At 42.7% G+C, this 72,089-nt stretch overlaps 1 protein-coding gene across 4 annotated transcripts; it reads right to left on the bottom strand.

Annotated features, from left to right (window-relative positions):
• Positions 1-27,085: 27,085 nt before the first annotated feature.
• LOC106563788 (CMP-N-acetylneuraminate-beta-galactosamide-alpha-2,3-sialyltransferase 1) lies at positions 27,086-57,789 on the bottom strand. 4 transcript variants are annotated; one of them, XM_045690170.1, is made up of 7 exons: positions 51,443-52,265; positions 45,181-45,518; positions 36,890-37,083; positions 35,701-35,883; positions 35,547-35,592; positions 28,692-28,811; positions 27,086-28,207 (listed from the first exon to the last, which is right to left on the bottom strand). In XM_045690170.1, the coding sequence occupies exons 2-7, from the start codon at positions 45,469-45,471 to the stop codon at positions 28,040-28,042; spliced, it is 1,002 nt and encodes a 333-aa protein (XP_045546126.1). In that variant the 5' UTR covers positions 45,472-45,518; positions 51,443-52,265; the 3' UTR covers positions 27,086-28,039. The 4 variants fall into 4 exon arrangements, 2 of the variants coding, with proteins under 2 accessions (XP_045546126.1, XP_013985116.2); XM_014129641.2 differs by lacking the exon at positions 51,443-52,265 and adding an exon at positions 49,240-49,613 and having other exon boundaries at positions 27,087-28,207; XR_006757712.1 differs by lacking the exons at positions 27,086-28,207; positions 28,692-28,811; positions 35,547-35,592; ... (1 more) ...; positions 36,890-37,083; positions 45,181-45,518 and adding an exon at positions 51,178-51,251 and having other exon boundaries at positions 51,443-57,789.
• Between the last annotated feature and the right edge of the window lie 14,300 nt (positions 57,790-72,089).

Below are 72,089 nucleotides of genomic sequence, written 5' to 3'. Positions count from 1 at the left end.
TGAATAAATTCATGAAATGGATAATGGATTAAACTATTTACCATTAAATAACCAGACCTTCATACAAACTTGCTATGCTGAGTTCTTGACGCACATTCGAACTTGCTGCTATATGCTGCCAGTACGCCCACAAGCGAGCCACTCTGGGCGGCCTATGCAGCACGTGGAAATGTACAGCATGCTACACAAGCCGTTAACGTCTGCGAGATGCCTGCATGTTAATGAAAGTCATAAGGTGCATAGTTTATTAAATTTACATTAATTAAATCTCAACCATAAATGTTAGAAACGTACAGTTTTTCCTGTACAGTTTTTCCAAAGTACCCAATTGTCATACTTGAGTCATTTTCTATTAAGGTATCTTTACTTTTACACAAGTAAACGAGAAAGTCACACAGTAAAATACTACTTGAGTAAAAGTCTAAAAGTATTTGGTTTTAAATATACTTAAGTATCAAAAGTAAATGTAATTGCTTCTACATCTGCATTGCTTGCTGTTCAGGGTTTTAGGCCGGGTTTCTGTATAGCACTTTGTGACATCGGCTGATGTGAAAAGGGCTTTATCAATAAATGTGATTGATTGATTGAATAGCAAAAATATACTTAAGTATCAAAAGTAAAAGTATAAATCATTTCATAGTGCTTATATTAAGCAAAGTAATGTAGGTTGGCTAGGTTGCTAATGGTTCACATGTAAGAGAGGGGATTAAGATGGCTTCCAAACTTTCTGTACTTTTTTTCGAAGTTTTAGATCCTATTTGTTTTATTTTCTATCAACAAAGGCGCACTTTAGTAAAGGTAATATATGTAAATATGTGATGTTACGATAAAATGTGTTAATATTTCTACGACAATAATGTTTAACAGTTCGCTAGCTTCATGCTAACTGTCATGTATGTACATGTACTTACCTGGAGTGCCTGAGGGTGGCGCTGTTAGTAATTACTACATGTGATCAGCTGTACTTGCACTTGACCAATGACATCTGATGAACTTGGATTCACAGCATTGACAGGGAGATGACAACTGGAAATGAGGACATGTTCATTGGGACAACTGAACTGAAACAGTGAAGTAGAGTGTGTAGCACAGCTAGTGGATATCAATGAGAAAAATACTGAGAAAGAGCAGTGGACAGAAACACTATAAATAAACAACCACAAACTTACTGTTGAACTGGATACCGGAGCTGAGCGTAATGTCTTGTCCATGTAATGTCTTGTCCATGAGAGACTTTCACGATTCCATGCAAACATCCAACTGCAAGCTAGTGATGTATTCTGGCCACCAGATGTGGCCACCAGATGCCAAAAGGCAAGAAAACACTCAAATGTCAATACAAAGAGAAGGTGTTTGAACTGGAATTTAAAGTGATAGAACAAGATATACCTGCAATACTTGGAAGATCAGCTTGTCTGCAAATGGGCTTAATACAGAGAATATTCAAGCTTGAACAAAGGACAGCGATGGACATTTTGAATATGAAGATTTATTTACAGGACTTAAATGTTTTCCAGGAGTTCATCACATACAAATATACCCAGATATCACACCAGTGGTTCACTTACCCAGAAAATTGCCTGTAGCACTAAAAGGAAGGACTTCAAAAGGAACTGAACCGCATGGAAAACATGGATGTCATCATCAGGCAAACTGAGCCTACTGAATGGGTAAACAGCCCACTGAATGGGTAAACAGCCCACTGAATGGGTAAACAGCCTACTGAATGGGTAAAGAGCCTACTGAATGGGTAAACAGCCTACTGAATGGGTAAACAGCCTACTGAATGGGTAAACAGCCTACTGAATGGGTAAACAGCCTACTGAATAGGTAAACAGCCCACTGAATAGGTAAACAGCCCACTGAATAGGTAAACAGCCCACTGAATAGGTAAACAGCCTACTGAATAGGTAAACAGCCTACTGAATAGGTAAACAGCCTACTGACTAGGTAAACAGGCTACTGAATAGGTAAACAGCCTACTGAATGGGTAAACAGCTTGGTGACAATCGTGAAGCCAAACATAATACGGGTATGCATGGACCCACAGGATTTTAACAAAGCCATCAAGAGAACATTATCCTTTACGTACCATTGAAGAGGTAGTTGCTGAAATGCCTAACGCTAAGTTATTTTCAGAAGTTGATGCAAACCAAGGATTCTTGCAAATCCAACTGCATGAAGAGAGTTCCCAACTCTGCACATTCAATAAGCCATTTGGGAGATATTCATTCAAGAGACTGCCGTTTGGAATCATGTCCGCTCCAGAGGTGTTCCAGAGGTCCCTCGCCTAGCATTTGGAGATGGAGACAGCTACTACACAGACTGAGAAGCATCAACTTGAAACTGAATAAGGACAAGTGCTAAATCAAATTTCCTACATTGGACATGTGTTAATTGAAGAAGGCCTGAAACCAGACTCCGAAAAGGTCAGAGCAATACAAGAAAAGCCAGGGCCAGAGGACAAAGCAGCACTTCAGAGGTTCATGGGAAATGTTGCAGTATCTCGCAGAGTTCTTCTCAAATCTCTGATGGCAGCGCACCAAATCAAATCAAATCAAATGTATTTATATAGCCCTTCTTACATTAGCTGATATCTCAAAGTGCTGTACAGAAACCCAGCCTAAAACCCCAAACAGCAAGCAATGCAGGTGTAGAAGCACGGTGGCTAGGAAAAACTCCCTAGAAAGGCCAAAACCTAGGAAGAAACCTAGAGAGGAACCAGGCTATGAGGGGTGGCCAGTCCTCTTCTGGCTGTGCCGGGGGGAGATTATAACAGCACATGGCCTAGATGTTCAAATGTTCATAAATGACCAGCATGGTCAAATAATAATAATCATAGTAGTTGTCGAGGGTGCAACAAGTCAGTAACACAAGAGTAAGTGTCAGTTGGCTTTTCCATAGCCGATCTTTGAGAGTATCTCTACCGCTCCTGCTGTCTCTAGAGAGTTGAAAACAGCAGGTCTGGGACAGGTAGCACGTCCGGTGAATAGGTCAGGGTTCCAGCAGGCCTGGGACAGCAGGTCTGGGAAAGGTTGCACGTCCGGTGAACAGGTCAGGGTTCCATAGCTGCAGGCAGAACAGTTGGAACTGGAGCAGCAGCACGGCCAGGTGAACTGGGGACAGCAAGGAGTCATCAAGCCAGGTAGTCCTGAGGCATGGTGCTAGGGTTCAGGTCCTCCGAGAGAGAGAAAGAAAGAAAGAGAGAAAGAGAGAATTAGAGAGAGCATATTTAAATTCACACAGGACACCGGAAAAGACAAGAGAAATACTCCAGATGTGACAGACTGACCCTAGCCCCCGACACATAAACTACTGCAGCACAAATACTGGAGGCTGAGACAGGAGGAGTCAGGAGACACTGTGGCCCCATCCGATGAAACCCCTGGACACGGCCAAACAAGTAGGATATAACCCCACCCACTTTGCCAAAGCACAGCCTCCACACCACTGGAGGGATATCTCCAACCACCAATATACCATCCCGGGACAAGGCTGAGTATAGCCCACAAAGATCTCCGCCACGGCACAGCCCAAGGGGGGGGGCGCCAACCCAGACAGGAAGACCACGTCAGTGACTCAACCCACTCAAGTGACGCACCCCTCCCAGGGACTGCATGGAAGAACACCAGTAAGCCAGTGACTGAGCCCCCGTAATAGGGGTAGAGGCAGAGAATCCCAGTGGAAAGAGGGGAAACCGGCCAGGCAGAGACAGCAAGGGCGGTTCGTTGCTCCAGCCTTTCCGTTCACCTTCACACCCCTGGGCCAGACTACACTTAATCATAGGACCTACTAAAGAGATGTGTCTTCAGTAAAGACTTTAAGGTTGAGACTGAGTCTGCGTCTCTCACATGGGTAGGCAGACTATTCCATAAAAATGGAGCTCTATAGGAGAAAGCCCTGCCTCCAGCTGTTTGCTTAGAAATTCTAGGAACAATTAGGAGGCCCACGTCTTGTGACCGTATCGTACATGTAGGTATGTACGGCAGGACCAAATCGGAAAGATAGGTAGGAGCAAGCCCATGTAATGCTTTGTAGGTTAGCAGTAAAACCTTGAAATCAGCCCTTGCCTTAACAGGAAGCCAGTGTAGGGAGGCTAGCACTGGAGTAATATGATCACATTTTTTGGTTCTAGTCAGGATTCTAGCAGCCGTATTTAGCACTAACTGAAGTTTATTTAGTGCTTTATCCGGGTAGCCGGAAAGTAGAGCATTGCAGTAGTCCAACCTATAGCTTAGTTAAGCGCTAGCTACCTCTAGGCTAGTTGGGTTCAGTCAATGTTAGCTTACATGTTAGTGGTTAATAATGTAATGGTTGTAGCATTGTTTCTCATAGGCCTCCTGCCTCCTAATAGTACAGTGAGTTATATATAATGTGATTGTGTAGATGTAGGGTGACTCCAGGTTTGGATGGACAGACCAACCAGACCCTCAAGACAAATCCATTGGCTAGTACCAGGAATGGTGGGAGGACAACCTGAAGGTCTTTCTCTTTGCACATAAAGCAGTGTCCAGGCTTCCAGAGTACTAACCCTATTGCCTTCTGTATGGACGGGAGCTGCAGTTGTTTACTGAGGTAAACAATGCAATTGTATATACAATAGTATTAAACATTTGTGAATGACTTAGTGTTGTTTATGTATTGCTATTTTTGTATTTATAAAAAAATGTCCACCAAATCAGGTGCGTTTCAGGCCAAATGACTGCGAAAGTAAGGTGAGACCTGGGAAACCTCGCTGCTCTTTTACTTCTAGCTGGGGTCACAATCTGTTAAGGTGAACATAATATATACTGTCAGCAGTACCAACACTGGTCCAGGGGTTTCTCTAAATAGTCAATCTCAAGGCTAACCACTGGGTCACGTTAAGCAACCTCTGCTTCCAGGTAGGTAGTGTTAAAGTGTGCAACTCCAGTGGTCATGACACCATCCTGGACTTTCTCTCACAACTCACCTCTCTCTTTTCCAGGGACCATCTCTTATCTCCCGCATCAACCCCACTGACATAACAAATTAGACAGGTATTCTTTATTTTCTGTCTGCCATTAACATTATTGCATGCCTAATCAAACATTTAAATTAAATCATTCAATAACTGTATTTTTACATACCTGATCAACCTGTAACCTGTGTGTTTGCGTGTGTAGAAACGTTTAAGACATGGATTTCATGTTGTAATGTTAACATGGTACCCAAAAGTAGTTTGAAGTAATGTTTTCATTTTAATAGCAGAAAAATTATTTTGTGTGGAGGTGCTGACTAACGGCGAATCAAATCAAATCAAATGTATTTATATAGCCCTTCGTACATCAGCTGATATCTCAAAGTGCTGTACAGAAACCCAGCCTAAAACCCCAAACAGCAAGCAAAGCATGTGAAAGAAGCACGGTGGCTAGGAAAAACTCCCTAGGAAAAACTCCCTAGAGAGGCCAAAAACCTAGGAAGAAACCTAGAGACGAACCAAGCTATGAGGGGTGGCCAGTCCTCTTCTGGCTGTGCAGGGTGGATATTATAACAGAACATGGTCAAGATGTTAAAATGTTCATAAATGACCAGCATGGTCAAATAATAATAATCATAGTAGTTGTTGAGGGTGCAACAAGCACGTCCGGTGAACAGGTCAGGGTTCCATAGCAGCAGGCAGAACAGTTGAAGCTGGAGCAGCAGCACGGCCAGGTGGACTGGGGACAGCAAGGAGTCATCATACCAGGTAGTCCTGAGGCATGGTCCTAGGGCTCAGGTCCTCCGAGAGAAAGACAGAAAGAGAGAGAGAGAATTAGAGAGAGCATATTTAAATTCACACAGGACACCGGATAAGACAAGAGAAATACTCCAGATGTAACAGACTGACCCTAGCCCCCCGACACATAAACTACTGCAGCATAAATACTGGAGGCTGAGACAGGAGGGATCAGAAGACACTGTGGCCCCATCCGATGATACCCCCGGATAGGGCCAAACAGGCAGGATATAACCCCACCCACTTTGCCAAAGCACAGCCCCGACACCACTAGAGGGATGTCTCCAACCACCAACTTACCGTCCTAAGACAAGGCCGAGTATAGCCCACAACGATCTCCGCCATGGCACAACCCAAGGGGGGGCGCCAACCCAGACAGGAAGACCACGTCAGTGACTCAACCCACTGAAGTGACGCACCCCTCCCATGGACGGCATGGAAGAACACCAGTAAGCCAGTGACTCAGCCCCTGTAAAAGGGTTAGAGGCAGAGAATCCCAGAGGAAAGAGGGGAACCAGCAAGGCAGAGACAGCAAGGGCGGTTCGTTGCTCCAGCCTTTCCGTTCACCTTCACACTCCTGGGCCAGACTATACTTAATCATAGGACCTACTGAAGAGATAAGTCTTCAGTAAAGACTTAAAGGTTGAGACTGAGTCTGCGTCTCTCACATTGGTAGGCAGACCATTCCATAAAAATGGAGCTCTATGGGAGAAAGCCCTACCTCCAGCCGTTTGCTTAGAAATTCTAGGGACAATTAGGAGGCCTGCGTCTTGTGACCGTAGCGTACGTGTAGGTATGTACGGCAGGACCAAATCGGAAAGATAGGTAGGAGCAAGCCCATGTAATGCTTTGTAGGTTAGCAGTAAAACCTTGAAATCAGCCCTTGCCTTAACAGGAAGCCAGTGTAGGGAGGCTAGCACTGGAGTAATATGATCAAATTTTTTGGTTCTAGTCAGGATTCTAGCAGCCGTATTTAGCACTAACTGAAGTTTGTTTAGTGCTTTATCCGGGTAGCCAGAAAGTAGAGCATTGCAGTAGTCCAGCCTAGAAGTAACAAAAGCATGGATACATTTTTCTGCGTCATTTTTGGACAGAAAGTTTCTGATTTTTGCAATGTTACGTAGATGGAAAAAAGCTGTCCTTGAAACAGTCTTGATATGTTCTTCAAAAGAGAGATCAGGGTCCAGAGTAACGCCGAGGTCCTTCACAGTTTTATTTGAGATGACTGTACAACCATCCAGATTAATTGTCAGATTCAACAGAAGATCTCTTTGTTTCTTGGGACCTAGAACAAGCATCTCTGTTTTGTCCGAGTTTAAAAGTCGAAAGTTTGCCATCCACTTCTTTATGTCTGAAACACAGGTTTCTAGCGAGGGCAATTTTGGGGCTTCACCATGTTTCATTGAAATGTACAGCTGTGTGTCGTCCGCATAGCAGTGAAATTTAACATTATGTTTTCGAATGACATCCCCAAGAGGTAAAATATATAGTGAAAACAATAGTGGTCCTAAAACGGAACCTTGAGGAACACCGAAATTTACAATTGATTTGTCAGAGGACAAACCATTCACAGAGACAAACTGATATCTTTCCGACAGATAAGATCTAAACCAGGCCAGAACTTGTCCATGTAGACCAATTTGGGTTTCCAATCTCTCCAAAAGAATGTGGTGATCGATGGTATCAAAAGCGGCACTAAGATCTAGGAGCACGAGGACAGATGCAGAGCCTCGGTCTGACGTCATTAAAAGGTAATTTACCACCTTCACAAGTGCAGTCTCATTGCTATGATGTGGTCTAAAACCTGACTGAAGCGTTTCGTATACATTGTTTGTCTTCAGGAAGGCAGTGAGTTGCTGTGCAACAGCTTTTTAAAATTTTTTTGAGAGGAATGGAAGATTCGATATAGGCCGATAGTTTTTTATAATTTCTGGATCAAGATTCGGCTTTTTCAAGAGAGGCTTTATTAATGCCACTTTTAGTGAGCTTGGTACACATCCGGTGGATAGAGAGCCGTTTATTATGTTCAACATAGGAGGGCCAAGCACAGGAAGCAGCTCTTTCAGTAGTTTAGTTGGAATAGGGTCCAGTATGCAGCTTGAGGGTTTGGAGGCCATGATTATTTTCATCATTGTGTCAAGAGATATAGTACTAAAACACTTTAGTATCTCCCTTGATCCTAGGTCCTGGCAGAGTTGTGTAGACTCAGGACAATGGAGCTTTGGAGGAATACCCAGATTTAAAGAGGAGTCTGTAATTTGCTTTCTAATGATCATGATCTTTTCCTCAAAGAAGTTCATAAATTTATTACTGCTGAAGTGAAAGCCATCCTCCATTTGCGAAGGCTGCTTTTTAGTTAGCTTTGCGACAGTATCAAAAATAAATTTCAGATTGTTCTTATTTTCCTCAATTAAGTTGGAAAAATAGGATGATCGAGCAGCAGTGAGGGCTCTTCGATACTGCACGGTACTGTCTTTCCAAGCTAGTCGGAAGACTTCCAGTTTGGTGTGGCGCCATTTCCGTTCCAATTTTCTGGAAGCTTGCTTCAGAGCTCGTGTATTTTCTGTATACCAGGGAGCTAGTTTCTTATGACAGATGTTTTTAGTTTTTAGGGGTGCAGCTGCATCTAGGGTATTGCGCAAGGTTAAATTGAGTTCCTCGGTTAGGTGGTTAACTGATTTTTGTCCTCTGACGTCCTTGGGTAGGCAGAGGCAGTCTGGAAGGGCATCAAGGAATCTTTGGGTTGTCTGAGAATTTATAGCACGACTTTTAATGCTCCTTGGTTGGGGTCTGAGCAGATTATTTGTTGCGATTGCAAACGTAATAAAATGGTGGTCCGATAGTCCAGGATTATGAGGAAAAACATTAAGATCCACAACATTTATTCCATGGGACAAAACTAGGTCCAGAGTATGACTGTGGCAGTGAGTAGGTCCAGAGTCGATGATGGCTCCGAAAGCCTTTTGGAGTGGGTCTGTGAATGTTAAAGTCACCAAAAATGTGAATATTATCTGCTATGACTACAAGATCCGATAGGAATTCAGGGAACTCAGTGAGGAACACTGCATATGGCCCAGGAGGCCTGTAAACAGTAGCTACAAAAAGTGAGTGAGTAGGCTGCATAGATTTCATGACTAGAAGCTCAAAAGACGAAAACGTCATAGTTTTTTTTTTTTGTAAATTGAAATTTGCTATCATAAATGTTAGCAACACCTCCGCCTTTGCCGGATGCACGGGGGGTATGGTCACTAGTGTAACCAGGGGGGTGAGGCCTCATTTAACACAGTAAATTCATCAGGCTTAAGCCATGTTTCAGTCAGGCCAATCACATCAAGATTATGATCAGTGATTAGTTCATTGACTATAACTGCCTTGGAAGTGAGGGATCTAACATTAAGTAACCCAATTTTGAGATGTGAGGTATCACAATCTCTTTCAATAATGGCAGGAATGGATGAGGTCTTTATACTAGTGAGATTGCTAAAGGGAACACCGCCATTTTTTATTTTGCCCAACCTAGATCGAGGCACAGACACGGTCTCAATGGGGAAAGCTGAGCTGACTACGCTGACTGTGCTAGTGGCAGACTCCACTAAGCTGGCAGGCTGGCTAACAGCCTGCTGCCTGGCCTGGACCCTATTTCATTGTGGAGCTAGAGGAGTTAGAGCCCTGTCTATGTTCGTAGATAAGATGAGAGCACCCCTCCAGCTAGGATGGAGTCCGTCACTCCTCAACAGGCCAGGCTTGGTCCTGTTTGTGGGTGAGTCCCAGAAAGAGGGCCAATTATCTACAAATTCTATCTTTTGGGAGGGGCAGAAAACAGTTTTCAACCAGCGATTGAGTTGTGAGACTCTGCTGTAGAGCTCATCACTCCCCCTAACTGGGAGGGGGCCAGAGACAATTAATCGATGCCGACACATCTTTCTATCTGATTTACACGCTGAAGCTATGTTGCGCTTGGTGACCTCTGACTGTTTCATCCTAACATCGTTGGTGCCGCCGTGGATAACAATATCTCTATACTCTCTACACTCGCCAGTTTTAGCTTTAGCCAGCACCGTCTTTAGATTAGCCTTAACGTCGGTAGCCCTGCCCCCTGGTAAACAGTGTATGATCGCTGGATGATTAGTTTTAAGTCTAATACTGCGGGTAATGGAGTCGCCAATGACTAGGGTTTTCAATTTGTCAGAGCTAATGGTGGGAGCCGTCGGCGTCTCAGACCCCACAACGGGAGGAGTAGAGACCAGAGAAGTCTCGGCCTCCGACTCCGACTCGCTTAATGGGGAGAACCGGTTGAAAGTTTCTGTCGGCTGAATAAGCGACACCGGTTGAGCATTCCTACAGCGTTTCCCTCCAGAAGCCATGAGAAAGATGTCCGGCTGCGGGGACCGTGCGAGGGGGTTTATACGAACGTTACTATCTGTACTTACTGGTGGCACAGACGCTGTTTCATCCTTTCCTACACTGAAATTACCCTTGCCTAACGATTGCGTCTGAAGCTGGGCTTGCAGCACAGCTATCCTTGCCGTAAGGCGATCGTTCTCCTGTATATTATAAGTACAACGACTGCAATTAGAAGGCATCATGTTAATGTTACTTAGCTTCGGCTGTTTGAAGTCCTGACGAACCATGTCCAGATAAAACCTCCGGGGTGAAAAAGTTTAATGAAAAAAAGTTGAGTGAGGGAAAAAGTAAAAATATACGGTAATGAAAAAGTAAAAAACCGTCAGGTAGCAAAGTAAGATCGGCAACAAAACGCACAGCAGCGTAAACAAGTCTGCAAGTTGTTTACTATAAACTATAAAAAGAGAGTGGCACACTCCATATATAAATTCCCAGTAATTTATTGGGTATTTACCAACATCTCAGCATCACTGTCACTTCTTCGGGATAATTTCATGAAAACTTGAACCAGGTTATGTAGACACACAGTGCAATTAGTGCAACCAATGACAATAGTGAGGGGTGTGTCATAATGATTAAGTTAATTAGGATGAATTAGTGAAACTGTAAAAAAAAACAATAGTTTATGGCATATTAAATATATTAGGCTATTGTTATCATATGCAAACATAATTAAATATTGTACATAATATTAGCATCAATATACATTATTGTTTAATTCAATTTCGCATATTTACTTGTTTCCTATTTCATTCCATATTTGTTACATGTAATCTATTGGTTCAACCTTAATGTATAATGAGCATCATCAACAGGGGGAACATATTAGTTGTACGCTAATAAGCTGTAGAAAGAATATATCAATTTATAAGACTTGTTCATAAAATAGAGAATTTTTCATAAGGGCTTGAGATCAATGTCAATATTTCAGACCACTAGGGGTCAATGTTTTTAGATAGGATATCCAGTAAGCCTCCCTTTGTAGTAGTAGGATCTCAATGTTTCCTCCTCTCCTTGGTAAAGCAACATGCTCAATGCCTGTGTATTTGAGGGAGGAGATTGGATGGTTAGCTTCAACAAAGTGAGCTGCTACTGGATAGTCAATGTTCTTACACCTGATTGAGCTGCGGTGTTCAGCTATGCGTTGTTATAATTGTATTTTTGTTTGTCCTACATAGGCTTTTCCACATGATCAGGTGATGAGAGAGATTACTCCATTGGTCTTGCATGAGATAATAGCCCTAGGATGTTTTTATAGTGTTATTACACTGTGCGCATGAGCCACATTTGTAGTTCCCATTTGGAATGGGTGTCAAGAGTGTCTGAGTGGGCTCAGGGAGATCTCACCAAGCTATCTCCAATATTGCAACCACAAAAGTTGTTTAAACATTGCAATTTTCACAGAAATCAGCCTTGTTTTGTTTGCATAGCGATGATGAAAAGAACATAATTTAGGCAGTAATGATCTCCAAAATTAGAATCATAAGGTCATCACACCGTTGATATAGCAATGGACGCTAATAGTTTATTGAATCCCATTGTGACGTGGGGGGGGGGGGACATTATTTGGCAAGACACGCTAAATAATGTCACCCAGCCAAAAAGTGTCACCCCCCTGCGTCACAATGGAATTTGATGAGTTCTAGCTTCCGTTGCTAGAGCTGTTGCTAGAACTTGCAAAATTCTGACCGGGTTACGTAATGAACCAAAGCGTCCGTTGCTATGCTGGTTGCTTGGCTCTATTTTACTTGGATAGACCCATATCGATAGTATCTTTTAGGTCTTTTGCCGTAGGTATAGCCTGCCACTAATATTCTAAATTGCGGAGCATTTAATAAAACAACCACCTTTTCCTGTGAGCAAGACCTTCAATAAGCTAGTAGACTATGCAGAAAAAATTGTAGAGTTAATCATTGTTATAGCCTAGATCGCTTTATATAATCTTGGAAGGTATTTTTTCTAAGGCCAAGCAAACAAGGGGTAGCATATGCTTTTTGCCCGTCTCTATAACAAGGGTTAGGCCTATATCCTCACATACCCCCTCAATTCGAGCCCTGCTTTTAACCATAAGACATCTCCACAGAAATGTATAGCCTAAGGATTGCATGGTGACAGTGATTGTGTCTGTTAAACCGGTGAACATGTGGTACACTGGGAACTCTGAGGAAAACATTTGGTCAAATCATTACATCAGTGATTTTCAGGTCAGAGAAAGATGCCCAAATGTCTTCATTGGAATTCTGAGTTGGATGACATTTTTCAGAATTCCCAGTTGTCTTGAACGCACTGAAGTCGGAAGTCAGAGATTGGCGAGCTCTGACTTGTTTTGAATGCGGCACTGGAGACCTGAATAGGGCTTCTTCCAACAAAGCAGCCCTTGTGTCCATATTGATTTCAGAAATAGGCATATCTACACAGTAATGGTGGCTGGCTGACAATCAACTAGGCTAATAATTTTTGTATTGAGGTGAAATGCCTATTTTAGCTAAATCGACAAATGATACTGAATAGATTACTCTGGCAATTACATTTTTTTTTACAAAACCATGTTCATGTAGACGTTTGTAAGGCGTTCATGGTGAGATCTTTAATAATAAACTAAACGGACACTTAAACTAACACGTAAGTCTTGCCGTGTACACAACAGCAGTTTGGCGCTGTAGAAAAAAACTTGTCTCAATTTGACAGTCCATGTTAATTCATGCCAGTAATTTATTGCGCTAGGAAGATGTTAGGTGACTCTGTAAGAGGTACCAGTAGCTTCATGAGGCTTAATTCTGGCATGAATCACCCCCCATAGGTCTGAGAAGAACAAGATTGGCAGGGCAATTCAAGAATAGCCAATATGCACTAACATGGACTTGCTACTCTTATTTTACACTGTTTTTATTTCTTTACTTATCTGTTGTTCACCTATTTTTTACTTAAAAATTGCACTGTTGGTTAAGGGCTTGTAAGTAACCATTTCACTGTAAGGTCTACACCTGTTGTATTCGGCGCACATGACAAATACACTTTGATTTGCATTGATAATATATTGGGCCTATAGCCACTGCACAAACCTCATTGGTATAGAACTGTTTTCAATTGGTTAATGTTGCATAGGATTAAGATTTTTAAAGTCATTTTTTTTTTAAATCTGAGCGGTAGATCTCTGATTTCATTTTGACTCAGAAAGTGATCTTGACTCAGAAAAGGTTGGTGACCTCCTCTACAACATTTGTAGAGTATGACCTTTCCACACACAGGAAGTGGCACAGGTCCTAATCCAGGCGCTTGCCATCTCCCGTCTAGACTACTGCAACTCTCTGATGGCTGGGCTACCCGCTTGTGCCATCAAACCCCTGCAACTTATCCAGAATGCCACAGCCCGCCTGGTGTTCAAACTTTCTGCAGTGCCTTCAGAAACTATTCATACCCCTTGACTTATTCCACATTTAGTTGTTACAGCCTGAATTCAAAATGGTTTAAATAGATGTATTTTCTCACTGATCTACACACAATACCCCATAATTTTCAAATTGATTGAAAATTAAATACAAAAATATCTAATTTACATAAGTATTCACACCCCTGAACCAATACTTTGTAGAAGCACCTTTGGCAGCGATTACAGCTGTGAGTCTTTCTGGGTAAGTCTCTAAGAGCTTTCCACACCTTGATGGTGCATTATTTGCCCATTATTCTTTTCAAAATTCTTCAAGCTCTGTCAAATTGGTTGTTGATCATTATTGCTAGACAACTATTTGTCTAGCAGGAACATTCTGTCTTCTTGCTCAGCAACTCCAGTGTAGATTTGTCCTTGTGTTTTAGGTTATTGTCCTGCTGAAAGGTGAATTCCTCACCCTGTGTCTGGTGGAAAGGAGAATCAGGTTTTCCTCTAGGATTTCATTCCATAGCACTAATTCTTCTATGAAAAAGCCAACTGACACTTACTCTTGTTACTGACTTGTTGCACCCTCAACAACTACTATGATTATTATTATTTGACAATGCTGGTCATTTATTAACATTTGAACATCTAGGCCATGTGCTGTTATAATCTCCACCCGGCACAGCCAGAAGAGGACTGGCCACCCCTCATAGCCTGGTTCCTCTCTAGGTTTCTTCCTAGGTTTTGGCCTTTCTAGGGAGTTTTTCCTAGCCACCGTGCTTCTACACCTGCATTGCTTGCTGTTTGGGGTTTTAGGCTGGGTTTCTGTACAGCACTTTGTAATATCAGCTGATGTTAGAAGGGCTATATAAATACATTTGATTTGAAGTTTGATTTAATTGAGAGCTATGGAACTAAAAGCTAAGCAGATTGACTAAGGAACATTCCATGTGGGTTATTTATTTACGGACACTGACAGTGCCATGTAGCATGGATAAGTAAACATTGATGTATACCAACAACAACAAAAAACTATTAAAGCAGGAATATTATTAACACCGGAGAAGTGTTAACAAGTCAGGTGAAGGGGGTCACATGTTTTACAAGAAAGAGGAATGTAACCTTTATTTAACTAGGCAAGTCAGTTAAGAACACATTCTTATTTACAATGACGGCCTACCCCGGACAGTTGTGTGTCGCCCTATGGGACTCCCAATCACGGCCGGATGTGGTTCAGCCTGGAATCAAACCAGGGACTGTAGTGAGGCCTCTAGACCACTGCGCCTCTCAGGAGCCCTGAGGAAGTGAATAAGAAATAACATACACCCATCCAGTACCGGCTGGGTCTAGCAGAACTCTACATACTAGGTTGGGTTTGCTCCTAGCAGAACTCTACATACTAGGTTGGGTTTGCTCCTAGCAGAACTCTACATACTAGGTTGGGTTTGCTCCTAGCAGAACTCTATATACTAGGTTGGGTTTGCTCCTAGCAGAACTCTACATACTAGGTTGGGTTTGCTCCTAGCAGAACTCTACATACTAGGTTGGGTTTGCTCCTAGCAGAACTCTACATACTAGGTTGGATTTGCTCCTAGCAGAACATTACATACTAGGTTGGGTTTGCTCCTAGCAGAAGTGAACGTCTGTGCCTCGCATACTCCCTCAAAAGACCTTTGTTTGAAAAACTAGTAAAAAGCGGCAGTAGTACTGTTTGTCCATCTTGTGACGCCGTAGCCAGCCTTCCTCAAAATAGTCAGAATTAACCTGAGAGAACTCAATAAATCTGTCATTAATTTTGGCGTTTTTTCCGAAGAGATCTTAGTCGCACAATTTGACATCTATCTAAGATGTTTGGTGGACTGCGGGGGTGGGGGGTCTCGGATGGTTAAGTGGCAGCTCTTGGAGAACTGTGGGGGGGGATCTTGGAGGGCTGGCGGTTGGGAGGTTGGGCTGGTGGCTGATGGATCGCTGGTTCGGGTCCCCGTTTTAGACCTTGTAGGAGATCTGTCGACGTGCCCTTGAGCAAGGTGTTGACCCTGGTTGCTTCTGTGTGTCACTCTGGATGGGAGTCTGTTAGATGACTAATGTGATGTAGTTGTTGAGCGGCTTCACCGCAAATATATTGTATCTTTGAAATATTCTATTATTTTTTAATTTTTTAATGTTTGGTGCAGTATTTTTCAATGAAAAAATGTGCGTGAAAACGAGTCTTCTCTCGTTGAATGACAAAACTTTAAGAAATGTATGCATTCACAAATTCATAGACAGATAGTTTGCAATTTGTTTGCAATTATACTGTTTAGAAACAATGGTGTAAAGCCTTATATTTTAGGTTGTGATGGGGACAGACCGTTGAACTAAGCTCATGAGATATTTATACGTTGTCTACTTCAAAAATCAATGGATATATATTATAGATGTACATATCCCAGATTGGCCCTTTAATAACAACCACTACTTTTAATTTAGTGGACACTGTAATCTGACCAATTACAGAAGATTTTTGTTCTGGGTTAACCAAGATTTAGAACACAGTAAAAATGTTAGCTGCAGTTTGAGGATATTTTTTTAACTAAAGTAAGGACAGTGATATTACAAGTGAAGTAGGAAGCCCAGGCTTCGATAGGCAACAAGATATTGTGTCATGAAATGAGTGTGAATATTTGGCCTGGCAAAGCGGTTTTATGGGCTGACTGAATGGGAGCTGATAATTATGAGTCAAGACAGAGTAAAAATGTATCTGACACCGAGACAAGACTGAGACACTCAATATGTGGTATCGAGACCAGACTTGAGTGCTACAACACAAGACTAAAAGTGGTAAAAGTAGTAGCCTACAATAAGGAAAACATCCAGGTAAACAGAAAGTGTCCAGATAACAATATTTTATAAATATTACGTGACGCTTACCTAGACACAATTGATGGGTCATATGAAATAAATGCCATAACCCACATCCACTTGTCAATATATGGATGGGTGTTATGACATTTCTTTCACATGACCCATCAATTGTGTCTGGGTAAGCGTCATCTAATATGTTTAAAATATTTTTATCTGAACACTCTGTTTACCTGGATTTTTTCCTTATTGTAGGATACTACTTTTACAACGGTACAGCCAAATGGTTACTTGCATAGTAGAAATATCAGAAACAGTGTCAATATAAATAAAATAATATACAGTATGTACAAGAACAATATCAATAACGATATCAGTGTCAGACGAGGTAGTAATATTTATTTATTTCACCTTTATTTAACCAGGTAGGCAAGTTGAGAACAAGTTCTCATTTACAACTGCGACCTGGCCAAGATAAAGCAAAGCAGTACGACACAGACAACAACACAGAGTTACACATGGAGTAAAACAAACCTACAGTCAATAATACAGTAGAAAAATAAGTCTATATACAATGTGAGCAAATGAGGAGAGATAAGGGAGGTAAAGGCCATAAATCGGCCATGGTGGCGAAGTAAATACAATATAGCAAGTAAAACACTGGAATGGTAGATTTACAGTGGATGAATGTGCAAAGTAGAAATACTGGAGTGCAAAATAAATAACTACAGTAGGGGAAGAGGTAGTTGTTTGGGCTAATTATAGATGAGCTATGTACAGGTGCAGTAATCTGTGAGCTGCTCTGACAGATGGTGCTTAAAGCTAGAAAGGGAGATAAGTGTTTCATATACATACAATCAGGGTAAAGTTGCTGAGCAGGAGGATAAAAAAAAAATTGTAGCAGCCTTCTTTTGTCCTGCTCCTGACTTTGGTGCAGGGCATGTGATGTCCATAGCCTCTTTGTCGCAAAACTCGCGGATCTTCTCAAAAACATAACTTTGTCTAGCTGTGTCCAGTCCAGGTGGTGCTTGTACAGGCAGATCATCCATTGGAGGAAGGATGTCAGCGTTGCGCAGCAGCTGAAACCTGGTCCCGACTGATTCCGAACGCTCCGTGGTGACAACAACACAAGGCTCCAGAGCATCGAAGCTGTAAAACAGGAAATAACTCTAACAAATTAGGACATTACAACCTTGCACAACATCAATTCTCCTCCCAAGCTTAAATAAGAAGAATAACCTCATACAATGCAATGAAAATGATATTCACCTGAAGTGCTGGTACTGCTTGAACTGTGGCAGCGGACTGAAGTACGGAGTCAGATGTTGTTGCCAGCCATAGCTTTCCACCAGCACCGTAACATCCTCCAGTCTAACCAGCTGTGGGATGTGATAACTCACAGCCAGACTACACGTACCTCTGGTTGGGGGCAGAGCTCAATAAAATAATATCCAGTGAGTAGAATAATAACCACATATGCAAAGGAAGAGATTATATATTTATACCTTTGTGTACCTTTTTTATTCATTTTTTATTTCACCATTATTTAACCAGGTAGGCCAGTTGAGAACAAGTTCTCATTTACAATTGCGACCTGGCCAAGATAAAGTAAAGCCAAGAGGTCGAAGGAATTGTCCGTAGAGCTCAGAGACAGGACCTTGTGGAGGCACAGATCTGGGGAAGAGTACCACAACATTTCTAGAGCATTGAAGGTCCCCAAGAGCACAGTGGCCTCTATCATTCTTAAATGGAAGAAGTTTGGAACCACTAAGACTCTTCCTAGAGCTGGCCACACGGCCAAACTGAGCAATCAGGGGAGAAAGCCCTTGATCAGGGAGGTGACCAAGATCCCGATGGTCACTCTGGCAGAGCTCTAGAGTTCTCTGTGGAGATGGGTGAACCTTCCAGAAGGACAACCATCTCTGCAGGACTCCACCAATCAGTCCTTTATGGTAGTGGCCAGACGGAAGCCACTCCTCAGTAAAAGGTACATGACAGCCCATTTGGAGTTTGACAAAAGGCACCTAAAGACTTTCAGACCATGAGAAACAAGATACTTTGATCTGATGAAACCAAGATTGAACTCTTTAGCCTGAACGCCTATGGTGAAGCATGGTGGTGGCAACATCATGCTGTGGGGATGTATTTCACTGGCAGAGACTGGGAGACTAGTCAGGATCGAGGCAAAGATGAACGGAGAAAAGTACAGAGAGATCCTTGATGAAAGCCTGCTCCAGAGCGCTCAGGACCGCAGAGTGGGGCGAAGGTTCACCTTCCAACAGGACAATGACCATAAGCACACAACCAAGACAACGCAGGAGTGGCTTTGGGACAAGTCTCTGAATGTCCTTGAGTGGCCCTGGCAGAGCCTGGACTAGAACCCGATCAAACATCTCTGGAGAGACCAAAAAATAACTATGCAGCAACACTCCCAATCCAACCTGACAGAGCTTGAGAGGATCTGCAGAGAGGAATGAGAGAAACAGCACAGGAAAATAATTCTATGAAATGTATGCATTCACTACTGTAAGTCGCTCTGGATAAGAGCGTCTGCTAAATGACTAAAATGGGAAATGAGAAACTCCCCAAATACAGTTATGCCAAGCTTGTAGCATCATACCCAAGGAGACTCAAGGCTGTAATCGCTGCCAAAGGTGCTTCAACAAAGTACTGAGTAAAGACTCTGAATACTTATGTAAATGTGATATTTCTGTTTTTAATTATTTATACATTTTCAAAAATTCCTAAGAACATGTTTTTATGGGGTATTGTGTGTAGATTGAAGGGGGAAAAAACAATTTAATAAATGTTTGAATAAGTCTGCACTGTAGATCTCCCCTGCAGCTGTGTCACGTCCTGACCAGCAGATAGAGCTGTTGTTGTAGTTTTGGGGTCAGGACGTGGCAGTCTTGTGTTCTGTGTTGGTCTTGTGGCTCCTAATCAGGAACAGCTGGGGATCGTTGTTCCTGATTGGGAGTCATATATGTAGGAGTATGTTTGTCACTTGGGTTTGTGGGTAGTTGTTTTTACACTGCGTGTATAGCCTGTAAAACTGCTACTGTTGTCACCGTCATTGTTTTTTCAAGTGGATGCTTTACTCTTTTTTTGGTAATAAAATAACCATGAGTATTCACATACCTGCTGCGCCTTGGTCCATTCATGAAGACAACCGTTACAAGCTGCTTGATTAAATATGTTTCTATTATACAATTAAATAGTCTCTGCCCTAATATTTGGATCTAATTTTCCACAACATTTATGCCGTGAACCAGATGATAACGTCCTGACTTTTTGATCCGTTTTCTCTAGGCTTGGACTCAGACATCCCTCTGGCCACAACTTAAAAAGGTAAGAGACTTTAATAAAAAAATATCTGTGAGGGACTGTCTGCTTTCCAGCAGAGCCTTAATAGTGAAAGATCTCTTGTCTTAATCATCCACAATATTTTGGGGTTCAATTTGGCAGAACTATTTTCCTATAATAATGATTCTGTCTGGTTAACATTGATCAATGGGAGCAAGCTGTTGTTTCCAGTAGTGGGAATCGGTTTGCCCACACGTAGGAATCGGTTTACCTACAATCATGTGATAGCAGTAATCAGGTAGCCTGCCAGTAGAAGTTGGATAGCCTACAAATAGATAAATAAATAAATAATCGGTTTGCACACATGAGAGGGTTAAGGAAGAGATTTGTTTAATGAAGTTGGTAAAAGTAAGTGAGAAGGTTGAAGATAATTACAGGAAGTTGACTGTAATTGTTAGGTTGGTAATAGGGTAAAGGTTGACTGTAATTGTTAGGTTGGTAATAGGGGAAAGGTTGACTGTAATTGTTAGGTTGGTAATAGGGGAAAGGTTGACTGTAATTGTTAGGTTGGTAATAGGGGAAAGGTTGACTGTAATTGTTAGGTTGGTAACAGGGGAAAGGTTGACTAATTGTTAGGTTGGTAACAGGGGAAAGGTTGACTAATTGTTAGGTTGGTAACAGGGGAAAGGTTGACTGTAATTGTGATACTGTATTTATTAGTAGGAATCAGATAGTTTAGACTACTTTACAGCAGGAATCGGTAGGCCTGCATTGAAGGTACGGTTAATGAAGTTGATATAATTGTGTGGGCTGAGAGACGTAGTTGGATAAAGAGAGATGATAAGTGGTGTGAAAAGTATTCTGAGAAATGTTCAGTGGTCCCCTCACGGATCATGTGATTATGATACGGTTAAATGACTGTCTAAAGGGTCTGTGAACTAGAGTGTCAGACAAAGATTGGCACATTTTCTATGGTTTTAAAACAGATCCCAACGAAAAATAGAAATGCCATGTTAAATCAGCGCCTTCCTCAAGAATTAAATGAATACCCTACCCAGTAATACATTTTGAAGCAAAACCAATGCCCTGTTCAATAGGACCAATGAATGTTGAACATGGTTTTCTGTATTCACCCACTCAACCATTTAACTTGCTAGGTTGAGAATTGTACACTAAACTTAAGGCTACAATTTATTGTAGTCCTGATGGAGTTTTTCTTTATCCCCAACAATGAAATTCTGAACCAATTCGTGAGTAGTAGGCAAAATTTAACCACTCCCCGAGACGGAGTAGAAACTGTCTCTGTCTCTCAGTCTATTCTGTCTCAGGTGCCAGACTCATTATGGACAGAGCACTCCAATGACAGCAGGCTGATAGACAGTGCAAGCCAAGATATAATGAATGTCGATCCTAGAAAGAAACTGTCTAGTCTCTAGAGCTACAGTACCTTAAAGGGAAGTTCCTCCAAAGTGAATCTCTCCCATTCTGAATTGGCCAATGTATTTTATAGTTTTGGCGCATTACATGTTAATCTCAAAATATACATTTAATGAGTGTGAAGCAGAAAGTGAACATCCAATGGAAATTGGTCATATATATTTAGAGTAACATCATTAGGGTAGACTAAAATGCAAACAATGCTTTCAAATAAGGTGAAAGTTAAAGTGGACAATGGTATCCCGGTGAACAGATGTTATCATGTTTGTTTTGTTTGTTTTTAAATCTTACAGTAGTGGTAAAAGCAGAACATTTCTTTTAGAGTGATACGTGTGTATTAGCAGTAGTGGTTAAAGCAGAGCATTGTTTGAGAGTGACCCATGTGAATTAGCAGTAGTGGTTAAAGCAGAACATTGTTTTAGAGTGATACGTGTGTATTAGCAGTAGTGGTTGAGAGGGTTTTCTTATTGGGAAGAAAGTAAAAGGTCCTAGTTGAAGGAAACAGATATGGAGACCAGTGAAAGTAACAAAGACAGTGATAACAAAAGTAAAATGGAGAGATTCATGGTACTCATGTGTTATCAGTTGATGTCAAATTGAATAAGTGTTGACAGTATGTGAATGGTAATATGTTATTAGTGGCATTCAGATAGCAGTCTAGTAATGCAATATCCAAGTAATTTGAAGAAACTAAGGTTTCAATACAAGGTCATGTGACGAACAGAGGGATTGAGCCATGGGACTGATTAGAGGCTGCCATCTGGTGTTTAGGTTAAAGATAAGCTTCCTGTGGACCCACAGATAAGAGTGGTACTCACTGATCAGGCTGTAAGGGATGCCGTGGGAAACTTTGGAACAGAGGTCTGAATAATTGAATAAAAACATTTTTGACTATTTCCAATTATTATTTCTCAATTCGATAGTGTGAATAACACCAGTGATTTAAGTAAGAAGGTAACGTCATCTAAACCAATAATCTCTTTCCATTACGTGGAACACTGTCCACTATTGAAGTAGATCCAAATAAATGTTTTTTTACCAGGGCTGTGAAAAAAAAGAAAGCGCTGATAAGCCAGCGCCAACTGTTTGAAGGTGCTAGCAGATTTGTTGAACAACAGCTTTCCTATTTTGACGAGTTCATGTCCCAGGGACAGAAAGTACAGAACACAAGCCATACGTAAATGCAACAGGTCTAGATCATATGATTACAAGAAAGGGGCTTTGGGATTGTTTACTTTAGAAGGTGCCTATTTTGCTTAAAGGGACCCAGTATCACCTGATGTGTCTCCAGTATGATTAGATACACGTGGTTTTATCAAGGCTTTCTGCCCAAAATGCAGTAAGCTTGTTTCAATAAGGGAGGATGGTGTATATATAGGCATAGTAATAGTGAATGTTGCATTTTTAGGACTGATTAAGATTGAGAATGGCGAGGACTGATTAAGATGTAGCATAGTGATAACTAAGTACATGTTTATTTTCTCTTCCAGGACTGATGGAATGTCCACTACCAAGTTTTCTGATGAGTTTAACAATGATTCTGTATCTCTCCCTTTGAAAATCTTCCTGAGGCAGGTGCCTTGGGAGAGCAGTTAGTGAGACTCTGCAGTACTATAAAGTATAAAGGTACCTGGATCCGGCTGTTATGGGAGCGTCCAAATTATGTAAGGCCTGGCCATTTGTTGTTATTGTACTACGTTTTACCACACAGTCACCTGCATACACACACACGCCACTCATCTATACTTATGAATATTTGTTAATGGTGTTAATACCATGCCTGATTTATTGTGTGGGGTATTGCTATTTGGGTTTAGTAGGTTCTTCATGGTTAGAAAGGATGCACTTTAAAAGGGCACAAACATTTAATTTACCGAAGTGTCTATTGTCTTAATTTTGGTTGAACACTAAGTTCTCCTGATGAGAAATATACTGAAAAACCCTATGTGAACCTGGTATATAGAATGTTTGACAAGTTTTACAACAATGAGCCTGAAATACAGGAAAAGAGAAAGGGAAGAACAGGCTCACTTAATTACACCCAGCCTCTTCCTAAACTCTCTGAACCAGGCCACCGCCCAGTGTTTTATCATCTGCTATCTAAGCACACCTTATCAGGAGACAAGATAACTGCAGAAAATGTACACATGGCCCTTCTCTAAACCTGCAAAGTTGCACTTTGGCAGAGCCTAAATTCATTCAGGTTCAGGAGTAAATGGATAAGACAGCAGCCAGTCCACAGCCCTGACTGACTCATAAGCAGCAACATGTTATGTATGTTAAGTATTTGTATGTTTATTTTCAGTTAAGTATGTTGTGTTGTATTATTAACTGACCACATATACACTTCCACCCTCAGTTTACTTCTCCTGTTCTCACCCATGGCCATGACCCAAAAGACAGAAATGAGGAGGCCCCATCTCTGCGCTGAAAGAAAGCTATTGATAAACCTTGCTGTCTCCCTGTATTGCCTCCCACAATTCCTCCAGGGATTTGACAGGGCTGTAGAACTGCGTAGTGGGATTTTATCTGTGTATATTATATATACACCTCACATGCTACCCATAATGCAATTCATATGGTAACTAAGTATATTACGAAGTATATCTGACTCTATTTAACATTATAGTAAAACGATGTGCAATCAAATATTATGCGTTTAGCTGACTGAGATCAAGAACGGGTCATGAGAAGCGAATATCAAAGCAAGTGTTATTTAATAACTTTGTAAAATGAATGTATTCCCATACAAGGTATAACGCTTAAGTTACAAGGCAATAGTGATATTAATAAAACTTAATTTGAGGGGATAAATCCCAAGGTTAAATTACAAGATAAAGCATGAACAAAGAGATGCCTACTAGGTCAGATGCCTAGAAAATGTCATACAGGATAAGAGAGAGAACAACAGACCTTCATTCCATTTATAACATCTGAAGGTGTAACATTTTCAAACCAAAACCAACCACCATTGACCAATAAAACAATACCAATTTTACAGTAACCTGATCACCCAGGCCCCATCTCCACAGGGTGTTACAGCGTCTAACAGCTTGTGTGGGGGATGAAACCAATGTAAATAGACAATAAAACCCTTTTGCATCGAGTAATTTAGGAGAGAGCGTTCATGCTGTACAGATACAAGTTACTACAGAGATCATACATCCATATAGATGGCATGAAAGTTCTCCTCAGAGGACAAGTTTCAGATAGATACCAGACATGGCTGCTGTATGATTATTATATTACACATTCCAGTAGTCAGACCTCTGGATACTGTTGAGAGATGCATTTTGGCCCCTCAGAGGGGGGGGAAGGGCCTACTGGTCCTTGGGCATTGTCTTGAGCCATTTCCCATGCGGCCGGTGGTGACAAAGTGCACATAAATTAGGGCTGAATCTATAACAGTACAGCTAAGCAGATGGAATACTCATGCTAGGATATAATTTATCTATGGTACCAGCGCATGGACATGTAATCATAAAACGTACCATTATTTATTGTTCTGGTCTGGAATAGGTTGCTTGGATACAACTTTTTTGATTACATTTGTACTTTTTAAACTATAAAACTCATCCACTTGTATGGGATTTCTTAAAAATTCTAACACTCCCACTGTTATTTGATTTTTCCTTTATTTAACTGGGCAAGTCAGTTAAGAACAACTCCTTATTGATAATGACAGCCTAGGAACAGTGGGTTAACTGCCTTGTTCAGGGGCAGAAAGACAGATTTTTACCTTGTCAGCTCGGGGATTCGATCTAACAACCTTTCAGTTACTGTCCCAACACTAACCACTAGGCTACCTGCTGCACCGTTATAAACTCCCATGACTTCCAACATTCTATTCACTGTAAACAATGTAACTTTTGACACAAAAAAGCTCCTTTGAGCACCTTTCGAACAACTTGGACAAACATTTCAGTCTACTTCTCTGCTATTCAAATCTGAAATCAGAACAATAAATATATTCTACCAATCAAACGATAGTTGTTTTATTAACTGCATCAACAACAGTTTATCTAAACTTTTAAAAACAACTGACATTTTGACCCCTTTCCCAAAAATGTGGACAAAAACATTGAGTGAATAAAATCTTGGTCTACTTCTCTGCTTTTCAAATCTCAAATCAAATATCTTCTACCAATCAAATTATAGCACTGGGGGGAGCACATTAGACTGACCTCACACAAACCCACTAAACTAACCCACCAAGCCACTAAACAAACCCACTATAACAGTGGTCACCAAGCCACTAAACTAACCCACTATAACAGTGGTCACCAAGCCACTAAACTAACCCACTATAACAGTGGTCACCAAGCCACTAAACTAACCCACTATAACAGTTGTCACCAACCCAATAAACTAACCGACTATAACAGTGGTCACCAAGCCACTAAACTAACCCACTATAACAGTGGTCACCAAGCCACTAAACTAACCCACTATAACAGTTGTCACCAAGCCACTAAACTAACCCACTATAACAGTGGTCACACCGGAAAGGGATTCTCAGTATTTACCCCGAAAGGAACTCTCAGGATATACCGGAAAGGAACTTTCAGGATATACCGGAGAGGGTCTCAAAGATTTTCCAATCACACAGTCCTTTTATATACTTCATCTACACAAAGAGCTGCTTACCCCTCCAAGGGGGAGGCAACCTTACAAAAGATATTGAGGGATAATTGTCTTCATTTCCTTAGAAAAATAATACAAATGAGAACAGGTTCTAACCAATTCTCACAGACTATACAGTGCATTCTGAAAGTATTCAGACCTTATTTCTTCCCTAATCAATCTACACTCAATACCCCATAATGACAAAGTGAAAACAGGTTTTTAGACATTTTGGCAAATTGAAAACAGAACTACCTTATTTACATAAGTATTCAGACCCTTTGCTATGAGACTTGAAATTGAACTCCGGTGCATCATGTTTCCATTGATCATCCTTGAGATGTTTCTACAACTTGACTGGAGTCCACCTGTGGTAAATTCAATTGATTGGGTATGATATCAGAAAGGCACACACCTGTCTATATAAGGTCCCACAGTTGACAGTCCATGTCAAAGCAAAAAAACAAACCATGAGGTCGAAGGAATTGTCCGTAGAGCTCCGAGACAGATCTGGGGAAGGGTACAAAAAATGTCTGCATCATTGAAGGTCTCCAAGAACACAGTGGCCTCCATCATTCTTAAATGGAAGAAGATTGGAACCACAAAGCCTTTACCTAGTGCTGGCCGCCAGGCCAAACTGAGAAATCGGGGGAGAATGGCCTTGGTCAGGGAGGTGACCAAGAACCCGATGGTCACTCTGAGTTCCTCTGTGGAGATGGGAGAACCTTCTAGAAGGACAACCATCTCTGCAGCACTCCACCTATCAGGCCTTTATGGTAGAGAGGCCAGATGGAAGCTACTCCTCAGTAAAAGGCACAAGACAGCCCACTTGGAGTTTGCCAAAAGGCACCTAAAGGACTCTCAGACCATGAGAAACAAGATTCTCTGGTCTGATGAGACCAAGATTGAACTCTTTAGCCTGAATGCCAAGCGTCACGTCTGAAGTAAACCTGCAACCATCCCTATGGTGAAGCATGGTGGTGGTAGCATCAAGATGTGGGGATGTTTTTCTGCGGCAGGGACTTGGAGACGAGTTAGGATTGAGGGAAAGATGAACAGAGCAAAGTACAGAGAGATCCTTGATGATAACCTGCTCCTCAGACTGCGGTGAAGGTTCACCTTCCAACAGGACAATGACCATAAGCACACAGCCAAGACAACACAGGAGTGATTTTGGGACAAGTCTTTGAATGTCCTTGAGTGGCCCAACCAGAGCCCGGACTTGAAGCCGATCTAACATCTCTGGAGAGACCTGAAAATAGCTGTGCAGCGATGCTCCCGTCCAACCTGGCAGAGCTTGAGAGGATATGCAGAGAAGAATGGGAGAAACTCCCAAATACAGGTGTGCCAAGCTTGTAGAGTCATACCCAAGAAGACGCGAAGCTGTAATCACCGTCAAAGGTGCTTCAACAAAGTACTGAGTAAAGGGTCTGAATACTTCTGTACATGTGATATTTCCGTTTTTAAATTTCAAAAAACCTGTTTTTGCTTTGTCATTAGATTGGTGAGGGGGAAAAAACAATTTAATCCATTTTAGAATAAGACTAACATAACAAAATGTGGAAAAAGTCAAGGGGTCTGAATAATTTCTGAATGCACTGTATGTCTAAAATAGAGGAGACATGGGATATTTAAAGCCTAACCAGAGGAAACTATGTTTCCACCTGGCTAGGCTTTAGTGCCCGAAAGATAATGAGCAATTAAGAAATCACTCCTCTGTGTGGTATGTAAAGAGGTTACTGAACAGGTGTGGAAAATGACCAGTGACTAGTACTATTCAACTCAAGCATTTACATAGCATTAGTCTGTAACAAAACCATTTTGTACCCACAACACAAAATTCTACAACTGGCTCGTTTCGTCTCTTCTCGTCTTTCCTTGTGTTGGCTGTTGTATCTGAACCGGGCTTAAAAGAGCTGTATAGTATGATTGGTGGAAGATATTTCGAATCTGATTCCAGATTTGAATAGCAAAGAAGCAGCCTAAGTTTTTATCTAACTTGTTGGTAAAGCTCTCAACTTAGCTGATTTGTGTTACATTATTGTGATTAGAATGTTAGAAGTCATGCCAGTTTTTAACAATGGTAGCTTTGGAATTTTGAAGAAATCCCATAAAAGTAGATTTGTTTTTTTAGAAGGTCAAAAAGTTTAAAAAGTATAAATGTTATCAAAAGCAAGTTTATCCAGACCAATCTACACGTTTTAAAAGTGTGAATGGTGTTTCTAAGATGTAATGTAGTGGTCGACAGACTAAAAAGTCAGAAATAAATTGTTCAATAATAAAAAAAAAGGGATTTCTGGAGCAAATCCCGTTAATGATTATCACCATCCCTTATATATCTCAAGTTTGTGTATTTCCGAGAGCTTTCTAGTGACATTGTACTCATAGTCTCCAGGGTGTTGTCCAGTCTTGAGCTTTTTATTGGTTAGTGTTTCCCAGTAGTGGTGCCAGTTCCCATTTCTGTCTTTCCCAAATCCATACACATTCACCTGCATTGGAATTAAGTGTTTAGAGAATTAGTTTAATAACAGTGTTTACAGAAGTTTTATGTATGGCAATGTGATATATTGTGTATGCAGCCTATAGGCCTACATGATTTGGGTGTTAGTGTTATAGATGCATTGCGTGGTGTAGCATACAGTCTGTCTTGTAGTGAGCTGAGAAAGTACCATTCCTAGCAGAGCATGTTTTGGTATTGCTAAACACTGCACAATTTAAACACTTTGCTCTCCAAATACTCTTTCCCCGACACTCGTGTAAATATTGTACTGTAAATTATTGAGTCTTCCTGTATTTATACTTATGAAAATGTTTATTCTGTTCCATTGAGCTTAATTTTTTACTTATTTCTTATTGTTGTTGCATTATCGAGAGGGAACCTGCTAGTAAGCATTTCATTGGACTGTGTACACCATGTGTACACCATATGACACAACTTGAACTTGATGTGTGTTGATATGTATAACGTCTTACCTCGTCACAAATGTGTAGGGCTAATATCAAAGCCATGAATCCGGTGGAGGGGTATTTGCCGGAATAGTCAAGCCAGACTTCATGAACATATTTCATGAACACAGGATTCAGAACCAAAACCTGCATGGAATATATTATACATAAACAGCATGATTTAATTAGAAAATGCAACGCAAATAGTCTGGGTAGCCATTTGACTAGATGTTCAGGAGTCTTATGTCTTGGGGGGTAGAAGCTGTTTAGAAGCCTCTTGGACCTAGACTTGGCGCTTCGGTACCGCTTGCCGTGTGGTAGCAGAGAGAATAGTCTATGACTAGGGTGGCTGAAGTCTGACAATTTTTAGGGCCTTCCTCTGACACCGCCTGGTATAGAGATCCTGGATGGCAGGAAGCTTGGCCCCAGTGATGTACTGGGCCAATCGCACTACCCTCTGTAGTGCCTTGCGTTCGGAGGCAGAGCAGTTGCCATACCAGGCAGTGATGCAACCAGTCAGGATACTCTCAATGGTGCAGGTGTAGAACCTTTTGAGGATCTGAGGACCCATGCCAAATCTGTTCAGTCTCCTGAGGGGGAATAGGTTTTGTCGTGCCTACTTCACGACTGTCTTGGTGTGTGTCACACTTGTTGTATAATGAAGGCGACCAAGGCGCAGCGTGTGTATCGTTCCACATTTTATTTTAACTGTGAAACTATGCAAGAAATACTAATAAACAAAACAACAAACTGTGACGAAGAGGTGCAACATACACTAACTCAAAATAATCTCCCACAAACCCTAGTGGGAAAAACAACAACTTAAATATGATCCCCAATTATAGACAACGATGACCAGCTGCCTCAAATTGGAGATTATCCCAACAAAAAAAAAGTAGAAATACAGAGACTAGACCCACAAAACATAGAAAATTTAAACTAGACAAAAACCCCTGTCACACCCTGACCTACTCTACCATAGGAAATAAAAGCTTTCTATGGTCAGGACGTGACAGTGTGCTTGGACCATGTTAGTTTGTTGGTGATGTAGACACCAAGGAACTTGAAGGTCTCAACCTGCTCCACTGCAGCCACGTTGATGAGAATGGGGGCGTGCTCGGTCCTCTTTTTCCTGTAGTCCACAATCATGTCTTGATTACGTTGAGCGAGATGTTGTTGTCCTGGCAAAACACGGCCAAGTCTCTGACCTCCTCCCTATAGGCTGTCTCGTTGTTGTCGGTGATCAGGCCTACCACTGTTGTGTCATCAGCAAATTTAATGATGGTGTTGGAGTCGTGCCTGGCCGTGCAGTCATGAGTGAACAGGGAGTACAGGAGGGGGCTGAGCACGCACCCCTGAGGGGCCCCTGTGTTGAGGATCAGCGTGGCAGATGTGTTGTTACCTACCCTTACCACCTTTGGGCGGCCCCGTCAGGAAGTCCAGGATCCAGTTGCAGAGGGAGGTGTTTAGTTCCAGGGTCCTTAGCTTATTGATGCGCTTTGAGGGCACTATTGTGTTGAACGCTGAGCTGTAATCAATGAATAGCATTCTCACATAGATGTTCCATTTGTCCAGGTGGGAAAGGGCAGTGTGGAGTGCAATAGAGACTGCATCATCTGTGGATCTGTTGGGGCAGTATGCAAATTGGAGTGGGTCTTGGGTTTCTGGGATAATGGTGTTGATGAGAGCCATGACCAGCCTTTCAAAGCACTTCATGGCTACAGACTTGAGTGCTATGGGTCGGTAGTCATTTAGGCAGATAACATTAGTGTTCTTGGGCACAGGCACTATGGTGGTCTGCTTAAAACATGTTGGTATGACAGACTCGGACAGGGAGAGGTTGAAAATGTTAGTGAAGACACTTGCTAGTTGGTCAGTGCATGCCCGCAGTACATGTCCTGGTAATCCGTCTGGCCCTGCGGCCTTGTGAATGTTGACCTGTCTAAAGGTCTTACTCACATCGGCTGCGGACAGCGTGATCACACTGTCTTCCGGGAACAGCTGGTGCTCTCATGCATGTTTCAGTGTTATTTGCCTTGAAGTGTGCATAGAAGTAGTTTTGCTCGTCCGGTAGGCTCTTGTCACTGGGCAGCTCTTGGCTGTGCTTCCCTTTGTATTCTGTAATGGTTTGCAGGCCCTGCCACATCCAACGAGTGTCAGAGCCGGTGTTAGTCCTGTATTGACGCTTTGCCTGTTTGATGGTTCGTCGGAGGGCATTTCTTATAAGCTTCCGGGTTAGAGTCCCATACATTGAAAGTAGAAGCTCTAGCCTTTAGCTCAGTGCGGATGCTGCCTGTAATCCATGGCTTCTGGTTGGGGTATGTACGTATGGTCAATGTGGGGACAACATCATCGATGCACTTTTTGATGAAGCCAATGACAGATGTGGTGTACTCATTTACATTACATTTACATTACATTACAATAATACAAGAAACAACACTTCTGTAGCTTGTCAACTATGTGTCTGTCTATCCCTGTTCTCTCCTCTCTGCACAGGCCATACAAACGCTTCACACCGCGTGGCCGCTGCCACTCTAACCTGGTGGTCCCAGCGAGCACGACCCACGTGGAGTTCCAGGTCTCCGGCAGCCTCTGGAACTGCCGGTCTGCAGCCAACAAGGCTGAGTTCATCTCAGCCTATGCTACCCTCCAGTCCCTAGACTTCCTGGCGCTGACGGAAACATGGATTACCACAGATAACACTGCTGCTCTCTCTTCGTCTGCCCACCTGTTCTCGCATACCCCTAGAGCATCGAGCCAGCGGGGTGGTGGCACTGGAATCCTCATCTCTCCCAAGTGGACATTCTCTCTTTCTCCCCTGACCCATCTGTCTATCTCCTCATTTGAATTCCATGCTGTCACAGTTACCAGCCCTTTCAAGCTTAACATCCTTATCATTTATCGCCCTCCAGGTTCCCTTGGAGAGTTCATCAATGAGCTTGACGCCTTGATAAGTTCCTTTCCTGAGGATGGCTCACCTCTCACAGTTCTGGGTGACTTTAACCTCCCCACGTCTACCTTTGACTCATTCCTCTCTGCCTCCTTCTTTCCACTCCTCTCCTCTTTTGACCTCACCCTCTCACCTTCCCCCCTACTCACAAGGCAGGCAATACGCTTGACCTCATCTTTACTAGATGCTGTTCTTCCACTAATCTCATTGCAACTCCCTTCCAAATCTCCGACCACTACCTTGTATCCTTTTCCCTCTTGCTCTCATCCAACACTTCTCACTCTGCCCCTACTCGGATGGTATTGCTCCGTCCCAACCTTCGCTCTCTCTCTCCCGCTACTCTCTCCTCTTCCATCCTATCATCTCTTCCCTCTGCTCAAACCTTCTCCAACCTATCTCCTGATTCTGCCTCCTCAACCCTCCTCTCCTCCCTTTCTGCATCCTTTGATTTTCTCTGTCCCCTATCCTCCAGGCCGGCTCGGTCCTCCCCTCCTGCTCCGTGGCTCGACGACTCACTACGAGCTCACGGAACAGGGCTCCGGGCAGCCGAGCGGAAATGGAGGAAAACTCGCCTCCCTGCGGACCTGGCATCCTTTCACTCCCTCCTCTCTACATTCTCCACTTCTGTCTCTGCTGCTAAAGCCACTTTCTACCACTCTAAATTCCAAACATCTGCCTCTAACCCTAGGAAGCTCTTTGCTACCTTCTCCTCCCTCCTGAATCCTCCTCCCCCTCCCCCCCTCCGCGGATGACTTCGTCAACCATTTTGAAAAGTAGGTTGACGATATCCGATCCTCGTTTGCTAAGTCAAACGACACCGCTGGTCCTGCTCACACTGCCCTACCCTGTGCTTTGACCTCTTTCTCCCCTCTCTCTCCAGATGAAATCTCACGTCTTGTGACGGCCGGCCGCCCAACAACCTGCCCACTTGACCCTATCCCCTCCTCTCTTCTCCAGACCATTTCCGGAGGCCTTCTCCCCTTCCTCACCTCGCTCATCAACTCATCCTTGACCGCTGGCTACGTCCCTTCCGTCTTCAAGAGAGCGAGAGTTGCACCCCTTCTGAAAAAGCCTACACACGATCCCTCCGATGTCAACAACTACAGACCAGTATCCCTTCTTTCTTTTCTCTCCAAAACTCTTGAACGTGCCGTCCTTGGCCAGCTCTCCTGCTATCTCTCTCAGAATGACCTTCTTGATCCTAATCAGTCAGGTTTCAAGACTGGGCATTCAACTGAGACTGCTCTTCTCTGTGTCACGGAGGCTCTCCGCACTGCTAAAGCTAACTCTCTCTCCTCTGCTCTCATCCTTCTAGACCTATCTGCTGCCTTTGATACTGTGAACCATCAGATCCTCCTCTCCACCCTCTCCGAGTTGGGCATCTCCGGCGCGGCCCACGCTTGGATTGCGTCCTACCTGACAGGTCGCTCCTACCAGGTGGCGTGTCGAGAATCTGTCTCCGCACCATGCGCTCTCACCACTGGTGTCCCCCAGGGCTCTGTTCTAGGCCCTCTCCTATTCTCGCTATACACCAAGTCACTTGGCTCTGTCATATCCTCAAATGGTCTCTCCTATGCAGACGACACACAATTAATCTTCTCCTTTCCCCCTTCTGATAACCAGGTGGCGAATCGCATCTCTGCATGTCTGTCAGACATATCAGTGTGGATGACGGATCACCACCTCAAGCTGAACCTCGGCAAGACGGAGCTGCTCTTCCTCCCGGGGAAGGACTGCCCGTTCCATGATCTCGCCATCACGGTTGACAACTCCCTTGTGTCCTCCTCCCAGAGTGCTAAGAACCTTGGCGTGATCCTGGACAACACCCTGTCGTTCTCCACTAACATCAAGGCGGTGACCCGATCCTGTAGGTTCATGCTCTACAACATTCGCAGAGTACGACCCTGCCTCACACATGAAGCGGCGCAGGTCCTAATCTAGGCACTTGTCATCTCCCGTCTGGATTACTGCAACTCGCTGTTGGCTGGGCTCCCTGCCTGTGCCATTGAACCCCTACAACTCATCCAGAACGCTGCAGCCCGTCTGGTGTTCAACCTTCCCAAGTTCTCTCACGTCACCCCGCTCCTCCGCTCTCTCCACTGGCTTCCAGTTGAAGCTCGCATCCGCTACAAGACCATGGTGATTGCCTACGGAGCTGTGAAGGGAACGGCACCTCCATACCTTCAGGCTCTGATCAGGCCCTACACCCAAACAAGGGAACTGCGTTCATCCACCTCTGGCCTGCTGGCCCCCCTACCTCTGAGGAAGCACAGTTCCCGCTCAGCCCAGTCAAAACTGTTCGCTGCTCTGGCACCCCAATGGTGAAACAAGCTCCCTCACGACGCCAGGACAGCGGAGTCAATCACCACCTTCCGGAGACACCTGAAACCACACCTCTTTAAGGAATACCTAGGATAGGATAAAGTAATCCTTCTAACCCCCCCCCCTTAAAAGATTTAGATGCACTATTGTAAAGTGGTTGTTCCACTGGATATCATAAGGTGAATGCACCAATTTGTAAGTCGCTCTGGATAAGAGCGTCTGCTAAATGACTTAAATGTAATGTAAATGTAATGGGCATACCACCAACACCATAGAGCCCCACAGTGGAGGTGTCATAATACCCATAAAACCTAGTGGTCAAGCAAGGAAATGGTTCCAATCGTTTTTCCACCATTCATTTTTCCCCATTGGGAATTTTAGAAACACTTAAAATAAGGGCTGTGTTTCGTGTAGGCTTACCCTGGCGTGACATTTTGAAAACCATGTATATCTCTCTCAGACAAGGTGACTTTTATCAATATATTCGGCTCTATTTACTCTCAGATTCAAAAATGCTAATTAGCATCAAAGTAGACATCACGCAAGACTAGGCAAGCTCCTGCACAAGAGAGTAAAGTGAGTTTGGAAAATCTGAAACTATGCATCTTTAAAATACTTTCAAGATGTCCATACTCAGAATGAAAATTAATAGGCCCCGAGCGCTGGCATGAAAAGCAAACCACCCTAGACATAAAACCCTTAGGCATCGCCCCAATAGGGTTAACCCACTTGGTGGGAATTGTAGCATGGATCATATAGTATTGCTACACTGCCCTCTCCGAACAGGAAGGAATGTCCCTGTGCTTCAATGACTCAGCCACTTCATTCAGACCATGTGTTCCCAATGGCCTCACTATTCCCCTTCTGACACCAATGAAGCAAACAGTGAGGCAGGGAAGCGAACCCAGGTTGCGCCAATAACCCACTTGGTGGGAATTGTAAAATGGCCCATATAGCGAGGATCGCTACAATTTATCTAAGTCTCATCAAGTAGGCCTAGCCTAATTATCAGACATCTCCATGTCAACTGGATCGTAAGAGACAATGTTCTTCTGGTAAAGCAAGTCAACTTTTTAATTGTAATATTATATTAAAGAGATTGAAAGGGATCTTAAGTACTTACAAATTTGTAACATATTGTACATATTGTAAAAAAATGAACATAGGAAGTTGTGTACAATTTTCAGGGAGCCGTTTTAGCTCGTGAGCGCTACTTTCAAAACTACTCGATGAAATTATACAAAACCTTTATAACGCATATTTAATCTCAGTATTCACAATAATGGTAGTATTGTGTGCATGTAAACATACTCTGCACAATTCCATGGTGACACTCTCACTGCTTTGCGTGTGCCAACACGGATGATAAACACAAGTGAAATTATCAGAAAGGGCTGAGAGTTTCCGTTTACGAGACTTCGTAAATGTGTTATCGAGCATCTGACCAAATTACGCACGATTTTAGGGTTAATCGAGATTAGCCCATACCTAACTAACAAACATCCTCAATTACCTACTATCCAAGATATAAAAATATCATGCATTTATCATTGACTGTAGATGTATTACAACCATAATAAATTATCATGATCAACAATGTGACTCACCAAATCTTTGTTGGCCTTTATCTTCGGTCTAAGACGTAAATATGAGCTGTTGGGTAAAATAAGACCTACATTTCATCCAGAGTTGCTATGTAATCTTTGAAAAACGCATGGTGTAACAGACTGATGGACTAATCAAAGGAGAATGGTTACTCACAAAGTGATGTGAGATCCAGTGGTGATGGCACCGGGTAGCCACTGAAGGTCCAGTGTCTTGAAAGGGAAAAACACCAGACTAGTGGTGTTGTCCAGGTCTATGGCACTCTCTGGGTATATGATGTGATGTGTGGTCCGGCTGCCAACATCCCGCTCATAGCCAGAGGTACGAGCCTTGTTCATTCTGGATAACACAGTAAATAGCTGGGATCCATATCATGACTGCCATATTCCAAAACACTTTCATTCAAAACACATAGTCATTCATACCGCCAAGATAAAAAATGAACACACCAAACCAGGCATACATATAGAACATTAAATCATTAAGTTGGATAAAGGCACATCTTTGCCATACTGTCTTCTGTGACACCATGGGCAGGGCCATTGAGGGCTATATATATATATATAGCTTATTCTACTTGGTAAACAAACTGAAAGGGTGCATATAATACCACCTGGAGTGTTGTCTGAACAGGTATAAAGCCAAGGTTAGTGATTAACTGCCACATGCAGCTATGCCACATTTTTGCTACTTTCTTCCTGGAGTGTGCACTCGTTCACTACTTCCCACAAATCTAAAAGCATTGAACAACCATGTGCAAGTGAACAAGTGCACACTTTGAGGTAGGAGGGACAAATGGGACATAGCCCTTAATTCCTTGGAATTCTTTGATCCTTCCTTAACCTATAGGAAGTCCCACCCAGTTGACTACTTCAAAATGGTGAAAGTCCTCAATTGCACTGCCCATGCAAAAACAGGCTGTGTTGCGCTGCCCATGCAAAAACAGGCTGTGTTGCGCTGCCCATGCAAAAACAGGCTGTGTTGCGCTGCCCATGCAAAAACAGGCTGTGTTGCGCTGCCCATGCAAAAACAGGCTGTGTTGCGCTGCCCATGCTAAAACAGGCTGTGTTGCACTGCCCATGCTAAAACAGGCTGTGTTGCACTGCCCATGCTGAAACAGGCTGTGTTGCACTGCCCATGCTGAAACAGACTGTGTTGCACTGCCCATGCTGAAACAGACTGTGTTGCACTGCCCATGCTGAAACAGACTGTGTTGCACTGCCCATGCTGAAACAGACTGTGTTGCACTGCCCATGCTGAAACAGACTGTGTTGCGCTGCCCATGCTAAAACAGGCTTTGTGACAAGTGTGCCCTCGATCATCCACAAACTCTCAGTTGGCTTACCTTATGATGACATCACTGGAGTCGATGAGGGCTCCGTAGTGGGAGCCCTTGAGGTTCCCAGAGTTCCCCACCACAGCACAGGTCCTACAGCGCTCAGGGCCCGCGTCCATGTAAAGGTCAGCATCAGGGATGACCTGGAACAACTTCTCCACCACCTCGCTAAAGTTGGCTTTGTTACGGTCTTTCTGCAATTTCTGGTTATTTAATTGCACCAGCCAATACATAAAACAATGAATACACAATAAATACACAACAATGGACAGGCTGACACTAAAAGCAGCCTACTGCAAATGACACACCATAACATCTGAGGAAACCCCACACACTAAAGGTAAGACTCCAGAGCCACCTGCTCTTTACACTGAGGTTAATGACGACTACTATAGCAAACTGTTAATCAGTTGTCAGTGACCATGCTTATATTGCAGCCTAAACATCAACTAAAAGAGTTCCTTCTGAATAAAACTCCCTCATATACAAAAATGTAACTACAGTAAACTATTGGAGATTCTTAAAGGGGATAGTGTGAGATTTTGGCAAACTTCCCCAGAGTCAGATGAACAAGTCGTTTTATGTCTCTGTGTGCAGTTTGATGGAAGTTTATGACTGTTTCTCGATTGCCAGAGGTGGGACCAGGTCAATATTATTCAAGTCACGAGTATTCAAGTCAAGTAACAAGGTCCAAATCTCAAGTTGAGTCCCAAGTAGAACGGGTCCAGTCTCGAGTCATGTCCAAGATGTGCATTCTAAGGACAAGTTGAGTCAAAGGTCTCAAGACAAGTAAAAAAAATCTAAATAGGCAATGACTCATTCAACCACAAATCTTTGTCTATTAATTGAGGCTACCAGACAGGCCTTTTCATTATTTTGTCTACAACACATTTTGATTATGTAATAATCAATTTTAACAACAAATTCCAAACACAAGTTTCATAAGTAATACATTGGATACATTTCAAGCCATTTTGCATACCAAATGACCAGTAGAGCCTATGCTAGTCATTGTTGCTTAATGCCCCATTGCTAATAAACTTGCAAAGTAAACATTTCATATTCTTGATCACCAAAAATGTTTTGGAACTGCATTTTTATTGATGTCAATCCTCTCTCCATACAATTTGACATTTGCGCTGCACCCGATTGTATAGCTGAACATCAAATCAGAAATCTGTTCGCTAACCCAGTGGTTTTCAAACATTTGACCCGCAATCCTTACAAAAGTGTGACACCCCCGCGCATGCACACATGCACAATCGCTACGCAAATATAGCCTCCCACTGGGCACAAATGTAAATTCAACGTCTATTGCACATTGGTTCAACAACGTTGATTCAACCAGTGTCATTACAGCCATAAACGGTGATGCATTTTCAAAGCACAAGACACAAAAATAAATGCAATTTACACCTACATTTTGAACTGAACGTAATTTATGTTAACAGTCAATATCAACTTGAGATATAATGTCACATTGAGCCCATGGAGCAGTTGTTTTGGAGGATTTACTGAGTTGCTCAAGGGCAGAACAGCAGATTTTTCTACTTTGCTAAAATATTGAATTTGGCCTTTACAATAGAAGCACATTGAATAACGCATTCATAAATGGCAAAAAAGACAGTCAAAAAATAAATCAGACAGAATAAAATGTTGACATGTCTGTCCTATATCTAGCAGATATATGAAAGCTCAGGAAATGTTTTAGTTTTTTTGGACACATATTTAACCCCTTATTTTTGTTGGCACATCACTACCTTCATACTAAGATGTCTAAGGTGGTGCCGGAGAAGAAGGCTGATGTTTTACATGTCCCTAACCGATTGTGTTTTTGTTATTTTCTTTGCCTTGTTTGTAACTTAGTTTTTTACTTATTTTGTACATAATGTTGCTGCTACCGTCTCTTATGACCGAAAAGAGCTTCTGGACATCAGAACTGTAATTACTCAGAATCCTTTTTTCCTTTAATGAGTCCGACGAGCCCGACGTGAATGACATACTGCTTTCTCGGGAACAGACCCAGATCCCCGTCATTTGTGTAAAGAGAAGGCGGAGAAAAATGGGCCAGAGGAAGGGCTGCCTTCTGAGAATTCGTAGGCAATCGAATAAACCCCCACTGCCTTCCATTCTGCTAGCAAACGTGCAATCTTTGGAAAATAAAATCGATGACCTACGCTGAAGATTAAACTACCAACGGGACATTCAAAACTGTAATATCTTATGCTTCACGGAGTCGTGGCAGAACGACGACATTATCAACATACAGCTGGCTGGTTATACGCTGTATCGGCAGGACAGAACAGAGGCTTCTGCTAAGACAAGGGGCGGCGGACTATGTATTTTTGTAAATAACAGCTGGTGCACGATATCTAAGGAAGTCTCAAGGTTTTGCTCGCCTGAGGTAGAGTATTTCATGATAAGCTATAGACCACACTATCTACCTAGAGAGTTTTCATCTGTATTTTTCGTAGCTGTCTACATTCCACCACAGACTGAAGCTGGCACTAAGACCACACTGTATTCCGCCATAAGCAAACAGGAAAATGCTCACCCAGAGGCGGTGCTCCTAGCGGCAAGGGACTTTAATGCAGGGAAACTTAAATTTGTCTAACCAAATTTCTATCAGCATGTTAAAATTAAAGCAGGAAGCAACAGTGACTCAATCAATAAAAAAGTGGTCAGATGAAGCAGATGCTAAGCTACAGGACTAGTTTTGCTAGCACAGACTGGAATATGTTCCGGGATTCCTCCGATGGCATTGAGGAGTACACCACATCAGTCATTAGCTTCATCAATAAGTGCATCGATGACGTTGTCCCCACATTGACCGTACGTACATACCCCAACCAGAAGCCATGGATTACAGGCAGCATCTGCACTGAGTTAAAGGCTAGAGCTTCTACTTTCAAGGAGCGGGACTCTAACCCGGAAGCTTATAAGGAATCCCGCTATGCCCACCGATGAACCATCAAACAGGCAAAGCGTCAATGCTGGACTAAGATCAAATCATACTACACCGGCTCTGACACTCGTCGGATATGGCAAGGCTTGCAAACCATTACAGACTACAATGGGAAGCACAGCCGAGAGCTACCCAGTAACACGAGCCTACCAGATGAGCAAAACTACTTCTATGCTCGCTTCGAGGCAAATAACACTGAAAAATGAATGCGAGCACCAGCTTTTCCAGAAGACTGTGTGATCACACTCTCCGCAGCCAATGTAAGTAAGACCTTTAAACAGGTCAACATTCACAAGGCCGCAGGACCAGATGGATTACCAGGACTTGTACTGCGAGCATGCACTGACCTACTAGCAAGTGTCTACACTAACATTTTCAACCTCTCCCTGTCCGAGTCTGTAATACCAACATGTTTTAAGCAGACCACCATAGTCCCTGTGCCCAAGAACACTAAGGTAACTTTTATAAATGACTACTGACCCATAGCACTCCCGTCTGAAGCCATGAAGTGCTTTGAAAGGCTGGTCATGGCTCACATTAACACCATTATCCCAGAAACCCAAGACCCACTCCAATTTGCATACCGCCCTAACAGATCCACAGATGATGCAATCTCTATTGCACTCCACACTGCCATTTTTCACCTGGACAAATGGAACACCTATGTGAGAATGATATTCATTGACTACAGCTCAGCGTTCAACACCATAGTGCCCTCAAAGCTCATCAATAAGCTAAGGACCCTGGGACTTAACACCTCCCTCTGCAACTGGATCCTGGACTTCCTGACGGGCCGCCCCCAGGTGCCATGCTGATCCTCAACACAGGGGCCCCTCAGGGGTGCATGCTCAGTCCCCTCCTTCACTCATGACTGCACGGCCAGGCACGACTCCAACACCATCATTAAGTTTGCCGATGACACAACAGTGGTAGGCCTGATCACCGACAACAACGAGACAGCCTGTAGGGAGGAGACTTGGCTGTGTGGTGCCAGGACAACAACCTCTCCCTCAACGTGATCAAGTCAAAGGAGATGATTGTGGACTACAGGAAAAATAAGACCATGCAGGCCCCCATTCTCATCGACGGGGCTGTAGTGGAGCAGGTTGAGAGCTTCAAGTTCCTTGTTGTCCACATCATCAACAAACTAACATGGTCCAAGCACACCAAGACAGTCGTGAAGAGTGCATGACAAAACCTATTCCCCATCAGGAGACTGAAAATATTTAGCATGGGTCCTCAGATCCTTAAAAGGTTCTACAGCTGCACCATCGACAGCATCCTGACTGGTTGCATCACTGCCTGGTATGGCAACTGCTCGGCCTCCGACCGCAAGGCGCTACAGAGGGTAGTGCGTACGGCTCAGTACATCACTGGGGCCAAGCTTCCTGCCATCCAGGACCTCGATACCAGGCGGTGTCAGAGGAAGGCCCTAGTCAGACTGTTTTCTCTGCTACAGCACGGCAAGCGGTACCGGAGCGCCAAGTCTAGGTCCAAGAGGCTTCTAAACAGCTTCTACCCCCAAGCCATAAGACTCCCGAACGTCTAATCAAATAGCTACCCAGACTATTTGCATTGCCCCCCCCCCCCCTTTTTTACACCTCTGCTACGTTCTGTTGTTATCATCTATGCATAGTCACTTTAATAACTATACCTACTGAACATGTACACTACCTTTCAACGGTTTGGGGTCACTTAGAAATGTACTTGTTTTTGAAAGAAAAGCACATTTGTTGTCCATTAAAATAACATCAAATTGATCAGAAATACAGTGTAGACATTGTTAATGTTGTAAATTACTACTGCAGCTGGAAATGTCAGATTCCTTTATGGAATATCTACATAGGCATACAGAGGCCCATTATCAGCAACCATCACTCCTGTGTTCCAATGGCACGTGGTGTTAGCTAATCCAAGTTTATCATTTTAGTTAAAGGCTAATGTCTCCTGACCCCTCCTGTCTCAGCCTCCAGTATTTATGCTGCAGTAGTTTATGTGTCGTGGGGCTAGGGTCAGTCTGTCACATCTGGAGTATTTCTCTTGTCTTTTCCGGTGTCCTGTGTGAATTTAAATATGCTCTCTCTAATTCTCTCTTTCTCTCTCTCGGAGGACCTGAGCTCTAGGACCATGCCTCAGGACTACCTGGCTGTCCCCAGTTCACCTGGCCGTGCTGCTGCTCCAGTTCCAACTGTTCTGCCTGCAGCTATGGAACCCTGACCTGTTCACCGGACGTGCTACCTGTCCCAGACCTGTTGTCCCAGACCTGCTGGAACCCTGACCTATTCACCGGACGTGCTACCTGTCCCAGACCTGCTGTTTTCAACTCTCTAGAGACAGCAGGAGCGGTAGAGATACACTCAAAGATCGGCTATGAAAAAGCCAACTGATACTTACTCTTGTGTTACTGACTTGTTGCACCCTCGACAACTACTATGATTATTATTATTTGACAATGCTGGTCATTTATGAACATTTGAACATCTAGGCCATGTGCTGTTATAATCTCCCCCTGGCACAGCCAGAAGAGGACTGGCCACCCCTCATAGCCTGGTTCCTCTCTAGGTTTCTTCCTAGGTTTTGGCCTTTCTAGGGAGTTTTTCCTAGCCACCGTGCTTCTACTCTCACGTCCTGACCAGCAGAGGGTGTATTGTGTTAGTCTTGGTCAGGATGTGGCAGGTGGTTTGTGTTTGTTAAATGTTGTGTGGGTGATTGGGACTTCCAATTGAAGGCAGGTGTGTTGAGTTGCCTTTGATTGGAAGTCCTATATAGGTGTGTGTGTTTTTCTTTGGGGTTGTGGGTGATTGTTTGTGTGCACTGCGTTGGTTTGAGCCTGCCACACTGTTACCATTGTAAGTACTGTTTTTTTTTTTGTTCAAGTGGATGCTTTACATGTTTCCTTGAATAAACATGTGTCCACAATCCCGCTGCGCCTTGGTCCTCTTCTCTACATGTCAACTTTTGTGACATCTACACCTGCATTGCTTGCAGTTTGGGGGTTTAGGCTGGGTTTCTGTACAGCACTTTGAGATATCAGCTGATGTAAGAAGGGCTATATAAATAACTTTGATTTGATCATTGGAAAAATGACAGGCTCAAAATGGCCAGAAACAAATTTCTTTCTTCTGAAATTCGTCAGTCTATTCTTGTTCTGAGAAATGAAGGCTATTGCATGCGAGAAATTGTCAAACTGAAGATCTCGCTCAACATTGTGTACTACTCCCTTCACAGAACATCGCATACTGGCTCTAACCAGAATAGAAAGAGGATTGGGAGGCCCCGGTGCACAACTGAGCAAGAGGACAAGTGCATTAGAGTGTCTAGTTTTAGAAACAGACCCCTTACAAGTCCTCAACTGGCAGCTTCAGTAAATAGTACCCACAAAACACCAGTCTCAACGTCAACAGTGATGAGGTGACTCCAGGATGCTGGCCTTCTAGGCAGAGTGGCAAAGAAAAAGCCAAGACTGAATTTTCAGCGGTTAAAAAAATGTTTATTTATTGTGAAATTATGAAAATTATTAATAACATTCCACCCATGCAGCCACTAGAGAGACGATTTGGTAATTGAACTGCAGGAAGGGGGGTATGAGTCTATTGACGCACCCGTGTATCAATCTAATTAACATAATAAAAAATCCCCATCAGAATCCGTCAGTTTACACTAGAGATATGGGCTGTATCTCAATCCACCGCTTGAGACACAGCCCATATGTCAGCCTTCCGCATTTCCAGTGGAAAGTTTTTTAGTTTAAGTAAAATTGTTTAAGACTACCAAGAAATACTCTGTGTGACCCTGATTTCACTGTAGTCAAAGGTTTTAAGGATGTAGGCAGGCTACTCTGTTTTTGCCAAGAAATCCGGAGAAAAATAAACATGCTCTTTCTGGTCACTATTCTGGATATGTGCGCCCACTTTTGCATGCCAATGCTGATGACTGGTCATTGGTCAACAGTCAAGACACACAACTTTTTGGTTCTGAAGCAAAGATGAGATGTTTTTGAAACAAGAATTTCGTGCAATGCTGTAGGCCTATGTTAATGACCAGATCAAATAAGCAAAGGTATAAATACAAATGGTAAATGATTTGTAGCTTATTAAATATGTAGTGTATTAAAATATATAAAATGGTAACCACTCCAGTTCTCTGCTGCTTTCATGAGGTCATCATTTAAAAATCCTTACAACCTCTCATTCGTTCAGCTTCACGCTCAGGGCGGCAGGTAGGTTAGTGGTTAAAGCGCTGGGCCAGTAAACGAGAGGTTGCTAGATCAAATCCCAGAGCTGACGGGGTAAAAAATATGTTGTTCTGCCCCTGAACAAGGCAGTTAACCCACTGTTCCATGGTAGGCTGTCATTGTAATTAAGAATTTGTTCTTAACTGACTTGTCTAGTTAAAAAAAGGTTTAATAAAACACTTGCAACCCCCCCAAAATCTTCTCACTGTTCTAGCTAACCTGACCTGTGTTGATTGAGGGCTGATCAGAGGGTGTTTCACTAGCCAATAGGCTTTTTTACAAGTGCATGGAAAATAATCCACAGAGAATCTGTGCCACAAAATGAGTGACAAAATGTTACAATACCTGGCCAGATAATTTCAAGTCATCAGTCTCAAGTCAAAATAGAGTCCCGCGTCTTGAGGCTCCAAGTCGAGTCTCAAGTTTTATTTTATTTTATATCAAGTCTAGTCTCAAGTAATCAAATTTGTGACTAGAGTCAGACTTGAGTTCAAGTCATGTGACTCAAGTTCACACTAAGTCAGCTAGCATTAGCGCAATGACTGGAAGTCTACTGGATCAGCTAGCATTAGTGCAATCAGCTAGCTGATCCCATAGACTTCGTCAGTGCGCTAACGCTAGCTGACTTTAGTAAATTAAAAAAAGGGCTTGATTGTCAAAATGTCACACTATTCCATTAACTTTAGAAAACAATAAACAGGTTTTGATATTTCAATGTGTAGTGACACAGTGTTTGGGACTCTCCTTGACCAATGGGAACGTTAATAGGCTAATCTACATAGGAATATACTGTTTCTGTGACAGTCGACAGTTGTTCTTTACAGATAATAATCAATTACTGTTATAAAGTTTAGAATAATCAATGCAAAGGTCACTCGAATGGGATGGTGGATAGTGTTGTATTTTTCTAATTTGTTTTATTTTATTTTAATGGTTAATTTAATTAGCATTCTATCTATTTTTTCTTGTTAGGTGTGGATATATACAATGTATAATGTATGACTAAATATGTGAATATGTGTTGGGTGTGTGCAGACATCGCTTTTATTGCTTTAAGATAAGATGTAATAAAAAAACAGTTGATAAAAATGTTTTTATTACCTGCCACCACATTCTTGTATCGTTGGAGAGTGTCTTGTACTTTCTGGTAAGAAATGGTTTAAGAGATGTGTTGAAGCGCTTCTGAAACCAGAGGTCATCGTCTGGCTGTGTCATACATTTGAGACATGCGCAATATCTTGGAGAGAGGATCCTGTCCAGAGGCCGAAGGGCATTTTTAACAAAATCCACAAGCGAATTGGAGGATAGCTGTCCAGTATAAAACACAATGATAGTTGTGATGCAGAGTAGAACGATGACACGACAGACTTTTCTAATCCTGAAGATAATCATTTTGCCAATAGCAGGGAATCTGTTGGGTGTCACAGAATCCTCACCACCTGTAAAGAGATCAATAATAAACCGATAATAACATTTTATATAGAATGCATGTAGCCTATAGGTCTTAATCAAACAGCTGAAGGATGATAGTCAGTCTACATTAATTTGCCTATGATGTTATGTTTTGTTTTTCCAAATGTTTTACCTGAAAATGTATATAATGTACATAATAGCCTAATGAATGCTTTAGTTCACATGTTCACACATTAAGGGGTAAGCTAGCCTTTGTTCTGGTTTAGTCAACAAAAAAGGTGATTTCATGACCATCAAATACCCTCTGGTCTGTCATTGAAATATATATAAAATGAAATAGAGTGCCTTCAGAAAGTATTCGCACCCTTTGACTTTTTCCATGTTTTGTTGTGTTAAAGCCTAAAATTAAAAATGTATTATGTTTTTTGTCACTGGCCTACACAATATAGCCCATGTCAAAGTGGAATAATTTTTTTGGAAATGTTTACTAATTTATTAAAAATGAAAAGCTCAAATGTCTTGAGTCAATAAGTATTCAACCCCTTTGTTATGGCAAGCCTAAATATGTTCAGGAGTACAAATTTGCTTAACAAGTTACATAAGTTGCATGGACTCAATCTGGGTCAAATAATAGTGTTTAACATGATTTTTGAAGGATTACCTCATCTCTGTACACCACATAAACAATTATCTGTAAGGTCCCTCAGTTGAGCAGTAAATTTCAAACACAGATCCAAGCTCAAAGACCAGGGAGGTCTTCCAATGACTCCAAAAAAATGTGGCAAAGCAATACAATTCGTGTCAAAGAGATGGTTGTCTTTCTGGAAAGTTCTCCCATCTCCACAGAGGAACTCTGGAGCTCTGTCAGAGTGACCATCGGGTTCTTGGTCACCTCCCTGACCAAGGCCCGTCTCACCAAGGCCCTTTGGGGCGGCAGGTAGTCTAGCGGTTAGAGTGGTGGGCCATTAACCAATAGGTTGCTAGATTGAATCCCCGAGCTGACAAGGTAAAAATGTGTCGTTCTGACCATGAACAAGGCAGTTAACCCACTGTTCCTAGGTCGTCATTGTAAATAAGAATTTGTTCTTAACTGACTTGTCTAGTTAAATAAAGAGAAAATAAAAAAATTCTACCTCGATTGCTCAGTTTGGCTGAGCGGCCAGCTCTAGAAAGAGTCTAGGTGGTTCTAAACTTCTTCCATTTAAGAATGATGGAGGCCACTGTGTTCTTGGGGACCTTCAATGCTGCTGAAATGTTTTGTACCCTTCCCCAGATCTGTCGCGACACAATCCTGTCTCGGAGCTCTACAGACAATTCCTTTGACCTCATGGCTTGGTTTTTGCTCTGACATGCATTGTCAACTGTGGGACCTTACATACACAGGTGTGTGCCTTTCCAAATCATATCCAATCAAGAATTTTCCCCCAAGTAGACTCCAATCAAGTTGTAGAAACATCTCTAGGAATGTCAAATGGGGCGGCAGGTAGCCTAGTGGTTAGAGCGTTGGACTTAACCGAAAGTTGCAAGATCGAATCCCCGAGCTGACAAGGTAAAAAAAAAAAAAAAAAAAAATATATAGAAATCGGTCGTTCTGCCCCTGAACAAGGCAGTTAACCCACTGTTCCTAGGCTGTCATTGAAAATAAGAATTTGTTCTTAACTGACTTGTCTAGTTAAATAAAGGTAAAATAAAAAAATGGAAACAGGATGCACCTGACCTCAATTTCGAGTCTCATAGCAAAGGGTCTGAATACTTCTGTAAATAAGGTATTTGTTTTTTATTTGTAATAAATTTGCAAACATTTCTAAAAACCTGTTTTCGCTTTGTCATTATGGGGCATTGTGTGTAGATTGATGGGGGGGGGGAACTATTTAATCAATTTTAGAATAAGTCTGTATTGTAACAAAATGTGGAAAAAGTCAAGGGGTCTGAATACTTTCGGAAGGCACTGTATACGGAAAGGGGGATACCTAGTCAGTTGTACAACTGAATGCATTCAACTGAAATGTGTCTTCCGCATTTAACCCAACCCCTCTGAATCAACATTCAAATTATGCCTATAGAAGAGAAAGCAATGTGCTGTTTTTATTGTGCTTACTGAATGAATTTAAAAGTGAGCTAACCATTCAGACCAGCCTTACTGAATGAAGTTAAAAGTGAGCCACCCATTCAGACCAGCCTTACTTATTGAACCTTCCTTATAAACTACATTAGCATTCCAAACATTAACTATAAAACGTGAGAAATAAGTTGTACAAAACTGCTGAAGGAAGTCCCATTAACTGGGAAAGTAAATTTCCTAAAGATGTGTGTGGTTACTAGCTTGTCTTAAAGTTAAGGTTGTAAAATAAGAAGCAGTGAAAAGTAAAGCAGTAATGTTCGTTATGTCAGAGGCATGAAAAATTAGCAATGGAGTTGAATGCAGGTGTTAGGCGGGTAGCCAGTAAAGGAGCCCTTTCAAGTGATTGTTTGACAATCAGATTAAAACAACATGAGTGTTGTGTTCATGCCACAATAAAGAGGCAGCCGCATAGAGCTAAACTCACAAACACGCACCTCCAACAACACATAATAGCTAATTATTCTGCCTAAAAACAATGAAAACTTCTCACCCAGTGGCATGAGTGCTATTTAGGTGAGAGCTGATGCCGCCCCATGAAAACCAGGGCCCACTTTGCCAAAGGCAGGGGCGCAAAATATTTAGCTTGTCCATGCCCAGCGCGCCTCTCCAGGGTGCTGTTGGAAAGACGCAGCGCTGCGGCGATCCACTAACGCTCCATCAAATTAATTTAACATAAATGATATAGCCTAACGTAGAAAGAGTAGTAGCCTTTGTGTTTTTCTGTAGCCCATAGACTGGAGACCAAATGTATTACAATGTTATGAGACAGACACATTTTCAATCATCAACTTAGTAATGAGGAGAGAGAGAGAGTGCGGGAGAAAGTCAACTAAAAAGGCAAGCGGGCAGACACCAGTTTTGGAGCGGCTGCGGCATAATCCAACGGAGGTTGACAGCAAATGGTTCTGAAATTAATTTCAACAATAACTTCATTTTAATTCGACTTAACTAACAACAAGAGGGCTTTGTTGAAGCCTATTTCTTCCTATAAAAAAAAGTAAAAGGTAGGTCTACCTGTTTGACAGACGCAATTATGCTATCCATAGATTTTGTCGGTATAGCCAAATACTCCAATACTGTCACTCCTTAAATACCTCCATGCCTGGGAAGGGCTTGGTGTGTTCGGTTAAAAACAGGGCTCAAATTGAGTGGGGGTATGCCATACACTTTGTTAAAGAAAATGGCAAAAATTATACCTTTTGTTAACTTTATATTTTGAAATAAAAATATCCAGTTAATATAACGCATTCTATAACAATGTTAAATCCGTGATGCCTTTTGCTAGAAACAACCTTTAAAATGCCCACAAAAGACGTGACTCTGATGCATATGGAGATATATTGATTCCTGCATATCATGGATGAAGCTTGAGCTGGAATGTGAAGCCAAAGCTAGCCAAACTAAAACTAGCCAATTCAATAAAAACCTGAGAACTCTAACTAGATTCTTAGTATACCCCTCAGAGTTAACAATAACATTTATTGAAGTTTGAAAAGACAACACACCATTACAGATGTCAGCAAGAAAGTAAACAAAACACAGAACATACATGAAAATCCAAAAGTACAAGACAAAAAATTACAATCCTCCACGAGTAGTTATTTTAACTATATACACACACTTACCTGCAGACAATGTAGATGTTGCACATCTCTAACTCTGCCTAGTCTGGCAAGTTGTAAATGTAGTCAGAAGGACAGCAACAGTTACCACTGGCAGAGCGAAAGTTCATTCAAGTTCAGGAGTAAATGGATGAGAAATGTGACAGCAGCCACCTATCTCCAGTCCACTTCCCTGAATGAGTCATAAGCAGCAACAAGTTGTGTATATTAAGTATTATTGGGTATTAAGTTTAGTGTATTTTCAGTTAAGTATGTTATGTACTATTAACTGACCAAATGTACACTGAGTATCCCAAACACTTGCAGAACAGCCTCAATTCGTTGGGGCATGGACTCTACAAGTTGTCGTAAGCTCAAATCGGTGAGCCTCGCACCTACTACCATACCCCCGGTGCCCATTCAATTGTCTAAAGGCTTAAAAATCTGTGTGTAACCTGTCTCCTCCCTTTCATCTACACTGACTGAAGTGGATTTAACAAGTGACATCAATAAGGGGTCATAGTTTTCACCAGGATTCACCTGGTCAGTCTGTTATGGAAAGTGCAGGTGTTCTTAATGTTTAGTATACTCAGTGACTCTAAAGTTTACTTCTCATATTCTCACCCATGGCCATGACCCAAAATACAGAAATGAGGAGGCGCTGATAGAATGCAATTTATTTCATTATACTTTGGAATAGTAAACCTTGCTGTCTCATTGTATTCCCTCTCACTATTCCTCCAGGGATTAAACAAGGCAGAATTGACAAGACTAAGCAGGAATACTGATGATATTTGGAGGCTCCTCAGAGGACTCTGTAGGGTAGCACCATGGTGTAGCCGGAGGACGGCTAGTTTCTATCCTCTTCTGGGTACATTGACTTCAATACAAAACCTAGGAGACTCGTGGTTCTCACCCCTTTCTATAGACTTACACAGTAATTATGACAACTTCTGGAGGGCATCCTCCAACCTATCTGAGCTCTTAGAACATGAACTGACATGTTGCCCAGCCAATCAAAGGATCAGAGAATGAATCTAGTGCTGAAAGCACAAGCCACAGCTAACTAGCACCGCAGTGCATAAAATGTGGTGAGTAGTTGACTCAAAGAAAGAGAAAGACAATAGTTTAACAGTTTTGAACAAATTAATTTCTTAAAAAATGAAGGAGAATCGAGAGGAGAGAGAGCTACAGTTGAAGTCGGAAGTTTACATACACTTAGGTTGGAGTCATTAAAACTTGTTTTTCAACCACTCCACAAATTTCTTGTTAACAAACTATAGTTTTGGCAAGTCGGTTAGGACATTAGTTTCTGCATGACACAAGTAATTTTTCCAATAATTGTTTACGACAGATTATTTCACTTATAATTCACTGTATCACAATTCCAGTGGGTCAGAAGTTTACATACACTAAGTTGACTGTGCCTTTAAACAGCTTAAAATCCCAGAAAATTATGTCATGGCTTTAGAAGCTTCTGATAGGCTAATTGACATAATTTGAGTCAATTGGAGATTTACCTGTGGATGTATTTCAAGGTCTACTTTAAAACTCCGTTTCTCTTTGCTTGACATCATGGGAAAAATCAAAAGAAATCAGCCAAGACCTCAGAAAAATAGTGTTGACCTCCACAAGTCTGGTTCATCCTTGGAGCAATATCCAAACGGCTCAAGGTACCACGTTCATCTGTACAAACAATAATACGCAAGTATAAACACCATGGGACCACGCAGCTGTCATACCGCTCAGGAAGGAGACACGTTCTGTCTCCTAGAGATTAACGTACTTTGGTGGAAAAAGTGCAAATCAATCCCAGAACAACAGCAAATGACCATGTGAAGATGCTGGAGGAAACAGGTACAAAAGTATCTGTCAAGTTGTGTTCACAAGTTGGGTTCACACTGCAGCTCTTTGCCCAAACTTGAAAAAGGCCTTTAAGGACTGAAGGACGCAAGGGACAACTCAATTTTCTTCTAACTTCTTTTATTTCTTTAGTCAGTTAGTTAATTAGTTCTTTAGTTAGTTAGGTTGATAACCTTTAAAGGCAAAACACAAAAAGAAATATAAATTACTTCAAGTAAGGTCATTTCAAATTAAATATATAATCTTAATGTAGTCATATTATCTAAATTATACTATATACTAAATTAGACAATTGGTCTCAATTCTCAACACAAATAAACACCTAACTGGCAACAATTTTACACAACAATGTCCATGTGCCTACCGGTTGAGTCTCCAGAATCCTGAATGTGTATGGATGAGAGTCTCCTCTTCCGTGAAGGACTTCCAGTGAAATGCTTTTCCACCAAACATTTCACCACCTGCTATCACAAAGGTGCACCAGTATATATGTTCCCCAGGGAAACACAAGCTAATGATGGGTTCCACAATGCATACACTCTTTCGCCCCCTGCTGGTGTTTTATCTTTGAAATCAGTTGAAAATCTGAACGCCTTGAATATGAATACCTGTCTTTTGACGCAACACCTCCCACTTGATCTCCTGGTTCTTGAACCCAAGGAGGTCACATCGGCTCCATCTTCGATGGCTTTACTTCTGCTCTTCTACAGGTAATAACACAACCAAACGCCTGACGTCCCTGTGAAGAATTGTAGCAGGGATTTTGGTTGAACGTTTCTTTGCTTTGTCTCCACAAACATGCTTCAAAGTTGAGATGGGATTACTTGGGAAGGTTCGTATATTTGCATCTCTCACAATGCCCTCCTTGTCAGCGTTGACATTGACGACCCTACCAAGCTTATACTGACTCCTCAAAGCGTTCTGGTCTGCAAGCCAGACGACGTCTCCAACGGCCACGTTTCGCTGCTTTGTGTGCCACTTACTCCTCACAAACAGGTTAGGTCCAGCCAACTGACTCCACTTCCTCCAGAACCAGTTAACTTCTGCTTGAATGACTCTTAACCTTTTGTAGGAGTAGTCTTCAAACTCAAAGCTTCCTAAGTCTCCCCTAGGTCCAGTCCTTCCAAGCAGAAGAGAATTAGGGCTGATGTATTCTATGCAGTCCTCCCGGCTCTGAGTCCTGGCATCTATGGAACTTTCATTGGCAAGGTTAGCAACCATGAACATAAATGGTTGAAACTCACTCCATGTGAAGAGTCCTTCGCCTCTCATATTGTGCAAGGCCCGCTTCACAGTGCGAACAGCTGCTTCTGCAGCACCATTCCTGTGAGGGGAGTCTGCTGGGTGGATCTTCCAGCTCCACTCTGTTCCATGCTTTGACGCTTCATTTTCAAGCTCAGATGTAATTTGTTGATACAGGAAGTGGTAGAGCTCTTTGAGGGCAGGTCTGGCACCCACAAAGGTCTTTCCAGGATCTGACCACAGTTTCTTTGGATGCCCTCTCAGTGCCGTGAATCTTTGGTAGGCCAGTAAGAAGCCTTCAGTTGACTGGTCACTGACAACATCTGTGTGTATAGCTCTGGATGCCATACAGCAGAAGACAATTCCCCACACCTTGAGCTTGACTTTCTTTCTCACCTCGTCCTTGACTTCATATGGTCCAAATAAGTCCACTGTTGTGTACTCAAATGGTCTGGCTGGTGTTATACGCTCGGGTGGAAGGTCACTCATGATCTGTTGGCACTTTCTGGCCCTAGCCTTTCTGCACACCACACAGTTGTCAACTCTCTTTTTAGCCAGCTTCCGGCCTTTTATCACCCAGGCCTTCTTCCTCATCCGGAGGAGTGTACCTGCTATTTCTTCATGGTTTGCATCATGGGCCTCTTGGGCTAGGAGAGTGGATATCCATGCCTCATATGGTAGAATTGGTACAGCAGTCTCGTCCTCATCAAAGATCTTGAACCTCCCTCCACAAACCAAGAGCCCAGTCTCTTCATCTCTGTAAACAGCGAGTCTGTTGAGAGTGGTGCCTTGAAAGGTTATACCTTCTTGTGCTGCAAGGAACAGGTCTCTTAGTGCATCTTCACACTCCCCAACAGTGAGTACAGCTTGTTTGCCTCTGGACTTCCAGTTTGTTGAAAGAATTTCCTCCCACTTTGGTTTATCTGAGGCTGAATTCCTGGTCAACACTTCTTTCCATTTCGTTGCAGCTCTCCAAACCCAGGCAGTGACTCGGATCAGCCTGGTCAGGCTGCTGAATTTCCTGATGTCAATCAGTTTTGTTACCGCAGAGCCAGCTGGTGGTCTTCGGATCTTAGTCTTAGGTTCATCTGGGTTATTTTGCCTGCTTTGCTGTGCATCACTCTGATTTTCCTTCTGAACTCCCACTTCAGGAAGTATATCATTCTTGTTTCTCTTGGCCTGCGCTCTGGTCAGTGCTGCAGAGAAATATTTCCTTTGAAGTTTGTTTATTCCTTCCTTGGCATAAGCTGCAATTTCTTTGGCTGACCTCTCTGGCCACTCTTCCATGGGTTGCCGCAGGAACGCTGGTCCATTTTGCCACATGGAATCTTCTTGGAGGTCTTGTTATGATGTCAGCACTGTTCAGGCCTCCCGGGATCCACCACCAGTCTTCGACGGATGTGGATTTCTGGATCTCTCCAACTCTGTTCGCGAAGAAAGATTGATACCCATAACTGTCTCTCTGGATAGCTCCCACCACAGTTTGACTGTCCAGCAGATGGAGCCATCGTTCAATTTCTATATGACTGTGTTTTTCAATGTACTTTCGAAGTCGTGCTGCGCAGACAGCACCGCAGATTTCAGCTTTCACTGCCTCCCCCTTTTGGTCCAAAGGTGTGAGTTTTGCTTTGGACTCAACCAACCTGACTTGGATGCCTTGCTCGGTTTCCCATCTGAAGTACACTACAGCTCCATAGCTCTTCTCACTTCCGTCAGAGAATGTTATTCCCCAAGGTTTACCAAGCCAGTTGACTGGTGTGAGGCTTCTGTGGAAGGTGATTTGGCTAAGACGTGTGTACTCCTCAAACAGTTTGATGGCTTCTTCTCTCAATTGTTCAGACAGAGGTTTGTCCCACGTGTTTAGGGTCAGAGTTTTGCCTCCAGCTTCTTGAAACGCCTTTCTGACAAGAATGGCGCCCTTTTGTTTGGCAGGTGTGACGAGGCCTATTGGGTCATACAGGCTAGCTACTTGGCTTAGCAGTTCTCTTCTCGTCAGTGGGTTTGGAGTTTTCCCTCTCACCTCTTCTTCAAGGAGATTTTGTCCGACTCTCATCTTCTTTTTCCTCTTTGAGAAATTGATTGAAGTCATAAGGTACAGTTTGTCCTCTTCAACAAGGTATCCAACTCCAAGGGCTTTATTGTCTCCTTTCCTCATCTGGTTTGGGAGAATAAGTACTGTGCCTGACACCGCTCCTTGTTCTCCTGGTACGATCTCCTGCCTCCCACTTTGGCCTGACCGGACCCAGGGTTTGAGGAAGAAGCCGCCTGTCCTCAGGATCTCTTCAACTCCTTTGGTGTCCTTGTCCAGCTTTTGTAAGTCATTATGGGAAGTCTGGATGTTATCGACATAGGCATCCTCTTCAAGGATCCTACGTTCCTCCTCCAGGTGAGCGAACATGGGCAGTTTTGCTGTCTCTCTCATGGCCAGTTGTGCAATGCACCCTGCTGGTCGATCGCCAATGTTGACTCTGGTGATGGCATACTCTTCAATCTCTTCCTCCTCAGTGTCTCTCCAGAGAAATCTGTGGAGATGCATCTCCAGGTTTTCTAACCACACCGAATTGTACATCTTCCTGATGTCGCCAAGAGCAGCATGGACACCTCTTCTGAACCTGAGTAGTACTGCTCGGATGGGATTGAGAACATCAGGCCCTTTCAGCAGCAGGTCATTCATGCTGACCCCTTTAAACTTCTGGCGGCTGTTCCATACCAGTCGCACAGGTGTTGTGACAGAGTGTGGGTTTGGCGCCACCAAGTGGCTGACATACCATACTGGTCCTTTCCAGCTGGCGATCATCTCTTTGGTGAGTTTCTTTGCTGCTCTTCTCTTCACCATTTCATGCACTTGAGCTGTGTATGCTATTTTCCACTCTGGCTCTTTCTTGAGTTGTTTTTCTGTTCTTAAGAAGGTGGCTTCAACCCCACTCCTGTTGTAGTGAAGGGAACTTGGATCTTGAATCCAGGGGTATTTTGTGTCCCAGTGTGGTTCATCGCTGTGAGCATCTGCTTTGATGTACGTGAGGCCTTTCCTTATGATCTCCAGCTCCCTTTCCTCACTCAGTCATTTCCTTGCCTCCTGGTTGACAATTGCCGCACCGGCATCCTCCACACTTCGGTTCGCAAGCTGCTCCAATGCTATCCCATTTCCACCAATCCAAGAACTCTCTGCGAGCAACTGTGCTTTTGGTTTCAGCTGTGAACTCTTGTGTTTTAATTATCTCTTGATACTTGACAGGGGTTGCTCTCATGGATCGAGCAAAGTGCGTTCCAGACCTGTGTGCGGCCATATCGACTTCTTCAAACAGATCTGGATGTGCTCCACCAACAATCTTTCCTAGCGGGCTCTCCCATAAGACAAGGTCTCCAATCACCTTCACTCTTTGCGGAGCAAGTCTTCCTTCGCGGTGGCTTATCAGTAGCTCAATGCTCTCCGGTCTCCTCAGATCTCCTAGACTGACTTCTGGGAAGAACTTCTTGAGTTGCTCAGGTTTGATGACTCTGTGGATGTTGGCAATTTCATTCAAACCATAGCAGACAAGCTCATGGGCTCTTTCTGTGCCTCTAGGCATTTTGACCCTCACTCTGAGGAGATATCTTCTGGTTTTAACCTTCATGGCCATCCCCCCAACTCCATGGATGACTAAAGAAATTCTTTCACTTCGAAGATTTAATCTCCTGGCAGCTCTGTGGGTGAAATAATTTGTGTCTGATGCCAAGTCGATCAGGGTTCCAATTTTTTGTCCTGCATTGGCAGTTACCTCGAGCAGCATTAGAATAACTGGCAATTCTTCTACAGCACCTGACACAATCTCTCCAGGCTGGATCTTTTCACCACAGTTTGTCTTTGCGGTGATGTTGGTGAACGCTCTCTTGAATTTGTCCGCCATCTCTGGGGAGAGTTTAGATACAAATTCTTCCTGCTCCTCAGTCCGCCTTCTCACATTGAATTGTCTTCTTTCTGAGTCACTCCTCCTGAAGTCTCCCTTCAGGCATAGAAAGAAATGGTGGTCTTTTTTACAGTTTCTGTTCCTGCACAGGTATGTCTCTTTGCATTCATCATCTTCTCCATGACAGACCAAGCAAGTCTTGCAGGCCCCCAGCTTTTCTACAGCAGCCAACTTTTCCACCGGCTTCAGTTCCTTGAAACGCTTGCAAAAGAATATATTTTCTCTGTGCTTTTCATCACCACACACAACACAGCCTCCTTTCGTTGTGGACCGCGTGGACGCATATTTCCTCTCCATGCAAGCATTTCTCTTTTCTGGCCTTTCACTCACTCCCAGCTGCTCCAGTTTTTCAAGAATTTCCTCTTGTGTTTTCAGGAATTTAAGAAGGTTCTCAAAGTGATTATCTGGTGTGACATTATTCCTCGGATTAACCATGAAGACAAGCCACTCTCTCTTGATGACGTCAGGTAACTTGCTTTCTATGGATCTGATCACTAGAGGGTTGTTGATGGCTCCTGTGTTTCCAAGCTCCGTGAGGTCATCCAGGGCCTTCTCTATAGTTTGGATCATGTCGATAACTTTTCTAGGCTGATTTGCCCTTAAAGCAGGAATTTTCTCCAGATCCTCCATTATCTCCAAGGCAATTGTAGACTTCTTTCCATATCTGTTTTCCAGCACCCTGAACATGTCCTCAGCAGTGTTGTAGGAAGACAAACGGAGGCCTCTGCATATCCTCTCATCTATACTGTCAATGAGTTGGATCCTCTTTACTTCGACTGAGCCTGTTGGTTTCCCCTGCTTTTGCAGACTCTCCCAGTCTCTTCTCCATCGATGGAAGTTCCTTTTATACCCACTGAACTTGGGAAGACAGATTGGCTTTATCCTCAGTGTCGGTTGTGGAGCTGGCATGGGCACCTGCGGCACTCTCCCTCTGTCTCTCTCGTCTCCTGCAATTCTTTGTGCTGTGAGAAATCCTGCCCTCCTTGCTTCAAGATTGTTGCCGAATGCCTTCAGATCCTTCACTCTCCCTCCGAGGCTTTCCTTTTCTGCCACCGGAATCCACATCTCCCACTCTGCTAGGCTTGCGATTGGACTTGTGTTTTCACACTATCCCACCGTAGCTCAAAGCCATCTCTGTTTACAGCGGTAACAGGTATCTGAGCAACTCCATCACAGGCTGTCTCGGCTTCATGGATTGCAGACTTCACCTCATTTTCGCCATATCTAGGCCATAGATTGGACTGGACTATCTCCCTGACCTCATCCAATCGTGCTTCGCATTCTTGGAACGTCTTCTCAACTTCAGTCTGCTTCTCCTTGCTCAGTTTAGCTTCTTCACCCTCATCGGTTCCAGCTTCAATGTCTGCCAGAAGGCCAGCCCTGTACTCGTCATTTGTCTCACTGACCGTCCTCGCCTCCGACTTGAGCTTCTTGAACTCCTCTTGTAGTTCTCTTTTAGTCATGTGCTTTGCGACTCTGCTGAGGAAGTTTGCCTGCTTGGTAAAAGTGCTTTTAGCTAAAGTTCTTTTTGCTTCAGCTCCTTCACTGTTATTCCAAGAGCTTCCTCCGCCATGTTGAGATGTCAGTCAATATTCCTCTCTGCGACGACAGCTTTCCTGACTTCAGGCCGTTAATCCTTTTGTCTTCACTGCCCAGCGGTTATCAACTGGCAAGTTGTGTATGGTTCACACTGCAGCTCTTTGCCCAAACTTGAAAAAGGCCTTTAAGGACTGAAGGACGCAAGGGACAACTCCATTTTCTTCTGACTTCTTTTATTTCTTTAGTCAGTTAGTTAGTTAATTAGTTCTTTAGTTAGTTAGGTTGATAACCTTTAAAGGCAAAACACAAAAAGAAATATACATTACTTCAAGTAAGGGAAAACCCCCCCTAATTTGGACAAAATACATGGGAACATATTGGCATAGCACGAATCATACACACAATTGTAAATACCACCCAAAGCGGTCCATCTCCGTGCAAATCATATAGCAATTTTCCGATGGCAATTGCCAATTGTAACACCCCAAATTTCCTTTAGATGGCGAGCGCGCTCCACCGTGGATTTTCATACAGCAAATGATACCCAAGTCTACACCCAAGGGTCAGATTTTGATAATATGATTTATTTTTTGAAAACTTATCAACCCTTAAAAAAGTGGTTTCTGGACCGTTTTTCTTTTTTTTTTCGATTGTTATGTCAATTACACATGTATAAGAGCTGTATGAACATGCTTATGACGTTTTTTATTGATGTCGTTTTTTGGGTTGCTTTTGCTTGTGCACAAGGCATATGATTTGTGCATTTTGAATATGATTTCATAGGAAGTCAAAAGTGACTTTTTTTTTTTTTTTTTTTGCCAAATGCCATTAGAAATGTGCAAATGAAATGTCCAATTCTTTTTTTGTCAATTATACGTGTATGAAAGTATTGAATGTGCCAAATCAGGGTGTTTGTCCGTTTGCCATGTACGATCATAGGAAGTCGGTTTCCAAACCCAAAAGTCAGTGAACCATAGTCCAAATGGCATTTATACTGCCCAAATGATATATAGCCCTATGTTAAGCCATGAATCAATGCAGACAGTCTACTTGTCATGTATGGTGAGGGAGAAGTGGGACTCTGTTGCTTTAAACATTTTTTACGAATTTGACATGCTCAGAATGCATAATTGACTGGCCCGATGATCTCGGGATGGCCGTGCAGTGACTGTGGTTCCTCTCCATCGCTCGTTGTGTTGATTTCATCATGTCAACTTTGGTGATATTTTTTGCTGTTGAATCATATTGCAAATGCGCGTTACTTTTGCAATATAGCGCGTTACGTTTGCAATGGCCTTAATTGGTGCTGAAAATCCACTTTTTCAGGGCATTACTACGGGGTCCCTGAATGAGCTATCGGACAGAGACATTGGGGTCCGTCTCTATGGGCCGAGGCGGTTTCAATGCAACTAGTCTTGCGACTCTGGGACATTTCTACATGTCGCCATGTCCGTGATATTCAAAATGAATTGAACTTATTGCAAATGCACGAGGCGGTTTCTCGGTCTGAGAACCTTCTAGAGCCACATAAATCACCGTGCACTATCGACTTAAGCTCTAGAACAGGTTTCTAAAATGTCGGAGCTCTAGGTCTGACGGTTCTTGAATCGTTTGAACGAAAATAACTATTGAAGGCGGTATAAGCCTCTAAGCCCCACACTATGTCCCTATGGGCAAATTGTGTGTGTGTGTGTTTTAGTTTTTTTTGCAAAAAGAATAGACACACGTTGTGTTTGGGGTAGGCATATACAGAATCCTGAATATGAAGTCTCTACCTTAAGAATTGACTGAATGACAGATGGTTGAGTTGCGTGATTTTCACTATGTGCAGGTTAAATGACAATAGCTCTAGGCTGTTTATAACAACTTCCGGGTGTCACAGGGAGCTCTTACTAAACACACGTTGTCTTTGGGGTAGACATAAACAGAATCCTGAATATGAACTCTCTACCTTAAGAATTGACTGAATGACACATGGTTGAGTTGCGTGATTTTCACTATCTGCAGGTTGCTTATATGACAATAGCTCTAGGGTGATTTTAACAACTTCCGGTTGCTCCAGGAACCTTTAAATCGACACAGGTAGACCTCACAGTAGCCTGATGGATTGTTATAGAAGACAGGTTCATAAGGCATTCATAACCCACATAGACTTCAGGTTGAATTTAGGAGAATTGTCAATGTATTCCTATGGGGAGAGAAGTCATTGCACACTTTTTGATCTAAACACCTTCTTTTTACTGTGAAGGGTTAATGCCACAGGGTCAAGGTTAGGCTTGCACAGATCGGGAGGACCTCGGGAACGCTCCTGAGGTTGAATTGTGCTTCTAACCCTAACGGTTCTCTCACTGTCACCCAAAAGCACTTGACATATTGGTGCAGGCATCATTTTGGGCCTAGTTTTCTCACGGTCACTGCGCTCAGACCGAGCGAGCTACCGTCAAGCGGGGCATCTCATTGAACTCGGCACAGCCTAGAGATAATGGTAATGCCATTGCAGGCTCTTTGTGTCTTTAAGCACCGCACTGTGTCACTCCGTCCTTGCTGTGTGTGTGTGTGAGAGAGCTTTTCTTTTACATCTGATTGGATATATGACTGAATTACAGTTCATGAGGGTTGCCTAGTCACACATATGAAGTTGTGGAAAGATCTGACCTTTTTAACCCTTCAAAACAGCCCCTATGACACCATTTTAAGGCACTTCTGGTTGACACAGAAATCTGAACGTTAGGCTCTTATAGAATATTGAGTTTTAGGTCTTTATGTTAAGAACTGACTTATTTACAGAGGGTTGAACAAGTGTGTGTTGTTTCAGAAAATCACAGAAAATCACAGAAATCTCGCAGAGCTCCGAAACCCGCCTTAACGGACTCATCTGAACACGCTGCAACTGGATATGTAACTTTTTTGGAGAAAAAAACCCTCCTATTGTTGAATATCACCAATGTGTCATTGTACAATTTCTCTGAAATGAACATTGGTAAATGCATGGTTCCTTTTCTCCTGACACCGTAGGCTCATGTAGTTTGATGTGAAGCGGTCAAATCAGCACTCTATTTTCCTGTTTGACTTTCAATCCCAGAAAAATAGCATTCACTCGAAAAGCGTCGAGGCCTCGACTCCATCCTGTTCGGGGCCAACTGCCCATTATGCCAAACCCACGCAGACCGAGTTTCGTCTTTGAATTCTTTTCCGTTTAGGAGAAAAAGCCGCGTCGTGATTGGTGATTTGCAATATGATTCCATTCGCCCTCCCGTGGAATAATCCGGAACTGCAAAGAAATGACCAAAATTTGAAATTTTTATTAAACGGAAATGGAAGGCCCGAGAGACTCCGTTCGATGACTTCCTGGAAGATCCGGCCCCTGTGAGCGGCCCGACGCCGTCCGCGGATTTATCGGACGTAGTCGGACGTCTAGTAAGGGAGCGTACATTTGCAACATGCACTTTCTCACTAACCACACAGCTGGCGCATGAGAGTTCCCTTCATGTATATATGTAAGGTCATTTCAAATTAAATATATAATCTTAATGTAGTCATATTATCTAAATTATACTATATACTAAATTAGACAATTGGTCTCAATTCTCAACACAAATAAACACCTAACTGGCAACAATTTTACACAACAATGTCCATGTGCCTACCGGTTGAGTCTCCAGAATCCTAAATGAGTTGAATGTGTATGGATGAGAGTCTCCTCTTCCGTGAAGGACTTCCAGTGAAATGCTTTTCCACCAAACATTTCACCACCTGCTATCACAAAGGTGCACCAGTATATATGTTCCCCAGGGAAACACAAGCTAATGATGGGTTCCACAATGCATACACTCTTTCGCCCCCTGCTGGTGTTTTATCTTTGAAATCAGTTGAAAATCTGAACGCCTTGAATGTGAATACCTGTCTTTTGACGCAACAGTATCTATATCCACAGTAAAACGAGTCCTATATCAACATAACCTGAAAGGTCGCTCAGCAAGGAAGAAGCCACTGCTCCAAAACAACCATAAAAAAGTCAGACTACGGTTTGCAACTGCACATGGGGACAGAGATCGTACTTTTTCGAGAAATGTCCTCTGGTCTGATTGTCACGTTCGTTGTAAAGATGGGACCAAGGCGCAACGGGAATGTGTGAACTCATCTTCTTTTATTGAAGGAACGTGAACCCAAAACAAAATAACAAACAATGACGACGAAGACAGTCCTGTCAGGCAAAATGCTAAACACGGAACAACTACCCACAAAAACCCATGAAAAAACACCCCTACTAAATAGGACCTTCAATTAGAGGCAACGAGAAACAGCTGCCTCCAATTGAAGGTCAAACCAATAAACTAAGCATAGAAATAGACAAACTAAACACAGACATAGAAATAGACTAACATAGAACATTGCCCAACAAACCCCGAAACACATTAAACAAACACCCCCTGCCACGTCCTGACCAAACTACAATAACAAATAACCTCTTTACTGGTCAGGACGTGACACTGATGAAACAAAAATAGAACTGTTTGGCCATAATGACCATCATTATGTTTGGAGGAAAAAGGGGGAGGCTTGCAAGCCGAAGAACACCATCCCAACCGTGAAGCACGGGGGTGGCAGCATCATGTTGTGGGGGTGCTTTGCTGCAGGAGGAACTGGTGCACTTCACAAAATAGATGGCATCATTAGGGAGGAACATTATGTGCATATATTGAAGCAACATCTGAAGACATCAGTCAGGAAGTTAAAGCTTGGTCGCAAATGGGTCTTCCAAACGGACAACGACCCCAAGCATACTTCCAAAGTTGTGGCAAAATGGCTTAAGGACAATAAAGTCAAGGTATTGGAGTGGCCATCACAAAGCCCTGACCTCAATCCCATAGAACATTTGTGGGCAGAACTGAAAAAGTGTGTGCGAGCAAGGAGGCCTACAAACCTGACTCAGTTACACCGACTCTGTCAGGAGGAATGGGCCGAAATTCATCAACTTATTGTGGGAAGCTTGTGGAAGGCTACCCAAAACATTTGATCCAAGTTAAACAATTTAAAGGCAATGCTACAAAATATTAATTGAGTGTATGTAAACTTCTGACCCACTGGGAATGTGATGAAAGTAATAAAAGCTGAAATAAATCATTCTCTCTACTCTTATTCTGACAATTCACATATTTAAAATAAAGTGGTGATCCTAACTGACCTAAGAGAGGGAATTTTTACTAGGATTAAATGTCGGGAATTGTGAAAAACTGAGTTTAAATGTATTTGGCTAAGGTGTATGTAAACTTCCCACTTCAGCTGTAGCTTGTAATCGGAGAAGCCCTGCTGGGCCCTCATAACCAAGAGGACAGTGGCAGTCGGTGCCGTTTAAGATGACGGAGGACTATTTTGTTTTTATGAGCATGGCCTTATTTCTACTACAGCATATTGGATGACTGTCATTCATATTCCATTCACCTAGCTCCATGTAACATCGATAGGTTTAGGCTACTACTACAATTTTTCCTATGCTCATCACGAGGTTACTAGCCTATGAATGAAAGTTTACATCGTAGGTGCACAGGTCCAGAGAAATTTGAGTAATCAAGGTGACAGACATTGACACATTCAATACCGCCTTGAACACAGCTTGCCTGCATCTAGCTGATAGAGGGTGCAATCTATAGTCCAACAGTTGCAAACGAGAGTTTCTATTGGACAAATTCAGGTATTTTTATCTCTGTTTCATTGCCGTTTGCTATCGTTTTTCAACAGAATCGGCAGAATGAATACACCCCTGATCACCACAAACCACATTTTACTTTCATAGCAGCCGCATACAAACACCATGATCATTTGCGCGTTGTATAATTCCTTCTCGCATCTACGCACTCTCTTCCTCTCACCCTCTCCCTTCGCTTGTGGAGTTCAGTGCACAATACAACAGCTGTCTGTGATCAGTTGACAAAATCTTTTCTAGATTCATTTTCTGATCCTTTGATTGGGTCGACTACATGTCAGCTCATACTGCAATAGCTCTGATAGGTTGGAGGACGTCCTCCGGAAGTTGTCATAATTACTGTGTAAGTCTATAGAAATGGGTGAAGTCAATGTAACCAAAGGAGGACGGAAAGTAGCTATCCTCCGGCTACACCATGGTGCTACCCCAGAGAGTGCTGTTGAGGGTACTGTAGACCTTCATTGCAAAACAGTGTACTTTAATCAATTATGTGGTGACGTGAACATATTGAGAATCTAAAAAGTACACCGGTGCCCCCGCACATTGATTCTGTACTGGTAGCCCCGTTATTGTTATTTTACTGCTGCTCTTTAATTATTATTTTTATCTCTTACTTTATTTTAGGTATTTTCTTAAAACTGCATTGTTGGTTAAGGGCTTGTAAGTAAGGTTGTATTCCTGTTGTATGCGGCGCATGTGACAAATAACATTTGATTTGATTTGATTAGAAAATTATATATTTTTGATTGTTTCACTATTTTTTGACTCAGGCGCCTCTGGCCTTTGTAATCTTGTTTATAATCAGAAATTCTATTGAGATCCTAGATCCTCACTCCAACTGAGATGCTTCATACAAAAGGACCCAGATCTCAAATCACCCAACCATGGGACCTACCCTTATTGTGTAGCATTCCCCTGGGTGAAGCATAGAGGGCGCTACATTCCAGGAAGTGAGTGAAGGCTTGTCTTGACTGAAGTATATCACCTTCGGTTCGTCCCAGTTGACTGAAAGTCGAGACTGCTAGGTCAATTTATGGTGACATAAGTCAGACGGCACATTCAAACTATTATCTCCGTCATGTCTTTAATGTTTTGTGTATGTAAACCAATAAATAAAGGCCCTTGTGATCCCTTCTAGGTAATAGACAACATCACATGAATATCAATCCAACTTCTTTTTCTGAAACAGATTTTAAATTGAACAAGGTGAAAACCTTATAACACACCGTTCTTCCCCTAAGATATGAATTATGTGATCGGTGGACTTTTTAAAAATACTTAAACATTTACTTGGACATTGACAGTGGAAGTAGTACATGCATAAGAACAAATGTTCTATTGGCAATCAATATACCCATTTTCAATAATGTATTTAAGAGCATTCCTTACATTCATTGAAATCAATAGTATTATTTCTATATGCACATTGAGCAACTTGCAGACTTGTTTACGCTGCTGTGCGTTTTTGTTGCCGATCTTACTTTGATACCTGACGGTTTTTTTACTTTTCAATTACCGTATATTTTTACTTTTTCCCTCACTCAACTTTTTGCATTCAACTTTTTCACCCCGGAGGTTTTATCTGGACATGGTTCGTCAGGACTTCAAACAGCCGAAGCTAAGTAACATTAACATGATGCCTTCTAATTGCAGTCGTTGTACTTATAATATACAGGAGAACGATCGCCTTACGGCAAGGATAGCTGTGCTGCAAGCCCAGCTTCAGACGCGATCGTTAGGCAAGGGTAATTTCAGTGTAGGAAAGGATGAAACAGCGTCTGTGCCACCAGTAAGTACAGATAGTAACGTTAGTATAAACCCCCTCGCACGGTCCCCGCAGCCGGACATCTTTCTCATGGCTTCTGGAGGGAAACGCTGTAGGAATGCTCAACCGGTGTCGCTTATTCAGCCGACAGAAACTTTCAACCGGTTCTCCCCATTAAGCGAGTCGGAGTCGGAGGCCGAGACTTCTCTGGTCTCTACTCCTCCCGTTGTGGGGTCTGAGACGCCCGACGGCTCCCACCATTAGCTCTGACAAATTGAAAACCCTAGTCATTGGCGACTCCATTACCCGCAGTATTAGACTTAAAACTAATCATCCAGCGATCATACACTGTTTACCAGGGGGCAGGGCTACCGACGTTAAGGCTAATCTAAAGACGGTGCTGGCTAAAGCTAAAACTGGCGAGTGTAGAGAGTATAGAGATATTGTTATCCACGTCGGCACCAACGATGTTAGGATGAAACAGTCAGAGGTCACCAAGCGCAACATAGCTTCAGCGTGTAAATCAGCTAGAAAGATGTGTCGGCATCGATTAATTGTCTCTGGCCCCCTCCCAGTTAGGGGGAGTGATGAGCTCTACAGCAGAGTCTCACAACTCAATCGCTGGTTGAAAACTGTTTTCTGCCCCTCCCAAAAGATAGAATTTGTAGATAATTGGCCCTCTTTCTGGGACTCACCCACAAACAGGACCAAGCCTGGCCTGTTGAGGAGTGACGGACTCCATCCTAGCTGGAGGGGTGCTCTCATCTTATCTACGAACATAGACAGGGCTCTAACTCCTCTAGCTCCACAATGAAATAGGGTGCAGGCCAGGCAGCAGGCTGTTAGCCAGCCTGCCAGCTTAGTGGAGTCTGCCACTAGCACAGTCAGTGTAGTCAGCTCAGCTTTCCCCATTGAGACCGTGTCTGTGCCTCGATCTAGGTTGGGCAAAATTAAAAATGGCGGTGTTCGCTTTAGCAATCTCACTAGTATAAAGACCTCCTCCATTCCTGCCATTATTGAAAGAGATTGTGATACCTCGCATCTCAAAATTGGGTTACTTAATGTTAGATCCCTCACTTCCAAGGCAGTTATAGTCAATGAACTAATCACTGATAATAATCTTGATGTGATTGGCCTGACTGAAACATGGCTTAAGCCTGATGAATTTACTGTGTTAAATGAGGCCTCACCCCCAGGTTACATTAGTGACCATACCCCCGTGCATCCGGCAAAGGCGGAGGTGTTGCTAACATTTACGATAGCAAATTTCAATTTACAAAAAAAAACAACAATGACGTTTTCGTCTTTTGAGCTTCTAGTCATGAAATCTATGCAGCCTACTCACTCACTTTTTATAGCTACTGTTTATAGGCATCCTGGGCCATATGCAGTGTTCCTCACTGAGTTCCCTGAATTCCTATCGGATCTTGTAGTCATAGCAGATAATATTCTAATTTTTGGTGACTTTAACATTCACATGGAAAAGTCCACAGACCCACTCCAAAAGGCTTTCGGTGCCATCATCGACTCAGTGGGTTTTGTCCAACATGTCTCTGGACCTACTCACTGCCACAGTCATACTCTGGACCTAGTTTTGTCCCATGGAATAAATGTTGTGGATCTAAATGTTTTTCCTCATAATCCTGGACTATCGGACCACCATTTTATTACGTTTGCAATTGCAACAAATAATCTGCTCAGACCCCAACCAAGGAGCATTAAAAGTCGTGCTATAAATTCTCAGACAACCCAAAGATTCCTTGATGCCCTTCCAGACTGCCTCTGCCTACCCAAGGACGTCAGAGGACAAAAATCAGTTAACCACCTAACCGAGGAACTCAATTTAACCTTGCGCAATACCCTAGATGCAGTTGCACCCCTAAAAACTAAAAACATCTGTCATAAGAAACTAGCTCCCTGGTATACAGAAAATACACGAGCTCTGAAGCAAGCTTCCAGAAAATTGGAACGGAAATGGCGCCACACCAAACTGGAAGTCTTCCGACTAGCTTGGAAAGACAGTACCGGGCAGTATCGAAGAGCCCTTACTGCTGCTCGATCATCCTATTTTTCCAACTTAATTGAGGAAAATAAGAACAATCCGAAATTTCTTTTTGATACTGTCGCAAAGCTAACTAAAAAGCAGCCTTCGCAAATGGAGGATGGCTTTCACTTCAGCAGTAATACATTTATGAACTTCTTTGAGGAAAAGATCATGATCATTAGAAAGCAAATTACAGACTCCTCTTTAAATCTGGGTATTCCTCCAAAGCTCCATTGTCCTGAGTCTGCACAACTCTGCCAGGACCTAGGATCAAGGGAGATACTAAAGTGTTTTAGTACTATATCTCTTGACGCAATGATGAAAATAATCATGGCCTCCAAACCCTCAAGCTGCATACTGGACCCTATTCCAACTAAACTACTGAAAGAGCTGCTTCCTGTGCTTGGCCCTCCTATGTTGGACATAATAAACGGCTCTCTATCCACCGGATGTGTACCAAGCTCACTAAAAGTGGCAGTAATAAAGCCTCTCTTGAAAAAAGCCGAATCTTGATCCAGAAATTATAAAAAACTATCGGCCTATATCGAATCTTCCATTCCTCTCCAAAATTTTAGAAAAAGCTGTTGCACAGCAACTGACTGCCTTCCTGAAGACAAACAATGTATACGAAACGCTTCAGTCTGGTTTTAGACCCCATCATAGCACTGAGACTGCACTTGTGAAGGTGGTAAATGACCTTTTAATGACGTCAGACCGAGGCTCTGCATCTGTCCTCGTGCTCCTAGATCTTAGTGCCGCTTTTGATACCATCGATCACCACATTCTTTTGGAGAGATTGGAAACCCAAATTGGTCTACATGGACAAGTTCTGGCCTGGTTTAGATCTTATCTGTCGGAAAGATATCAGTTTGTCTCTGTGAATGGTTTGTCCTCTGACAAATCAATTGTAAATTTCGGTGTTCCTCAAGGTTCCGTTTAGGACCACTATTGTTTTCACTATATATTTTACCTCTTGGGGATGTCATTCGAAAACATAATGTTAAATTTCACTGCTATGCAGACGACACACAGCTGTACATTTCAATGAAACATGGTGAAGCCCCAAAATTGCCCTCGCTAGAAGCCTGTGTTTCAGACATAAAGAAGTGGATGGCTGCAAACTTTCTACTTTTAAACTCGGACAAAACAGAGATGCTTGTTCTAGGTCCCAAGAAACAAAGAGATCTTCTGTTGAATCTGACAATTAATCTGGATGGTTGTACAGTCGTCTCAAATAAAACTGTGAAGGACCTCGGCGTTACTCTGGACCCTGATCTCTCTTTTGAAGAACATATCAAGACTGTTTCAAGGACAGCTTTTTTCCATCTACGTAACATTGCAAAAATCAGAAATTTTCTGTCCAAAAATGACGCCAGAAAAATTAATCCATGCTTTTGTTACTTCTAGGCTGGACTACTGCAATGCTCTACTTTCCGGCTACCCGGATAAAGCACTAAATAAACTTCAGTTAGTGCTAAATACGGCTGCTAGAATCCTGACTAGAACCAAAAAATTTGATCATATTACTCCAGTGTTAGCCTCCCTACACTGGCTTCCTGTTAAGGCAAGGGCTGATTTCAAGGTTTTACTGCTAACCTACAAAGCATTACATGGGCTTGCTCCTACCTATCTTTCCGATTTGGTCCTGCCGTACATACCTACACGTACGCTACGGTCACAAGACGCAGGCCTCCTAATTGTCCCTAGAATTTCTAAGCAAACGGCTGGAGGTAGGGCTTTCTCCTATAGAGCTCCATTTTTATGGAATGGTCTGCCTACCAATGTGAGAGACGCAGACTCAGTCTCAACCTTTAAGTCTTTACTGAAGACTTATCTCTTCAGTAGGTCCTATGATTAAGTATAGTCTGGCCCAGGAGTGTGAAGGTGAACGGAAAGGCTGGAGCAACGAACCGCCCTTGCTGTCTCTGCCTTGCCGGTTCCCCTCTTTCCACTGGGATTCTCTGCCTCTAACCCTTTTACAGAGGCTGAGTCACTGGCCTACTGGTGTTCTTCCATGCCGTCCATGGGAAGGGTGCGTCACTTGAGTGGGTTGAGTCACTGACGTGGTCTTCCTGTCTGGGTTGGCGCCCCCCTTGGGTTGTGCCATGGCGGAGATCGTTGTGGGCTATACTCGGCCTTGTCTTAGGACGGTAAGTTGGTGGTTGGAGACATCCCTCTAGTGGTGTGGGGGGCTGTGCTTTGGCAAAGTGGGTGGGGTTATATCCTGCCTGTTTGGCCCTGTCCGGGGTATCATCGGATGGGGCCACAGTGTCTTCTGATCCCTCCTGTCTCAGCCTCCAGTATTTATGCTGCAGTAGTTTATGTGTCGGGGGGCTAGGGTCAGTCTGTTACATCTGGAGTATTTCTCTTGTCTTATCCGGTGTCCTGTGTGTATTTAAATATGCTCTCTCTAATTCTCTCTTTCTCTCTTTCTGTCTTTCTCTCGGAGGACCTGAGCCCTAGGACCATGCCTCAGGACTACCTGGTATGATGACTCCTTGCTGTCCCCAGTCCACCTGGCCGTGCTGCTGCTCCAGTTTCAACTGTTCTGCCTGCGGCTATGGAACCCTGACCTGTTCACCGGACGTGCTTGTTGCACCCTCGACAACTACTATGATTATTATTATTTGACCATGCTGGTCATTTATGAACATTTTAACATTTTGACCATGTTCTGTTATAATATCCACCCTGCACAGCCAGAAGAGGACTGGCCACCCCTCATAGCCTGGTTCCTCTCTAGGTTTCTTCCTAGGTTTTTGGCCTTTCTAGGGAGTTTTTCCTAGGGAGTTTTTCCTAGCCACCGTGCTTCTTTCACATGCTTTGCTTGCTGTTTGGGGTTTTAGGCTGGGTTTCTGTACAGCACTTTGAGAATATCAGCTGATGTACGAAGGGCTATATAAAAATAAATTTGATTTGAAAAAATTTGAATACAAAATGTTTTAAATCATGTTAGTCAGTAATAAGTCATCTTTGAATATAAAGAATACGCAATGTTTGATTCAGTAATACTGAATGTCAATTTAGGGGTTAAAACATTTACCATAACATTGTGGCAATAACAATGAAAGCCAAAGTACCGGCAGAGCCTAAAGTTATTTATAAGAAATCACACAAAATGTTTTCTCAGGACTCTTTTGTTGAAGATGTAAGATGTGTATAAGGAGGAGAATCCAGATGCACCACTTTGATTATTTGTAATATTATTCTTGCCAATTGTTGATAAACATGCACCTGTTAAGAAACAAACTGTGAGAACATTGAACATTTATATGTTTCAAAGAAAGGATGCTGTAACGTAGATGCAGGGAGTCAGGACGAGAGTGCAATTAGTGAGTTTAATGACAAAGAACATTGAACAATACAAAACAAGAAAAGCATCTAAACATGGAAACATAAACAATATAGCCTGCTGGTGGGTGATAACAACAGAGTACTAGATAAAGGGGAAGTAATCAGGGAGGTGATGAAGTCCAGGTGTGCCTAATGAGGCACAAGTGTGCATAATAAAGGTTGCCAGGTGTGCATAAGGATGGGTTGCCAGGACCGGTGGTTAGTAGACCGGAGAGGGGGAGTGGACGTGACAGATGCAAAAAAGGTGGCATACATGTCAGACTGCTCAGGTGATTGGTTGACATATTGACAATTCAAATCAAAATCAAATCAAATGTATTTATAAAGCCCTTCTTACATCAGCTGATATCTCAAAGTGCTGTACAGAAACCCAGCCTAAAACCCCAAACAGCCAGCAATGCAGGTGTAGAAGCATGGTGGCTAGGAAAAACTTCCTAGAAAGGCCAGAACCTAGGAAGAAATCCAGGCTATGAGGGGTGGCCAGTCCTCTTCTGGCTGTGCCGGGTGGAGATTATAACAGAACATGGCCAAGATGTTCAAATGTTCATAGATGACCAGCAGGGTCAAATAATTGAGAAATGTTGTGAGTAAACTTAACAAAAAAAATAAGTGTCAGAGGAAGGCCCCAAAAATTGTCAAAGACTCCAGTCACCCAAGTCATAGACTGTTCTCTCTGCTACCGCATGGCAAGCGGTACCGAAGCGCCAAGTCTAGGACCAAAAGGCTCCTCAACAGCTTCTAATCCCAAGCCACAAAACTGCTGAACAATTAATCAAATGGCCACCCGGACTATTTACATTGACCCCTTTGTTTTAACACTGCTGCTACTCGCTGTTTATTATCTATGCGTAGTCACTTTACAATGACCTTAACTAACCTGTACCCCCGCACATTAACTCGGTACCGGTACCCCCGCATATAGCCTCGTTATTGTTATGCAATTAATTTTTTTTTTTTAAATAAATATTTTCTTAACTCTATTTCTTGAACTGCATTGTTGGTTAAGGGCTTGAAAGTAAGCATTTTACGGTAAGGTCTACACCTGTTGTATTTGGCGCATGTGACAAATACAATTTGATGTGATTTAAATATCTAATAATGAAAGAGAACGATTACCGTTTTGAATTTGGACAAGTTTGTGTGGATTAGGTGGAAAAACGGTCGTTATCCATCAATAATGATACAGTGCATTCGTAAAGTATTCAGACCCTGTCAGCGAATGCTAGGAGTGGTGGTAGGAGTCAGGCGCAGAGAGCAGAGGTAAGGAAAAATGTATTTATTCCTTAAATACAAAAAACGGTCGACACCAACACAACCGGCGTGAATAGCGAAGTGCCCAAATACAACGGGTCCACAGTATGCATATAAAACAACACAAGCAGATCGCCAGCACATCCAACAACAAAAACACTCTGA

Source organism: Salmo salar, chromosome ssa11 (genome assembly GCF_905237065.1).
Source record: "Salmo salar chromosome ssa11, Ssal_v3.1, whole genome shotgun sequence".
In the NCBI taxonomy this organism is placed as follows: Eukaryota; Metazoa; Chordata; class Actinopteri; order Salmoniformes; family Salmonidae; genus Salmo; species Salmo salar.
Note: the sequence above shows the minus strand (reverse complement) of the source record. Positions and strands in the feature narration are given on the sequence as shown.

Excerpts from the sequence above, each read along its gene's own strand:
- LOC106563788 (XM_045690170.1), bottom strand. The coding sequence starts at position 45,471 with ATGATTATCTTCAGGATTAGAAAAGTCTGTCGTGTCATCGTTCTACTC. Across the intron at positions 28,812-35,546 it reads TAAAGGCCAACAAAGATTTG|GTTTTGGTTCTGAATCCTGT; the intron begins GTGAGTCACATT and ends TATTCCATGCAG. Across the intron at positions 28,208-28,691 it reads CCCTACACATTTGTGACGAG|GTGAATGTGTATGGATTTGG; the intron begins GTAAGACGTTAT and ends ATTCCAATGCAG.